This window comes from Rhodnius prolixus, unplaced genomic scaffold (genome assembly GCF_049639745.1).
Source record: "Rhodnius prolixus isolate KJV_2025 unplaced genomic scaffold, Rpr scaffold_11, whole genome shotgun sequence".
Classification (NCBI taxonomy): domain Eukaryota; kingdom Metazoa; phylum Arthropoda; class Insecta; order Hemiptera; family Reduviidae; genus Rhodnius; species Rhodnius prolixus.
Window position 1 is genome coordinate 11,443,409 of NW_027411625.1, and position 72,089 is coordinate 11,515,497.

General features: G+C 34.5%; 1 protein-coding gene across 2 annotated transcripts; it reads right to left on the reverse strand.

Moving 5' to 3' along the window:
• Positions 1-14,763: 14,763 nt before the first annotated feature.
• Positions 14,764-45,652, reverse strand: LOC141459262 (probable Rho GTPase-activating protein CG5521). Of its 2 annotated transcripts, XM_074138111.1 has the most exons (40): positions 45,402-45,652; positions 43,716-43,826; positions 41,886-41,903; positions 40,894-41,065; positions 40,434-40,597; positions 40,112-40,227; positions 39,707-39,848; positions 38,545-38,692; positions 38,333-38,461; positions 36,899-37,070; positions 36,193-36,279; positions 36,024-36,119; positions 35,613-35,773; positions 35,256-35,367; positions 35,066-35,188; positions 34,785-34,986; positions 34,546-34,686; positions 33,228-33,335; positions 32,990-33,124; positions 32,712-32,899; positions 31,456-31,554; positions 31,185-31,340; positions 30,888-31,019; positions 28,677-28,802; positions 28,420-28,587; positions 28,155-28,265; positions 25,894-26,055; positions 25,190-25,405; positions 24,060-24,209; positions 23,225-23,414; positions 22,111-22,271; positions 21,858-22,030; positions 20,327-20,498; positions 19,664-19,792; positions 19,084-19,239; positions 18,823-18,981; positions 18,626-18,753; positions 17,711-17,850; positions 15,883-15,999; positions 14,764-15,813 (listed from the first exon to the last, which is right to left on the reverse strand). In XM_074138111.1, the coding sequence occupies exons 1-40, from the start codon at positions 45,505-45,507 to the stop codon at positions 15,629-15,631; spliced, it is 5,661 nt and encodes a 1,886-aa protein (XP_073994212.1). In that variant the 5' UTR covers positions 45,508-45,652; the 3' UTR covers positions 14,764-15,628. The 2 variants fall into 2 exon arrangements, with proteins under 2 accessions (XP_073994212.1, XP_073994213.1); XM_074138112.1 differs by lacking the exon at positions 41,886-41,903.
• Between the last annotated feature and the right edge of the window lie 26,437 nt (positions 45,653-72,089).

Here is a 72,089-nt window from a genome sequence, read left to right on the forward strand (position 1 = left end):
TAGTAGAGTGCAACTTGCAGACATGACAGAAATTGTTCAACTTTAGTAAATGAAACTTACAAAGGTAAATTAAGTAAAAAGAAAAGAAAAGAAAGGAAGGGGAAAAAATTGAAGAGAATTCGTTTACAGTACCAAACCTTTTTGCGCTACCTCTATTAGACTACAGGAGTCTATAGCAAATCAATTTAGTGTAGCTGACTACCCATATCTCTTCTACCACCCTATGAACCCACATCGTTCTTGCAAGTATAACCCAATCACAGATGTACACCCATGTATCAATATCCACACAAGTACACATTCTCCAATACATACGCTTGACAATTCAATAAAAAAAAAAAAACTCAAACATGGCATATCCTACGAAAAGACTTTCTGTCGTCCCTGCAATTTGTTAGCATGAAATATTTTGTGGCTTTATTGCAATAATAACTGACACTATACTGAGAACAGAAATTGTCCTGTACATAAAGTATTGCCTATTTTTTCAGGCGGGCTTTACGTCCAATTACCAAATTAGGTATCGTAGACGGAGGCGACTAGCAAACAAACTTTACTATAAATTTCTTTTATTAACGATTAAATAAAATACAAGACCTAGACCCCGGGAATAGAACCCAGTACCGAAATACTTCTTAACTTTGCAGGTCCGCCTCTTCCGCTGGGCTATCCTGGCGGCTTGGTTTGTGTATGTTGTATAGTATTGTTTTATCCTGGCAAGAGTACCCCTAACATTGAAATTTTTAATTGTACATGTTCCAGAATCTAGGTTATATCTGTAGCGTAGCGTGGTTTTTTATATTTGGGATGGTAACTCTGTGACTATTTCACAATAAAATTTCTTTCGGATTTCCGTGCAAAGTGGATAACTAGAAGTAGATTTCCAATCCCTTTCTTAAAGAAAGATTATGTGCGGATATTTATTTTAATTTTTACTTATTATAAAAACGTTCATAACAGAAGAAAGACGAGGATTCAGCTAAAACATCTTTAAAATTAATATTTTAAAAAAATCTCTGGCATACGCAAATAATGTAATGATTCGATGCGAATAATTTCATTGCCCTCTAAACTGTAACTCAAACGGGAACCATACACATAAACGGCAATAGAGCAACATACGCATTTGGAAATGATAAACGTGTTGAAGGCGCACCTGGAAACAGCCTGCAATGTGTTTTATTACGCCACTAATTCACATCTTCTTTTTACCTTATAAAGTCTGGAACCATCTACAACGTCATTAGGCCCTGTCTGCTCTGCAGCAAGTTCAGTAGCGTTTTTAATTTTCACTAGGGCAGCATTATGAATTAGATAGCGTGCTAAAAATGTTAGACAATATTTTGTTAATAACAGTTAACAGGATGAGTTAATTATAACCAGCCCATTTAATTATTAAAAGGTAATCTGATATTTTAACTATTTAAAGTTTCAATGGAGGGGTACACTGAGGGTACATTACTGGAGCGTGGACAATATTACATCAAAAACAGCGGGCAGGCTGTAGTGTACGGTTCCACCCCTAGTCCACGGCAAGCGACACTCCCACTGGTGACAGTTAACTGGTTCTCTATGTAATAGATACCGCAAAATGTCAAAACCTCTCCAGCAGATAGTCTTAAATGTCACAGAGAGCATTTAGAAGGGATCAGATAGCATTCCTCTTCTAGGTTTAAATTAATGGGCTACAAAAACAAAGAAATTACTTGTTTTTCCTTTTATAAAGCAGGTGATACCCAAATGTAAAGCCCTAAATAATTTCATAACATAATTCCATGCCTACGATGGAATCAGTTGGGGAGACGCTTTGTAAACCCTTTTGATCAATCTTTTCTTACCAACGCCGTAGTAAACAACTCCAAATGATCAATCTAAAACAGAATAACTTTTCAGCTAGCATTATGTAGACGACGTTACAATCACTGATTGGAATAGACGATTTATATAGCTGGTACTTTACAAGCATTAGTGCCAAAAGATGGAGGCGCTTTACTCAAAATAAAGTGCCCTGATCCGTTTGGTTTGCATTGCCAAAAAGATGAGAAATATTACGGTGGCTATCATTTGACCATGAAGAGGTTTTCAAACAAGCTATAGAGTCAAATCCAGAAACTTTAATACAGGTGGCAGGGCTCTAAGAGCTCTCATGGTAACTTATTTTCAATTTGAAGCATGTTTTTCAGGTTAATTAATTTTAGACGTCATTTAGGGGATAGAGGTAAAGCAATTGAGTGTTTCACATTACTAGCGACTGATTTACCTTGCGGTTAATTTCTTGTTCACTGTTTAGAAATAATGGTTAACCATGGTAGGCTTTTAGAGACTGGGAGTTTTTGCACACGCCTTGGTGGGGACTACATGCGGAGTTTTAGTTGGTTGTGTGCGAGTCTGTATGTATGGGTGAACAGCATGCTAGCTCAATTACCGTAGAAAAGATTTAATAAGACCCGAAGCTCTAGCTAGCCTATCCACAAGATAATTGAGTTGTCCTTTTAAGGTTGGTCCATGGTTGAGATTTGGCGGTGGAGGGGTTATCAGTTGGGTAAGAGAGAAAGAAAAAAAATAAAATCAACAGGATAAGGGAACGGCGTTGGAAAGAAGTTTATACTAACAGAGAGGTTATTATTAGTGTTAACTAGGGTTCAGCTAGTGAAAAGCATAGCGATGGGAGAGGCTGTATAGAAAGGCCAAAGTTTCGTCTCTCCCAACTATCCGTCTAATATGATTGAGCCAGCAACTAAAGGGTTCCCGCTCTTTCTATTCCTCCCTGGTCTAGAGCGATACCTGACGGAGATATCTCACGTAGCATTGCGGGGTATGGGAATACCAGTACGAATTAATGAGCGTATTTCTAAGAATGTTCTAGTGGGGTTTGTAAAAGCCGTTCGGTTTTGCTCTGTAATCCAATAAACCACCCAGTGAATATTACATTGTAATTAAGAATTATCGTAGCAATAATAATCAGAGGATCTCTAAGTGGTAAGACACAAGCGGAAATTCGTAACTGGCAACTTACCGCAAACCGAGTTTCTGTATAGCGGTCCGACCGCGCGGCAAGTTGCTTCGCCTAAGTTTCTGGTCCTTTGTTTGTCTCAGCAATGTTTTAGCTTTTCACTTTTTCTTCCATTTTTGTTATCTAATTCCTGTTTTTTGGTCTATTGTCAGTTTTAATGCTGATTATTATTCTACATCTATTAATACGATCGCTAATTGTAGAATAACTTAACTTATTATTAAATTTATCGTTGAAATGTTCTCCAGCTATTTTTTATTTGTATTATTTAGTTTAATATTGTCAAAAACAACGGTCACGAAGAGCAAATACTGATTCGCGTTTAGTTTAATGATATTCGAGGAAATGAACTTCACTTGGATTCGTGTTAGGCCTAACAGCTTCACAGAGCAACACAACAGACACGAAAGGGTTCGGTATGGCTGAACGACAACCTATTAGCGAACCCAATAACGAAATCTTGAGAGATTGTAGAAACTATAGAATAATGGAAGCCTTGGGAATGAAGGAATGAAGTCTATGATCTCAAAGAAATGTTTTTTATTGTAATGAAAGCATTAAAAAAACATGTTCTGCAATTATTTGGCTCTAATAGAAAAGTATTGTTTCAAGGAGGAATCGATTATCTTACTAATCTTGCTTAAATTAATTGAAACAATGGACAATATTATTATCGCTTGGAATAAGCGTTCGCTCAATATCTTTTTGTTATTGTGAAATTCTCGCGAGATGTCTACTAAACTAGGGCTATGATCATTAAAAATTATACGGGTATAGCTGAGTGTCTATTGTAGAGGTGGCTGTTATGACAGAAGATATAGTGGCCCGCATTTCTTATCATTCCGCTTAATGGCCTATAGATTTACTTCTTGTAAATGAAAAGAGTTTAGTTTGGATGCTGATGTTATGGTAGCGGTGTGAGATATAATACCAGGTGCTCTGGGCCTGAAGGATGTGCCAATCTCTACTCTAGAAGTGCTCTCTTCAAAAAGCTGTCTCCTCAGCTGGGCTTAATTAACATCACGGCAACATAAAGATCAATCACATTGGTGTCGTGAAAGGGAGGGTACTAGCAAAGGTTAAACTTTCCTCTATCTAGAGTGCCATTCAGTCAGTACACTGAATGGCTTCCCTTCACACAGCTTTATCTTGATTACAACGGCAATCTTAACAACCTTATTAGTTAAAGCTTTAAATACGAATGAGGAGTGTTGGTCTCGGCTTAGTACAATCTTATTAAGGTAGAGCAGGTCAGACCGAACGCGCTTGGCTAAAATTTAAATTATGCAAATTTAAATTCTGATAGAAATTGATTTTACACTTTAATGTTTGCAGCAATATAATGACTATGTTCAGGGAATACCTACTTGCATAAACTGAGTATATATTCTGACTATATCCAATTATTCTTACTGTGAAAGAAATCTGCTTTTCATAGCAAGTAATAAGACATTAATGAATCGAATAACATTGAGGTTTTCAGAAGGTTTTTACAGACAAGTCGGCGTACACCTCGCTGGGCGTAAGATCATGTGCTTTGTTGTTTTGGTTTTGTAAGGTGCGCAACAACAAGGGTCCTTTGCACCTTCACTATACTGTAGAATAGACACTTTACTACACAGCCTAATCTACACCTAGTCAATCTAATAGAAAGTAACCTAGTCGTTGGCCTAACCTCGTATTTCCTGTTAACCTAACTAACTAATGTTGGGGTGGAGTACTCGATATTCCTCGCACCCCATAGAGATCTAGCCTAAATTTTAAAATAACCTATTTACACAAAATACATATGTACACTCATACACTCATTCTAATAAATACAATCATCCCAATAAATACATACATCCTAATAAATACATACATCCTAATAAATACATTCATCCAGATAAATATATATACATTGAGTGGAGTACTCTATATTCCTCTCACTCATTTACTATCCTAAATCTATTTACATTCACGCAACCCATTCATACGCGTGCCAGGGTGCCAATCCTGACACAGACCCATCATGTGCTTTAATAGCTTTGGAAAATCCTGCCAACTTAATTAATTACGCAAGTGGTTTTTATAACCTTTTTACTTTCTTCTTACTCTAGTAATAGAAGATATTGCAATCGTGCAGATTTTATATTTTAGTTTTCATCGGAAATAATTGGTTTAAGGTCCCGTGAGTTCGAAAAAGTGGTTTTTACAAAATGGTCTCGCTTCTCTATCGATCTTGCTCCATGTTTTTGTGTGTATTCACCGGAATTCAAAAACTAAATCTCATTATATTATGGTATTAAACATTCCGAAATATTCTTTAGCTCTGAAAATTTATTTTAAAGCGAACAAACTAAACAAAAACAAATAAACTAGAACCAACTAGCGTCTCGCTAAGAAAATTAGTTTCTTCAAACATATCTATCAAAATTCTTTAAGTTAATTACTTTAAATGAAAAGTAAGAATAAAAGATATAAAATAAAAAATTTTGGAAATACGTACATATGTTAAGTAGGTTAATACGATGAGATGGTTCAAATAAAAATAAATGTAAGAAAAAAAAATTCTTATTAAACGGGTTACGAGTTGGAAGTAACTATATTGAAAACACCTTTCCGGTATCAATTATGTAAAAATGTAATCACGTAAAGTGACCACTTGGTTTTAGCATTGATTTAAACTGTTTTAGTATTAACCTTTTTTAGAAAACTTTAAAGGTTTTTTAAAATTTTAGTTTTAGAAAATAATCGGTCTACTATTTTAAGGATATATTCTGGAAACCGACAAGTACAAGATCTTCTTTATGAGTTTTATAAGTGGCGTAGCCACTGATTTCCCTTGCCTCAAAGTCCAACCTTCGTTAAGTTCCCTTGTGTATATACAGAGAATAGACAACACCCCTTTTGGAAATTGCATCTAATGCCTCCTAATTGTAGCTTAATTAAATTACATGTTACTACATTCAACCGTATTAGTGCATGTAATTTGAGTTAATTAGAAGATTAGAAGGACATGTACGGGTCGGGGTACAAGAGAGGGGCAGATAACCCTCTTTAGTTGTGTTTATTAAGTGCACACGTCAAATCAATGCCATAGGCTCACAGACCTAGAACTACTCCTCTTCAGGCTTCCAGTGTTTATTATATGGTATTATAAGGTTAAAGATTGCTTGAACAAACTCATATGGGGGGGTGGAGTTACTACAAGCCCCCCTCTTTAAAGGGGGGTATTAATACCCTCTCCCTTGGAAACTACTGTTGGCACAACTATCTGATTTAGTTGTCCAAACTCTGCAACAACACCCTTATATCCTCTAATACAGTGAAATACTTTAATAAACCACACACAAAAGACATCAACACACTAATCACGCGTCATAAGTTCATTCTCAAAGTGGGTCGAATGTTTGCTAGGAAGGTTAGCAAGTATTTTGCAATCCAGGCTTCAATCATTTATGGAATACAAAAAAAAAAAATCTGGCTTAAATTCTCGTTTACTGCTGTTTTGTCAGTTCATGCAGTAACATTTCTTCTATCAGCAACACTCTCGAGAATTATTGTTCTTTGAAAAAAAATTCAAATCAAAGTGGTAGGCCGACCATAAGTTATTTAGAAATTCACTTGACGATTCTCTTGGCAATTATGAACAAAAGTTGAATCTCAATCCGAAAAGTAGAAGTTCAGATTGATTCATATTCTTATTTTTATTATTTACTGAACCATTTGTATTCTTACTACTTCAGTTCTCGTTTGTGTGCCTTTATTTTTTTTACTTAATACAAACTATTTTTATATCTTTAATTTAAACATTTGAAATTTATATTACTATCCATTTATTGTATCCGTTTACGTTGTCAACTGAATTTAGTTTCTTATAGCTTTTGTAAATATTGCATATGTGTAGAAACTTGTTTGTAAATAAATAAATGTATTTTACTTAATTGGCAACCTTTTCTTTTCCTTCTTAAAAGTTTTGAAATCTGCAATATATTGTGTACGTTGGTCTTCAAACATTGCTTATGCTTAACGTTAGGGTATGGATATGTCCCTAGATAGATGAGATGGATAGATCTTTATAAACAACATCTACCATGTATATATAAAGCTACAACCTCCTACCAGTACAATATGACTTTAAACTACAAAATTGTCACTTTAAGGAAAATTTACAACAAAAAATAACCTTAGTTTCATGGCGTCTATACGAGCTTCACTCTTCTATGACTTTAGTCGGTGCCGAAGTTATAGTTCGTAATCTCTCTGCAAAGAAGATACAGCCAAACGCCTTTTGTATGTCCAACAAGACCAAACCTATATTTATGTTGGTTGAACGCCTCAGTTATATCATCTATAATTCTGTAGTGGATAGACCCGACCTAAACCAAAATTGTTCTTTCTTGTTGATCTGATAGACATCCAAGTGACTGACTATTGATTCTGGTAAGCTAGCTGTATTATCTCGTAGAAAATGCTAATAGAGCTAAGTAAATTGATAGTCTATCTATAGATTATAGCTTGTTAGGTTAGGCTATGGTTTAAGTTGTTTGAGTCTGTTCATGTTTTGTAGGTAATTGTAGCAGATCCTTTGACTGTATGTATAATTTGTGATATATTTCTTTGTCCATATTCTTAGTTGTATTGTATTGAACTGCTTGACGTGAGCTTTTATAGTATTAAATATCGCCGGTTTGTTGTATGTGTTTCTATCTTTAGCTTACATTGTCTTTCTTTGGTTCTATTGGGCCGCAAATGTTGTCGCAGGTTTCAAATAATTTACCTACACCCAAAGAACTGGATCAAAAACATGTAAAATAATTAATAAGTAAAAAAATCTAAATTGGAAGAAAACCTTGAAAAAAACCTAGAAAAACTGTTTGTTTTGAACAAGATTTTTTAGTTTATGGCAAATGGTTCAAATGTATGTGATTGAAAATTCTGCCACCTAACTTTTGAGAGATAAATGGTAAAAGTGTTCGCTTGGTAATAAAACCGTAGAGATAAGATCTAATTCAGCCCCAATTGTATGCAATTAATTCGGTTAACTGTGTGGGTGTATTTTGTAGAACTCTCACAAAAGGATATTTGGGGTTGGAACTGGCAAGGGTTTCGAGACCAGATATGAAACATAAGGGGTGGCTCTATACAATACAGAACTCAGGTAATCTAATTCCGCCCGGGCAGCATTCAATGTCACAGTTATGAAGTCTCAACATAGATAACAATGTCTGTGTGTACGTTGGGACTTTGATTAAGTTAATACATGACTCAGAGTGTACCGTCAGCTCGGGGTGACTTCTCTGCTTGGACGCCATGTTGGAAATTAAAGGTCTCAGAACATTTTGAATTATTCCAAAGATTTTTGGGATTTTGTTTTCATTTTCAGATAGTACCAAAACTTGAAGCGCTAGCTAGTGATGTTTGCATCCCAATGTAAATCCCCATACCACTTTCCCTTACCAGTCGCAAAACCAGTGAAAAAGGGTTTGTCCATTTCCCATGAAAATTTACAAAATAAGTTTTCATTACATTTTGAAATACAGCGAAATTACTTATTTACTTCCATACACATTAGGTAATTTTAATTTACTTTTTGCTAGGTATTTCTAAAAGAAGTCTCTAAAAGTAAAATCAAAAGAATTAAATTATATTAACACAGACAGAATCTGCATAAATGCTCCGCTAAAATGTAATTTGAATTATAATGTTGCTGCAGAAGTATATTTTATCAAAAAGACAAAAGTTGTTATTGTCTTTTACTGTTATTAATAACAAAGTATTGCGAGCCTTGAAAATTTTCTAAATTGAGCAGTCAATATTATTGCATAACTAATGAGAAGTAAGTTTAGTTTCCAGCCGGAAGTATTGATCTCACTGCTGCCAATTTCATCAATCAGTTTCATTAATACTTCACATCAATATCATTGTCAATATTAAAGAATATTGGCAATTATACTGGCTTACTAGCGTTCCGCTTACCCTTCCCGTACCCGTTAAATATTTTGCATATACTATGTATTTTTTTTTTTTTTAACTTTATGGGTAGATTTATGATACAGCATCATTTACATCTTCAGTTTAATATTATTGTTATTTAGAAAGAAAAACAATTACTATAGTTTCTCAAGGTCTATGAGGAGCAAGATTTTGCCCCCTCTGCCAAAATATTCAATGCCAGCTAGAAACATTTAGCTAGCAACCGCTGCTGGCAAAGTCTTAAAAATTAATGGTGAATTGCTCAATAAACTAAATTCAACAACGACTTTTGACTGATTGGCAAGAATATAACGGGTGCAAAACAACTGTTTTTAAGAGCTCACCACAGAGGGTCAGAAAGCTGGCCTAAAAAATAATAGTATAGAAATGAATATCATATCTGTGTATAAATTACATGAGAAAAGAGAAGAGAAAATAGGAAATGAATAAGAAATCAAAGAATATCAAATGATTACATACTTAGGGCAGATGAATTGTAAGGCTGGGCAAATTAACTAATTACAGAGAAGAAAATTCCTGAGCTGGAGAGCATTTCTAGTACGAAGTTATTTTGATTACAAAGCCAATCCACAACAAGAAAATCTGGAATATATGTGCAATCCTGGTGTTGTTATGTGGAGCTGAAACGTGGACACACAGACTGGATAGTACAAAAAATAAGAGCTATATGTTTCACGTCTCACGCAAAAAATTTCAAGAAAAGACAAAAACTATGTTACAAGATGTGTGCAAAATCATTTGCAAAACGGTGAACCACTTAATAAAAATGTGAGTGATGGTTTAAGAAAATACTGAAGTGCTATTCCAGAGACTGCAAGAGGAAAAGAAGAAAACAGTCTAAGGATTTACTTCATTTGTCCGAACCAACCGACAAAGGAACGCACCCGACGGTTGACAATTAATTCTTAAGTGTATTTGAAATGAACTATTGCGCACGGACCGCGGGATGGAACTTTGGAGGTGTCTGTAGTGATCATGGTAACCAGTACGCTACCATAACGGAAGAGGAAAAAAATTATCTAAAATTGATGAAGAAAATTAATAATACACTGCATACAAAAAATTGTACAATTTTGATCATAAAACTGTTCCATTGAAGTAAGGAAAATTAACCGTTGGATGAAAATATCAGAGCATATGAGGCAGTTTTTTGAAAAATAAATTCGTAAGAATATATAATACAACATATTCAAGAAACACATTATAAATTTATATATACACTGAGTCAAAAAATTCTCCATACACTTATAGCTGTTTTTAAAAATATTCTATTTTTTGAAGAATTTTCAGGAAAAACAAGCTGATTATTGAGACTAATTTATATTGAAAATAAATAATTATATTTTACAACTTGTAAATATTCAAATTCATAATAACAAAAATTGATGGCACAATAAATCAAAACATTAAATCAATACATCAAAAAAGTATCCATACACTTGTAATATTTACATACTGCAAAGCAGCCGACTGTTTTAATAATTAGTATTTCCTCCTTTTTCTCTAATAACTTCAATTAAACGACTTTTCATAGTACCAACTAGTTTCTTGGTTACTTCTGACCCAATAGAATTCCATTCCGATATTATGGCATTTTTAAGCTCATTTTTGTTTTTAATATTTCGTTTTCTTATTTTCCTTCCAATTTCATCCCACAGGTGCTCAATTGGGTTGAGATCGGGACTCTGAGGGGGTGAATGAAGTTGTCTTGCGTTGTTAAAAATAAGCCATTCCTTAACAATCTTTGCAGTGTGTTTAGGATCATTATCCTGTTGAAAGATAAATGAGCCTCTAAATCCCAGATTTCGGGCACTGGCTTTCAAATTGTTTTTTAAAATATCTAAATAAAGATGTTTGTCCATCTTACCATCAATAAATACTAAGTTTCCTACCCCTGAAGCACTCATACACCCCCACACTAGTACGCTCCCTCCCCCATGTTTAACAGTTCGTATAACATTTTTTGGATTTAATTGTTCACCGCGTTTTCTCCACACACAAGTCCTCCCATCTGATGAGAACACATTAAATTTTGACTCGTCACTGAAAATAATAGAATCCCAAAACGTTTGTGGCTTGTCTAAATTAGTTTTCGCAAATTCTAAACGTTTTCTCTTGTTGACTTTGCTAATGAATGGTTTTTGTCTTGGTACCCGACCATTATAACCATTTGATCTTAGAACTGTTCTCACTGTTTCGGGCACAACATTTACATTATAAAGGTTTGAAAGCATACCTGCTAATTTAGGAGCACTAGTCATTGGTTTTTCCCTTATTTCTTTCAAAATCGCTCTTCTATGAATGCCAACTAATTTTCTTGGGCGGCCTGAACGAGGTCTATTTCCTAAACTTTTATTTTCTTTATAACGGTTGATAATGTACTGAACAGTGGCGTGGGATTTGTTCACCATTTTTCCAATTTCTCGTAATGAATGATTTTTTTCTCTCAAATTAATTATCAAAGCACGGATGTCTTTCGATATCTCCATTTCAAATTTAAACACTTGAATTTGATAAGAGTGTAAGGAAACTTTTTTGACCTTTAATCCGGCAATGTTTACTTCTCGTCAGGATTTTTAATCTAAAGGGTTACATATCAAAATTTGTTTTTGCTTATATTTTGTTCTATTACTCACAGGAATAATAATAACAAATAGTTAATTCGAGAATGTAAATATGCTGGAAAATATGGATGTTTAAACATTTTAACGCAACGTGTATGGAGACTTTGTTGACTCAGTGTATATATATATATATATTTCTAGCTAACAAGGATAGATGTACCAAGCGAACCATTATTAAGCTATAAATTTAGATCTTTAAACTTCATAAAAGGCAGTATTTGTAAACCTCAAGCACTCTTACAGATGTTTACAGGCTTAGCTAATTTTTCCCGTTCATGTTATCTTTAAATTTTTTAAAGGATAAACTACAATAAAATGAAAAATTCTGGACTCTTTAAAAATTAGGAAACTGGCTATAAAATGGAAACAGTCTTCTCTCTATCTGCCAAATTATCTAAGAAACTGTCTGGACAATTCATGAGATATTCGTACCAGGAGCCTTTGTTAACATTTCTGTTTGCCATTCTACTGCACCCACAGTTTAAAGGAAACTAAATTTTTTACGAAGATATATTGCTCCTTATTTGGCTCTACAAAAGAAGTTCCAACGTTTCTAAGGTCTTAAAATAAAGAAAAATGATTATAAATGTTATTATCACCTAAATCAATGTCTATCGTAGGTGAATCACTCTTAAAGAAATTATTCACTTAACAAGCTGCTAATTTTAAATTCCCAATTATTAATTGTAACAATATACGTTGGTGACATTTGCTGTCTCCTTCGATAAATTCTAAATTTTTGCACAAACATCCAGGATACATTTTTTTCTTCAGCCTTCGAGTCAATAATTGAAAATTGCTCTGGTTTCATCCAGTCTTACCTGATTTCCAGGATGCATATATGTTTATGCAAAGAAAAAGCTTGATATACTACAACAACGTGTGGCAAAGTAGTGATAATACCAGGAAAAATTTGATCAGAAGGTATTAATAGTTCTCCATTTAATATGGAATTTCTAATCATGGAATTTGGTAATATTTCACTCTACTAGCCTTTCCATAAGCTCCTACATCAATCTATAATTTGCGTACATCAATGCCATTACGGCAATATTGAATGTCTCTTTTAATTAGCTCATCTCCCACAGCAAACTTGCAGTAATAAGTTTTGGATTCATCTTCGATGTAACTACCTACATTCGCTAACAGCGATAATCGTTATTTCGCGGGCCCATATGCTAATTATAATGCGCGCTGAGACATTCAACTTAAGGGCTGTAGAAATCGTCTGTTGCCAGTTGGTTTGGACAAGAGTGCTTTGAATAAAACAGAACGTTTTGAATAAACTTCTGTTGTATTCAGAAGGTTATAAAACGCATATTTGTGGTAAAATAAAAACTCGATATCGAAATTTGGAAATTGAATATTTTCCATATCAGGAGACCAGAAAATCGCAGATAACTGGAAAATTGACGTAACTAAAGTAATTAAAGGAACCAATTTTGGTTGCTGATATTGATCAAAACATTATTTCGTTTGCTTAAGAGTATCTAAATCAAACACCAAACTTAACTTTCCGCTTTTTAATTACGCTGACCTAACTCATGGGATTAAACATGTATTTCTGGTGAAAATAAAAAATCTGCATGATTACAATGTATCTTTTACGAGGGATAAGAGAACGTAATGATGGTTTCTAAAGCGAAGCAATGCCCTGCTCAAAATGACGCATACAATATCTCTATAAAATTACATTTATTATGTAATAAATACAAATACATTGTGACTAGTGTAATATATACGTGCCAAGTAAATACATATCTTAATACCTTGACCCAACAAATACTTTGTCTTCTAAAAAAAACAAAAAAAAGATCCTGTTAGCGGATTCGAACTCATAGCAGTCGAGCACTTAAAAGCTGACGGATAAAGTAGCATCTATTAATTATGAGTTAGATAATAAAGCCAACCTTTTGCTAATTAAAAGATCTACTGAAAGGTACAGCCTATGATACTCACTGAAGGGCATTCATAATTGTCTGATCACAGCAGAGCAGACACTAGGCTACTGGCGAAAATACTGAGCTTAGTTGCCTTCTGGAAATGTATAGTTTAGGCTACTTCTAGAATAGTCGTTGCTACTGAAACGTCTTAGCCATGGCTACTACTATGCATTACCGGTTCTGATCCGAACAAATAATGTAAGTTTGTATAAGTAAGATCTGTTAATCAATCTTGTATCTAACTTTGAGAAAATAAAAAATTCAGTAATGTTACAATAATTGTTATATAATTTAATTCACAGCCTAATTATAATTATTTAAATTGTTACATTACCATAAACCACAACCTCGTAAAAATATTAATATGGGGCCCCGAGGGGCAAAAACCCTCAGGCAGCCCTTATCCATTGTAATTTTCTTTTTTTTATCAATGAACCTGGCGGTTATTATGCTCTGGTAGCACATGGATGTATTTTTGTACTACATAACACAATAAACAATTAAGTGACCAAATCGAAATATTAACAATTGAGTCTTGAAACTCAAACACCAAACCAAGGGTACTTTTTGTAACTCAAAACCGAAGAGTGTTTAAAACAAGATTATAATAGTTGATGTAGACATGTTTGTTTCGTTTTCTCCCCTAATAGTAACCCTATTTGATGGATTTTTTTTTTTTTTGTTTAACATATGTTCAATTAAATTTGCTTTAATATTAACAGTTAAATAAAATTTTACAACTTTAATAAAATGTGGTAGAGAAAGTATTAGAGAAGTTAATTAATTTAACTAATTTTTTTTTTACATTAAATTATTAATTAGTATTTATACAAATAGTAACAAAATTAATATAAAAATATTTACTGAAAAATGAATTTTAAATTTGAGGCTGAACATAAGAAAAAAAATAATAAAATTTAGATTAAGATTGGTTATAGAATTAATTAATTGTTTATAACTTTAAAAGCATTTATATAACATTTGTTAAAATAATGAAAGAAATCGCTGTTTATGAGTTCGTTTTTGTAATCGGCGTAGTCCGACCACGGAACTTTACCACTTGAATTAGATTGGATATAGTTCCAAGCTGCAGCGAACAGTCTTAGCTTAGATGGCCCACTGTTAGAGCTGCATTATCCGGGAACTTTCAACAGGAAGGTGATACTATCAAATTGAACCTGCACAGATATGCCTTGAATTTACCGTGGCCTGCAACAAACTGTGCGACAATGTAGCTTATATTTTTAAAACTAAAATTCTTCTTTTCTGTCACAAAAGGATCCCGCCAATGTTGGTCCCAAATATGAATTGTTTCCGGATAGTACTTTTTAAAAAGAATGCAGGAAAAGGTCGTAACTTTTAGGTAGATTTACGTCTTTCGACGCGTTTTTATCAAGAAAGTCAGCCCTTTCATTGCTCTCTAAACCAACATGAGCCCTAAGTCATCAAAAAGTCCCTGTAACTACTATTTTCATTAGACGCCTTCAGCTAAATTTGAATGGTTGCTATAATTTTTTACGCGGTCTATGACCATGCGAAAATCAAAGTCCAATCTGTAAGAAAAAAATCTAAAATCTGGTATCTCCAATAAATAGTTCAGAATTAGCATAATGAGTGAAGTAACATGGTTCAGATTTAGCTGTTTAGTCTTCCATCACGGTTCAGGCTTAGCATGACGATTCATGCATTATAGTTGAAGCTACATTGTCAAGGCCATGTCGAGCCTTCTATGAAACAAACATGAGGAGAGTAATCAAGCTTGATAGATCAATCATAATGTTTACAGTTGGTATGAATTAATACATTACGATTCAGAACCAACACGCTTCATGCATCAGCTGTCAAAGGCCAGCATGAGAATTGTGCCATGTGATTCTAAGTCAGCCTGATGAGTCATGAATCATGAGTCAAGTATTGTGATACACAGCTTACCATAATAAAAAGCTGTATTCCCAAAACAACATTCCTAATAACCAGCTACGAATAATATGGTTCAGATAATTCATGAGGTTGGATTCTCCAAGGCTGCTATATGTACTGTGCATGGATTCATGCCTTCAAGAGCCTTATCACTTCGACCGCCGCGATGTGGGACTATCGGGCGGTGTGAGGTGCGGACCACCGCGTCTGTGATGATAGTGATGACTACTCTTTCCCGGATTAGACTTCTTGTGCGGCCGAGGCGAAATGCCGGATTGAGCCACGCTGTGCTCGTCCTTGAGCTCGCTTCCCAACCAGTTATTGCTATCATCGCCTGAAATAACAAGAAATCGTCCTTAAGCTTATTGCTAATCATATCAAAAATCACACAGAAAACACTTACCAGGCAATGGTGAATGCAATTTATGCGTGGTTGAATCCAGCAATGCAGCTAAGGTTGAACTCGTAGTGGACCCGGCTGATGACGTAGACCCTTCGTCTAAGTTCTGTAGGCTGGTAACTACAAAACAAAAGCACAAGACATAGCATTAGTATTAGATCAGAACTCCGCAAGAAACTAGTTTTATACCAGATTAGTATGTATGAATTTCGCTGGCCAGAATTTATTTCACTGTCTGCAAATTAATAAGTTTAAATAGAAGCTTAATTTAACCTGAACGCAAACTTCCATAAAACGCAGCGATCATGATGTTGTCAAATGATGTCAGGCACTACCCAATGAACAGCAACTGTAGCAGAGGCCATCACACATACCAATAATTTCATAAATACCAGTTCCAGATATACTAGTCGCAAACTAGTCTTACTTGAAGACTACATTTATTGAATTTGTTGTAATAATGAGTGCATCAAATTTTCTGTACATTTCCCCAACTTAAAACCTTATTGATTTACTGAACCAATCTTTTTTTTCGTATAAAGTAACTAGTCTTTCTATACATAACCATGTAAGTATTTTGCCAAACACAGACAACAAATCAATCGGGCAATATGATCTGGGATCTTTTAGGCGTTTATAATTGCTTTGCAGAAAAAGTTATGGAGACTTAAAATTAGAGGGGAACTTTTTCTCTTACTTAAAAATTTAATTATTAAATTAAATGGTAAAAAATGGTCTAGTCTTACACATTCTTGTAAACATAGTCGGTATTATAGGTCGGAAATTTCAAAAGAATTTAATTTATGTAAGTATTTTTTTACATTTCTTTTAGATATATATTTCTTTTTTGGTTACGGCACTTTCTTAAAGTTTTGTTTTAATACGTAAAATTGTTTCTATAAAAAAGTTTGGTTTGGTTTATTTAACTTTTTAACTGCACCTTATTGTTTAAGAATGAACACACTTATTATAAGATAATTACAAACTGGCACACCGGGCGATCATGTAGATCATGGGTTTTGATTCTGATGACCTAAATTCACTAAATTAAATGTAAGGTCCGGGACAAAAAGATAGCCCATCCACATATTTTCCATTTAAACATTTAAACCATTGATATTATTATTATTTTGTTTATTCAAAGCTTATTTTGCTGTAGTTTGAACATATTTTCTTCATTAGATGTTGTAAATAATGATAATTTGTATGAATCAATAAATAATACTTGATTTTGGGTGGGACTAAATGATAGCACATTTATTGTTTATTTACAAATAAAAACAAATCCCTTCAATTAAACAAGACTTATCCAGTTGTGTTTCTACTTTCTTGTCGATAACTATTTACCTTTGTAAAGGGACGTGCAAAAACTTTAAAATCAGAAGAAAAAAATACCATTCTCCGAATGAAAAATCGAGGATTTTGCATTTCGGAGATTTCAAAAAATACTGGTAGGAGTATAAAAGTGATTTTAAACTTTTTTAAAGCTCCAGAAAGCTATGGGACGGAGAAATCTCCTGGAAGACCGCCTGCCTTAACATCACGGTTAAGTTAAGAAGTTTGCCCGTGAGCATGTCCAATGGAAAGAGCAATATGGAAGGCAGTTCACCGATGGAAAAAAATTCAATCTCGACGGTCCTGATGGTTGGGCTCACTACTATCACGACCTGCGGAAAGAAAAAAAAGTGTTTTCAAAGCGTTTTTCCATCGGCGAATAGCACTGCTTTCCATTGCTCTTTCCATTGGACATGCTCACAGGCAAACTTCTTCCTTCCTTCTTTATGCGCCGTACTTAGGGGGTGGTAAGCAGTTTATTTATCTATATACTTACGATTATTTCTGTTTGTTTGTCCAGTATCGTTGAACAGATACAGAGTAGGTGAGTAAATATTTGCGGCGAATTCCTCGAATGTTGTTGACTTCTTATAGTTTTTAATGACAGTCTCCAGCGATCTTCCACGTTCTTCATAACTGTAGATAATTAAAAGATGAATTACAGGTTTCTTAATAGTTTCTTATTACCTATTATCCCTCCTGGTTCTACAAGTTCTACTCGACTGGTTCAAAATTTTTAAAGATGTTAATAAGAGATTGAGCAAGTCTCCAGGGCGACTTGTTACAGATTCAGCACTTCTTATGCCAGATGTAGAAGCGGATCCTTACACAAGAGCGCCAGAAAACTTTCATCTCTATTAAATGTGCGTTCAGCATACGTCTCGAAGGCATCCCACATCAAGTTTCGCCCCAGCAAGCCGACTTATGCTTTCTAAAATTCTCCTTCAAATCAGAGTAATTTCAATTTCAACAAACGAATTATTTTATTACCTTTCGACTAGTATAGAAAACCAAAAAATACATTTCATAATCTTAATCAGTTGTATCCACGGCCCGAAGAAAAAGATTAGAGAAACAATCACACTGTGCAGTACGAAGGCTTCATTCATTTTGAAGAACTCTGCACAGCTAGAACTCTAATCTAACCATCTAACCCGTATAACCTGATAAATATCCCTCTTTGAATTTAATGAAAAACAATCAACCGCACTCATCACGTCACAGTTTCGGCAATCAAAGGTTTGCATTTTCTGCTTCAACCTGACCTAGTTTTAGTTGGAACTGGCAACATCCGCCACAGTGGACACATTGCAAACTCAAGAAATAATGTTAGCTTGATGTCTTACAACAATCACTAAGTTATACTGCTTACTTTAGAAACTAATTGATTGGTTTTTCGCATAATACTCACTATTGTTGATAAAATGGAAGCACGCTACGTTTTGCTCGAGACGCACTCAAAGCTGTCGCTCTGACAAGGCCTGGTAATTCTCGATGGCCTATTACAGCTTCGTTGTACAAAGGACCAAAATATGGTACCTAAAATACAAAAACATATCAATCAATATTTTACTCCTTGAAAAATTTTTAGTAAGAAATAACACTTACATCCGATTTTCGAGACACCTGAATCCTATAGAGATTGTGTGGTAATGGATAGATTACTATGAGTACGTCACAAAATTCTGTGGGTATAATACCTCGGCGGTAATCCCTTGTGTGTTCTGACCAAACTATGTGTACCTCATCGTTGCCAAGATGGCGTGTCTAGAAGTGTAGGACAAAAGGTTTATTTAATAAAAGTAGGGCATTAAATAATATTAAGTCTGTCCTTTTCACAACATGAGTAGCCGACTTAACACTGCTAACCTTTTGCAATACTGCTTCAGCATTGTTCGACGGCATCCTAGTAGAGACATGAAAGATTACTTCCGTGAGTGAGGTAGCGTAATATGGTGCTGTTACCCCGGTCATTTTATTCCTCTGTAGACCTCCCATAAATCCCGTGTGAGTCTCAAGCTCTACCTAAACAAACAGTGAGGTAAAAAAGTCAAAATTCTACACCTAACGCACAAAAAATTATAATCATAAAACTCTGTGATCTATGAGACTTGAAATTCTATGACACTTTCTAAATGAACAAAAAATGCATTAAGTAATTAATCCCAGCATTCAAATGATAGTGTGATTTTCAGCAGTGAAAAAATAAAAAAATGAGTATAAATTAAACCATCTTTGAAATACGCACAATCCTTAGCTACATTGTAGTACAAATCCTCCGAACAAGTTAATCAGCGTATTAAGGAACTTAGTGAGCTCTTAACGGCACATCACCTAGAGCCATAACACTGCTGTACTGAGGAGGCACTTTGAAGCAGCCACTCAACCCAAGCGTTATTTAAGTCATACCTTTAACATCATCACTACTACCTCCCTTTGCTTAACTCACCTCCCAAGCCAGTCCAGCGATAAACTCCTCATAAGCCTGGCTGCCTCCAGAATTAGATAGTATGGAATTTTTGTCCTCCTGTCCATAAGCCACGTAAATAACTGCAATTTTATGAGTTTGCCTGCATCGCTGCAAAATCCAAAAATTTATACATAATCCTTACAAAAAAAAATAGTTAAATTATTTTAGTGCAATTTAAAGGGGTGCCACGGGTAGGATTCAGTGGTGACGAGCGGGGTTTAATTTGTACAAGTACATGGAGCCAAAAATAACCGAAAATAAGTAATTATATTCACTTAATCCAGCTAATCAAAATATCTCATAGAAAGCTAAATTTTCCAGGAACACGGAAATAAATGTTATAATTACATGGAAATATAAGTAATAATAATTTTGCACCACTCCATTTTTAAGGGAATGACGAGCCAAACATACAACTTTTTCAACACAGCGTTACTTATTTGTGTCCAGAGCTTACAACTGCTTGAGTCAATATTTGTTTACAACGTTAATCATAACTAGCAGCACATCTTATTACAATACCAACTCATTTTACAAAATTTCCTTCTTCTTGGCTCACTTTTTTTCCCCACAATTCCGTTAAATAAAACTTTTAAACGTTTGATAAAATAATCATTTCCAAAAAACTCTAAAAATGCCTACCTGTGAATCTAGATTACGGATTTCCCTCAGCAATTTATCACTTTTATCCACCAGATACAGCTGGGACCTCATATCCCAACCGTGCATGCCAAACTGCGAGAACAGCAGTCTGCAATATTGAAATGGGCTCAGATCGTTTTTAACACCTATCTGTTCTCGATGTTCTACTTCTCTGCAATACATAAAAAAAAAAAAAAAAAAAAAAAAAGTAGAAAGGCCTACTTATACTGGTCATATAAGTTACAATATAATAAAAAAAAAACTTTGAAAATGCTTCCATTTTCCCTAAGTATTATGTAGGAAAAGAGGACTGTTTACGTGGTTATTTATCGATTTTCAGCGGGCTTTTGATAGCTTGGTTTATGATAAGCTATGACCTAAATTGCATGAGATAGGTTTGAGTAGTCGGGTATTGAACTTATTAATAGAGTTATGCAATAAGACAACAAAAGTTTTAAAAGAAAACTCAGGAGAATACAGGGTAGAAGTGACACAGGGTGTACTACATGGAGACTCCTTGTCCCCCCTGTTCTTCTCTTTATAAATTAATGACCCAATTCTCTTTTTACAAGAAGCGGCTGCGAAGGCATACAAGTTAAAAATGATAAAAGATACTTTGGCTCTATTATATGCTGACGATTTGGCTTTAATTGATTATAGTTGGTCAGGGATTAATAGTAAATTAAAGTTTTTATCAAATTATTGCTCTAATAACTCTCTTAAGGTTAATATTTCTAAAACTAAAATTGTACCATTTAGAAGAGGTGGTAGAGTTAAGGAATAACAAGCCTTATACTATAATAATGAAAAGATTGAAATTTGCAATAGATTCAGTTATCTAGGTGTTACTTTTTCATCTTCAGGTGTTTTTTCGGTAGCAGTAGAAAAGTTATTATTATTAATAAGAGAAAGATCGCTTCAGCAAAAGCTAGAGATATATTAACTAAATCCAAATCGGAGCTTGGGAAACAAAATTTGAACTCTATAGATCACTGATTGGCTCGACTGTACTCTATTCATCTGAGATTTGGGCACTATTATACTGCAATAAAATTGATATAAGTACGCAATTTTTTAAAACATTTTTCAATTGGCTCCGAAATACTGCCAACTTATTATTATTCTTATAATTGTTATTCTTATTCTAATCATTATTATTATTATTATTATTATTTATGATTTGAGGCGCGTCAACATCTAAGGTTATTGGCGCCCGGAGCTTTTTTCAGTGCACTGCCGGCCTCCGGACAGTGTTCTCTAGTTACAGACAACACTATCCATCACCGGACAGTGAGCTGTAAGAAGCTCCTGGGAAGAGGAAATCTAAGGGTCAGCAGCTGGATTCGAACCCGGGACCTACGCGTGGGAATTCAATGCGCTAACCGCATAGCTAATCCCTTCCCTATATTATTATTATTATTATTGTTATTATTATTGTTATTATTATTATTATTATTATTATTATTAATGTACTCTTAACAAGTTAGGGTACTTTAAAGGCCCACCTACTCAGAAGTAGAAGATATCTTACATTGGCATGGAGGAGCTGTGCATGATGCAATTGTTGTGCACGATGCGCATGCTTAGTATGGAACTCATGGCGTCGTTCTCCAACTCGACATTAAATGATGGTGCGGGCACATTGCGTGGTATGTCCAGACTTTCCAACACTTCTGGTGAGGTATATCCAATATACTGCAGTAGCTGTAACGTAAGAAGGAGATTAGTCTCGGCGGGTCCAGTTACGCGACACACACAAAAAGGCAAACCGACAGTCTTATTACATCGTCCAGATTATCCATATCCTCAGCGGAGTTATATTGAGTGGGTAGGATGTTGGGTGCTCGATGGCGCAGAGTGTCCTGAGGTAGTGAGCTCACGCATAGCGAGTTCATCACTGGAGGCATCTCGAGCTCTTCGGCAATATTCAAGACTCCACACTCTTCTGTAAGAACAATACATTTCATAGTAGAAAGCTGCTGAACTACAATACTTTTTTAAACGTGAAATCAAAATGAAAAAATGTGCTTTAATCTCAGCAAACTTCCCGGAGCAATTTATTTTTTTAAAAAAAGGTGATACGGACCTTTAAAAAAAAGTACCGTTATGGGATGTTGGAGAGGCTGTTTCGATTCTGTACAATGCTATTTGAGATCTGACGAAAAACTCGGTATCACTACTCATTACAACCATTTAGAATAGTTTTAATAAAATTATTATAGATTATAATTTTTTAAATAATAACCAGTCAGAAAAATTCACAGAAATTTACTATTTTGAAAATGAATCTAAATTTCAATATGAATGAAAAAACACTTTAATTATCGCTTCCTAAATTGAAAAGTCCTCAAACTAATAAAGAGCGAAATCAATTCGTCTAATTTGTATTCTAGCTATTAACTACAACTCTTTTGTGCCTGAACTTTATTTGGTATGATATGGTGTATTAAAGTATGGTACTCTGACCTTGAAATAAGTCATTTGAGCCGTAGAAAAACCTTAATGCATTCTAATTCCAGTCTCTATACGTTTCTTTCATTCCCTAAGATTAATACCAAATAATGCCTCTATTCACATGGTAACCTATTCGGTCAAGAACTTTTTTCTGCTTTTTAGTACATTTGCTGCAAACGAGAGTAGGAGATATCGCTATCCTCTGCGCAGCCACGGTCACAGTTAAGACTATTTGCCAACTTTATTTTCTATAAGTGTGATTTGGTGAGGTTATAATAATACCTAAGCAACATTTTCGTGGTATGGAACCAAGTTTGGCTGCATATCGGCACAATACCTCTCTTTCCTTCAGGCATTTTTTTCCAGATGGATATGAAAATTTGGATATGAAAATGGGACCTTTACTGCTACATCAAAAAAAGCAAAAATTTATTGAGTACTCACCCAGGTTGGCGCATTGCAGCTGGGTGCCATAGAGGATTGAAGCATCCCAGCAGGCCTTTCCGGCTAAATCGCGCACGATAAGGCGCACTTGAGAGGCGGCCGTTATGAGCTCTGCTAGACAGCCGCCAGTCACAGACAGCGCTGGCACTTCCACCAGCGAGATCAGCTGGTCCACGCTAGTTACCAGAATCTGTAGCATACAGAGCACACCTCTAGAAATCTAGGACCCGTGGGTTAGTGAAGGACACAGTGAAAAATAAACCGTTACCAGGATAAGAAGAGAAATCGCTGCCGATTTTAGTCTGTTTTATTTATTCATTCATTCTTCCCAAGCTTTCTAGTAGGACCAAATCATCTACAGGGCTGTGAAGCCATAGTTAATAGAGTTTAATAAATTTGAGTTTAACAAAATTGAAAAAGTCCATAAACAGTCTTATACTAGTTTTAAATTATTATTAACAAAAAATTTGTGGGTTATGAGGAGTGGTCACATATTCTGAAAACTTTCCCATTCACTAACTCCCGGCTAATTCATCGCCCTCCCTTTGGTGGATGAGGTGTTCTTTAGAATCTGTGGCCACTTCTCAATAACCCACATATATGTCGTAAAGAAATCATTTATAAACCACTATAAAACTATATAATCTGACAGGAATTAAGTTAAATTCCAAAGTAATAAATTATGACAACTATATTTCACAGCCCTGAAGATGACCTAAGTTAAAAGCATGAAAAAATAAATTAAAAAGATTGAAACTGGCAATAATTTGTTTCTTCATTTTCAAATGAATCGATCATTCACTAAACAAAGTAAAAAATAGTATTGTACACTTACCTGGATGTTGGGTGCAGAAAATAGCTGTGTGGACAATTGATCAGCAGAGAGTCCAGCCAGGTCGTCCTGCTCCACGACCAGAGAGCCCAGATTGGCTCCGCCACTAGTCAGCGGGAAATGACCCAGGTTGTTCACTAAGTGTGAGATTACCTGCACAAAATGCTAGGGTGAAACAAAAGTCTGTATCTCTTCTATTTCTCCTTAAGGAGGGGCGTTATAGGTGATTAGGACACGTAAAACGCAAGGGTCGGATCACTTACCAAGGAAAATGCTATACGGCAATCTCATGTGTCAATGGCTTGGAAAGTAGCTTCTTGAGAGGTGGCGCTAGCCAGGCCAAGGAAGCATGAGTGTGCACGGAGATGTTGAAGGAGATCTCGGGATGCTCGAGTAATTAAGATAGAATTATTTTCTTGTTTTCGTGTATAAAGTTATCTGCTTATCAAAATTACAATGGTAGGAACGACTAGGATGTGCTATAACTTAATCCAATTGCTGCAAATGAGCATACCGTATCTTCGTACATCAGCGGAGTGCAGTTGCTTCGTAACAACATATAACGCAATACAACGCGACCTATCTAAAAATTGAAAGTTACTCTCCTTTCATCAAAGAGATTATACGTATGCAGTAATTAGATGGGAAAGAGCTTTTGACTTCTCCCAGACGCGTATGTCTCTTTTAGTTCTAATCTCTTTCAGGCGATTTAAGCTAGGTATGCCCCACTCAACTATAAACTGCCTCCGCCTTCAGAAACATTCCACACAAACTATTCCAGCAAGCCGGATCAAACTATGTAAAAACCGTTCTTCAAAACATAAGTTATTTTATTTACAACAAAAACATTATTACTTGTGATGAAAAGTAATGATCTCTCAAACAATACACTTACGAATTTAATAAACAAAGTTAAAAACTAACTTTTTAACTCTCTAGCTCTACAGCCAATACTGGCACCCTCTGATTTACTACCACTTCCGCTCTATGTCCAATTTTTTCCTAATAAAAAATGTACAAATAAGAAGTAAGTGGACCGGGGATTTTTTAATTTTTAAAAGTTCGACGATCCCTTATCTTGTCTTTATGCTTAAAGTGTCAAGAACGGACACCACGGAAAAGCTAATACTCACCAGGTTGGCAGCCAACTGGACACTGTGCGCCGTGGAAATCAAGTGGTGCGGCGTCAGCGAGCTTGCCGGGAAAGTCGGACGCCTCAGCTGAGTTAACTCCTCCTGGCTGAGGTCGTCGTGCCGGATGTTGGCACAGAACTCCTGTACCAGGTCCGGATGGAAGGAGCCCACCTGCACCGCGCGACCATGACCTCCTTCACTCAACTCGTCCAACACCTTTAACACAACATTCATAAATATTTTAAATATTTTGTGGTGGTTTTGGTGAATATCTTTTATTCTCTCTTCTTGTAGACTATAAAGTTAACAACACAGTAAGTTGACAAGAATGATAAGAAGCTAATGAAATAGTGTTTAAGTTGTATGATAGACCATTTGTTCGTGAACTTTAAATTTTATCGTCATTCAAATAGCTTTTGATAGTAATGAAAATGATTTACTGTGGACTACTTCACTTAGGCATCAATGGTAAAATAATTGCAATTATTGTAAGTCTTTATATCAAGTCCAACTTCATTGTCAAAAACATAAACTATTCATAAAGGTAACAAAAGTATTTTCAAAGGAGTGAAGTCACAAATCTATATATATAAAAATATCATTTTTCCGTACCAATAGAATCTGAGCTGCCGCAACTTACATTTTTCCTTAACTTTTTATATAACCGCTCTGTGTTCTTTATTAACATAACTGGACACATGTACCTTGAAAATATTGCTGAGCAAGGAGTTGCCGTTATGCTCATGTACTAGACGCTTGATAGGTATGTTCATGGTCCACTCGCCAAGACAGAAAACCAGCGATGTCAGCAATCGCTTGTCTGTGTCGCCGATCGGCATTAGGTGCGATAAAGTTCCAATAAGTACCTTCAACAACACAATACTTATTAGTATAAGCCAACATGTGGCGTGGTTGAACTGATTTCAACATAACTTTATTGTCAGATACTAGGTTGCGGCTGGAAACACAGGTATCATTTCCTAAAGATACATGGGTAGATAGTTTGTATTTAGTATGTATATAATAATGACGATTTATTGGGCACGTCATTTACAATACAATGATAAAAGAAGACCCTTGGCTGATACAAACCAATTCTTCTGGTTCTACAGATAGAAGGAAAAAAAAGGATAAGAATTATCTTTAAGTTTAAAAAAACAATAAATACGAGCGTCGTTTGAAAAGTCCGTGCAAAGTCAGAGAGATAGCACTACTGGCGCGTATCGAGGTTATGTTTAGTTAGTAGCATCTCTTGGAAGAACACACACCAAGTTTCAGCCAGATCGGTCTATTTCTTTGTGTTTGGCATTCGTTTGAATCGAGGAAGTCGAGTGATTTTCAAAAAATCGACGAAAAAGAATTTCGTGTGTTGATTAAACACTACTTTATGAGAGGCAAAACGCCTCAGGAGACAAAAGAGAAGCTTGATAAACATTATGGTGACTCTGCACCTTCGATTAGAACAGTTTATAAGTGGTTTCAAAATTTTCAAAGTGGCCATATGGGCACAAGTGACGCTGAACGTTCTGGACGCCCTGTTGAGGTTACTACCCCAGAAATCATTGATAAAATCCATGATATGGTGATGGATGACAGAAGAGTGAAGGTGCGTGAGATTGCTAGTGCTGTGGGCATCTCGAATGAACGGGTACATAATATTTTGCATCAACATTTGGACATGACAAAGCTATCCGCAAGATGGGTGCCGCGATTGCTCACGCTTGACCAAAAACGAAATCGTGTGAAGTGTTGCAAGCACGGTTTGCAGCTGTTCCAGAAGAATCCGCAGGACTTTAAGCGTCGTTTCGTCACTGTGGATGAAACATGGATACATCACTACACTCCTGAGACCAAAGAACAATCTAAACAATGGGTTACCAAGGGGGAATCTGCGCCAAAAAAGGTGAAGACCGTTCCTTCGGCCGGAAAGATTATGGCGACTGTTTTTTGGGATTCGCGAGGAATAATCCTCATCGGCTATCTGGAAAAGGGTAAAACTATTACAGTGCATATTATTCATCGTTATTGGACCGTTTGAAAACCGAGCTGCAAGAAAAACGTCCACGATTGGCCCACAAAAAAGTCCTTTTCCATCACGACAACGCACCAGCTCACACCTCAGCAGTTGTGGTCGCAAAATTAATGGAAATAGGGTTCCAACTCGTTTCACATCCCCCCTATTCTCCAGACTTGGCTCCCTCGGACTACTATTTGTTCCCCAATATGAAGAAATGGCTGGCGGGAAAAAGATTTTATTCAAACGAGGAGGTGATTGCAGAAACGAATGGCTATTTTTCAGACTTGGACAAATCCTATTATTCGGAAGGGATCAACAAACTAGAGCAGCGTTGGACGAAGTGTATAAGCCTAAAAGGAGACTATGTTGAAAAATAAAAAAGGTTTACCCCAAAAAATTAAGTAATTTTTATTTTTGTACGGACTTTTCAAACGACCCTCGTACCTTTCCTTTTAATATCTTATAATCGCCACAGAGCTAGCTGACATTGTTGTCTCTGAAATAATACTTAAGGCCACTTGAGACTGTAGCTAAACTCGACTCTTTTTTAAAATCAATGTTCTAGTAGGTTTTTTTCCATTTAAGAATAATTGGTGCTTTAGATAAGCCTCTAAAGCCTCTCCATCATTCAATGATGAGCGTCAATTCTGAGGTGGGTACCTCAATTTTTTGAACCGGACCTGAATATAGAATCAGAGCCTTCCCCTACTACTTCATTTATCAAAACCAGCGTACTTTAGGTATGGCATTATATACTTCATTAAAGTAGTGAATCAACTTCTAGATCCAACTCTTATCATATTTTAATTAACAGAGATCTTACAATAACGAGGTACAAGAAAGAACTGTAAGTAAAAGAGGTAGCTGACAAAGAACTGTTGACAACCATTCAGAAAAAAACAAAGGACATTTTTTTTACACCCTAGTACATTTTAAAAGTCAAATTACCTCTACAATTCTTGGTGGTATCTCAGGGTAAATTTTTAGCAGAACCTCGGAATGGTCGCAAAGTAGCAGCAGTATGTCCGTGGCAGTCTGCGCAACTATCTTATGATTAAACTGGAACAGGGATAACCAAATTAATGACAAGTTGGGCCATAACATTAAATACAGAATCGAGACCTAAATCCACACTTTGAAGCACTTTATGTTTAGCCCAGCTCTAGAATGAGGCAAAGAATAGTATGAAGTCTTCAAACCAACTCTACCTTACCCTCAACGCCAAAAGCAAGGTATTGATTGCTTCTTTAATCTTGCAATGCTTGCGATTCTTGCACAGTTCTTGATAGAGGAATATGCCCAAATTGGACAAGGCAATACATCTAGCCACACCAGAGACTTCTGTTTTCCCAGCTTTCAAGATCAAATTCAATACTTGATCCTGTAAAAACGCATTGGCATTGGCATATAAATGCATTAGCTGTGCAAAATACAAATTTTAAGGTATAACATTAAGCAACATTAATTTACCCTAAGATTGGGACATGGTGCAGCGATGAGGCCATCTTCAGATGGTTGTAGTACAGGTAGCGACATCAACTGTTCCGGAAAGGACAGCATGGCACCTAATATGGACACTGCTTCCATTCTAGGCGTCTAAAACAAAAGATGGTTGGTGGTAGATGTATATGTACATTCTAAAAAAAAAATGAAGATAGTTTAAACGGAAACAATATCCCTGAGAGTGGCTACAATTAGATATCTAATAATCCTAAGAACAGTGCGTCGTCACCAAATAATTTATTAAAGAACTCCAGACAAAAACTGAACAGAACTTAAGGGGTGTTTCTATTCCAAAATAAACTCTATTTAAAAAAAAAAAAAGAATAAAATAAAAAGCAATAATAATAAAACTCCGATTAAAAAAATAATAATTAAAAAAGACATTCTACCCTCCTACAAGATGACTAAAAAATTAAGACAAACTATAATTCCTTAGTTCTACTAACTAGAGAGTTTCAGACATTCAAACTTAAGGCTAGATTAGTCAGAATCTAATGAATTTTAATTACTAAAGGACATTTTATTGTTACAACAAATACACACTGAATATGAACAAAACTGAATTTTTTAAAGTTTGTGATTAGTTCCTGAGAGTTAACGGCACATGCAAAGAAAAATATGTTTTGACACATAACAATACAGAATATTTGCTGTTGTTATTTGATGAACTCTAAGGCGAAAGGCACTCTGAGCGGAGGGTCTACCTCTCGCTAAATTACCATTGGTGCACTATTGGCGGAGCCAACTAAATTTGTCAGATTCCCCAGGTCACTTGGCTAAATGAAAAAGGCTACCAAAACTGATTGAGAGTTAGATTGTTAATTGCTAATTGTTTCAGCTAACTCGCGGTCGCATGGTCACATAGCATACCGCGCGCTCTCTGACTCCCTATCCTTGATACTGCCTCAGCTCTCATCCCTTCCTCTTATAGCTCTATGAATGAATGATGCTTTATCATTTAAAAAAAAAAAAAAAAAATGAATACACTCTACAAATTATATTTCAAACAACTATATGACATGGTCCGTAGACCGTCTGTCAAAATATATAAATATAAATTCTAAGTAAATATAAACCTGATAAAATAAATATAATAAATAAATATTTTTACTTATTTAATAATTAAATTCTGCCACTAACATGTCTCTGTACATTAAAGTGTATTTTGTAGACAATGCTACATTCAACCAATTACCTCCATTTAACATAACAAAGAATTATTCTTATGACAATGAACTTTTATTAAAAAACCGGGATCTGTAGTTATCAAAAATGGGGCATTCGGCAATAAAATGAAATGTATTTTCTATATAATTTAAATTACACAATGAGAATGTATTATTTGTTACAGTAAGCCATGGCTTGTAAATTAGGTTCAGCATTTCTCCGCGTTCTTTTAGCTCTATTACTCCTCCCTTGCGCTTCCTAATCTCAAACCACACCTCTTCGTAGCCCCACTATTTATTTGTATATTGTTCATTTAAGTTGAAATAATTTTCATAATTATAAATTTCTATATAAAGTTGGACTTACGTCACAGAGGAATTGTACTTCCTCTTATATTTAGCAGACCAATATATTTTAGCAACTTCATATTAGGAATGCTTTTCATGTCTAACACCGTATGCCCTATAATTCTTTAAGTGGGATGCGTCAAAATCGCCCTGTTGTTCAGAACAGGTTTTATTATTAATTAGTCTAAGACTGAACAAATGGCAGGAAATGTAACTAACGCCCGTCAGGCTCTAAAAAAGTTTTTGTAAAAATTTTAATGTAAACATTTTTCTAATTGCATAGTCGTACCAGCAATCTGCAATCTGCGTGGTGATTGAGGTAATTAATGGATGTTTTGCTATTTTACGCACTAGAAAAAAAAAACGTTAAAAATGAACCAACACTGCCAAAATTCAACTTAATTTAAAACAAGAATTTTTATCTCGGCCCATTATAGAACGAATTAGATAAATCTAAATCTGAAATTTTCGATGTACTGTCACAGAAAAAGGATTTGGTTGAAATCAGTGACCAAATGGATATAAGGCCGCCTTGTTAGTCTCTCAATGGAATAAAGAATAAACTGGTAAATATATATATTTTTTTAATCATTAAAGTAAAACATCCAAAATCACAAACACTTTTGCTACACTCTAGATGTAGGTGGTATAACATAGCACTTACGTTTCGGATTTCTGTCGTTGAAATGATGGTGTTAGTAGCATGAATAAAATCCAGAAATAGCAAAGAGAATCCAGGCAAATGTAGGGAGAAAAATCTGGATCCACAATGTTTGATAAGCATGTTCACAATGGTCTGAAAATAATCAAAAGAGATTAGGCAATAGACACTGGTAATGCAGTAATTGATGATTCAACAGTAAGCTTTGAGGTTACCTGGGGGCTAAACCTAAGTGTTCGAACTGTAATCTTACTGTAGCCTTCTTCGAATAAACTGAAACTTACGTTTAAAATTGCTTACCTGATCTGTAGACTGCAGTCCGTTGTGCAAGGTTGAATAAAACAAGGATAGATGTTTAGAATGCAATGGTACATCGTGCGTGGTTATAGTGATATTACAAAGTAGACGATAAGCTAGAAGCTTCCCTCGATGATATGCATCCGGTAAAGATAATGCCTGCACAAAAAAGCGCATAGCACTTTTAATGCACTACCTGACTCCATGAAGTTTAAAAAAAAATAAGTAAATTAATTAAAAATTAAGTTTATAAGATATATATGTAAGCACCTACATTGAAGCACCATGGAGCTACAATGGTTATTGGTGGTACCAATTCTGGTGGCTGGGGAGTGCTTTGGTTGTCACCTGGTATTCCTTGATTTAAGCGTATCTGAAAACAGAAAGATATTCAAACTGAAAAGTGATAGGCCTATATGTGAGCCTTAAAGTAGGCAAATTTTAAAGAAGCCGTTTTCAAGAACAATAACTATATACTTAAAAAAAGTATAGTATGAACTCAAATTACTTTCTCTTACTGCAGTCTAATTGATAATCTAATTGACAAATTTACACAAATACGGAATTAAGAATTAATTGAAACCGGTTATATTACTGATATCCGTCGTATCACGCATATTTCTTGTACCTTTGACCCGTTTCGGACTTTCGTCAACCATCATCACTTTGGCGTAAAGATTTTGACTTCACTTACGTTCCCGTCTCGCACTACATTTGCTGACTAAGTGAGGGAGACTACATGGTGCGTATGTATTCAAAATGTTAATGAATCGTAAACACTTTGTAAAAATAATGAAATAAAACTTAATGAAACCTAGTAATGTTTTAGACGTTCTGTATGTTTAGTGTATGTATAATATTTTAGAATTGTATAGCTGCAATTGTACTTTATACAGGATGGGGCGCAAATTCAAGCAGAAAACACGGAATGATACTTATTTCATTTGTAATGGGAAATTATCCAGCACTACCGCTCTTACTATATTTTCAAAAGTCAAGATACTCGTATTTTTTGGTAGTCATAATTATAAGCATTTTACCAATGCCGTCAATTTTTTTTACAACTTTTCAAGTTACTTCTACCAATACACTTGATGAAACCAACATGATACTGGAGAGAGACTTTCGAAGATTGCTACATTGCAGTTCCCTAAGAACTTCCAAAAACTCAATGTTCCCAGGCGCGGATTCCTAGAAACCAAAATATAGGTCATAGGATTTAATTAGAAAATACGATCCGAAGTTAACGAAAAATCATTGGATCCATTTTAATGCAAATATCGATAAAAGAAAAATTGCGTAATCTAAAGTCGTACAGCAACAGGTTACCCCAAAATAGTGGCATAACAGTAAGAAGTTAATTTACTGATCGAACTTATTGAGACAGTTGGTCAGTAGTTTTTCAACGCGAAGAAAACGGCATTTTGGTGCGTTTCCTTAAAAGGTATCAGAAAGGTCTTACTATTTAGTGAGTTACTTGAACCTTGTGAGCCAGTTTAAAATAAAGCCACTCCAGTTTTCATAGCTTACCTTGGACAATGTCTCAAATAATTCATTAAGGAATTGGAAGACATGAGCATGCAGTGCTGGATCTTGAATTTTGTTGACGTCGCCCAGAGCGCCTAACATCCTCAACCACAAGATGGCCGCCACGTCCGGTAGCCAGCCACGTATCGATCCGCCGCCCATTACAGACTTCCCGTCCTGCCCGGTCGAATCTGAAAATATGTCAAAAGCAGTCTATAGAGTACTCGCTCTTCACCAATTAAATATAGATATATATTCGATACATAGTGTAGCAAACTTACCCAGAGTACTGCTCTCCGTGCTCAGCACGTCAATCTGGATAGGCGAGTCCTTGAAGGAGTTGCTCTCAACACCACTAGAAGGCGCCGGCGATGGGGATCTCGTGGCACACTCAGAATCGTAGTAATGACAGTGGCCTGCACAAAAAAAAAAGGTGGAGAAGAGGTTACTGAAAAAAATGCATAACACAAACATTTTTGCACACTCTACACAAGTACTTACATTTACAAATAAACTTACCAGTAAAGGACTCCTCCAAAGATCTCCACCTTCTATTCAGTGACAAAGATGGGTTGTCTTGGCTGCTTAGGTGGCTAACGTCCAACTCATCCACTTCCGCTGAGCCACCTAAAATTCCAGTATAATTAGTAGTTCTACCAGGTGCAACTGATCCATTGTGAGGTATATTTAGTCAAAATTTTGAATAAAAAAAAATAATAAAATCGAATAGGCAAAAGTTTTCCATTTTTGTCAAAAATAATGATATTTCTCTACCTAAGAATAATTCTATTGCACATTTTTTTAAATAGTAGGGATTGGTACAGAGCCACTAAATTTGGACGGAATATGGAATGCTGTTATTTGGCATTAAAATAATTTTATTTGATAAGGAAGTGTATTTTAAATACTACATTAAGATTAAAGTTCTAATCAGTTACAATGTAAGAAGTAAAACATTTTGGGTTGGGATTCCCCTCCTATTTTATGATGGAGGGGGTAGGAAGAGGATTTGATTGAAATTAGGAAACTATTAACTGACTTCGATTGGAAAGGATTATTTTATTACGAGATAGTAACGTTCAGGTAATTAAAAAGCCGAGGAATGGTTTTTAGGAATTTTTAACTTAAATTGAATAAGCAATCAACAGAGAATTTTAAATAGAAAGAAGACTTTCTTCTAAATTTTTGTGACGTTTATAATTTAATTATTTTACACAGGAAGTCGCCTAGTAATAAAGAAAAAATTTACTATTAATAATCTAAGAGTGTAAAATAAGTTGCCAAAATTCTTATCGGTTTACCAGAACAGCTTTCTGTACAGAACGACCTTTTTGATTTTGCAGTAATTTTTAAAGAGCTGTAAAAGTTTTTTATGACCATAGACATAGTATTTTAGTTAGGACTTAAGAATGATTTGAAACTTAATAAAATTAAAAAACAAATAAAAGAAAAGAAAAGGTTGGATTTATGTAAAACTTGAAAGTATATTTTCAAGTTTTTGTTTACTGCATTTAGGATGAGCCAAAAGAAGTTATAAAATTACTACTAATTATCCGATAATAGCAATCACTTAAACTTAAAGATAATTACTTTTTTGTTACATGGGAGACTTGCAGATTGTAATGAGAAAGGCTATAAACCAAATCCACTCTAACGAGACTACTTAAAGTGTAGTGTTGTACATAGAACAATTTGTAAATGTGTGTTATTTTTTTAAAAAATACAGAATTAAATACCCAGTTATTCCTGAGGAAAACTCCACTTCTAGTTAATTATATCTCTCGGACTTCACAAATTAATAATTCTCTTAAATGCACCTTAAATGAGTGCCTTCTACCTGAAATATCAGCAGCTCCATTCAACTGAGCCAGAGCCTCGCCATTGACTTTCTTGCGACGCCACAGCAGGTTAGTCTCGCTGGCACTGCGACGCAACCGCGAGCAACTGTTAACCTCCTTTTCCATCACTGGGTTGTTATCTAAAAAAACATACTCTCTGACTCAGTGCAGAAGTAAGGAGTACACTAGTAAGGCAAGATAAAGCTGCCAGCGAAAGACAAATCTAAGCCCTCCTTACTTGTCAAAGAAGTTGACACTGTAGTGGGTGGATCACTGTCAGCTGTTTGCCTCAGATCTACCTTGTCAATATTAGTGGCTCTGGTGAGGCCACGACGCTGCCTTTTAGCCTTTTGCTCGCTAAGCCTGTCCAGCGGTAGATCAGTTAAATCGACACCATAGACATGTCGGCCAAGTACTCTGGTCAGTGTCTCAATAGTTTTCTACAATAAGGATAAAATAAACCTCAAAGCAGGTGCTATTCTCCCGTTTAAGTTAGTTTGCTAGTGAAAGCTCGCTTACCGCCCATTCCTTGATTAGTTCCTCCCATTGAGTTAACGAGCTCAGTACTTGAAAAAATTGATCCCACAGATCTCGAGATATAACTACATTCAGGTTGGCTTTAATCCATGTGACGATTAGTGTCTGAAAAAAATAAACTAGTACAAAATTCATTTAGTAAAATGGTATAATTCTGGACTCAGGCCAATACCTGGAATATTGCAGGAGACAAACGACCTCCCAGAGTTTCTTCTTTCTTCTTTGGAGGATTTGGCGACAATATCAAGGATGTGATATGCAGTAAGACAATAAGCAATTGTTCCCTGAAACAGAAATGATAGATGATACAAATGCTCTAACCCAGAACTTGAATTTCCATGACAATTTCGAACTGACAGATTGAGTTCGAGTTTCAAATCTGAGAAGTGCACTGGTAAAAGTGGGCTAAAGGAACCAAATGTACACTTGCGAACTGACAAAGTAGTACCTTAGCTGGGGCTCTAATATTTTGGCTTAGCTAAGACTTAAAGCAGCATACCACAAAAATACCTAACTAAGATGTACTTACCAAGTCTTGGCTTCCATTAGCGTATGCATGACCATATATCTGTAAATGTTCAGCACTCTTTTACAAATGTCCACTTGATCCTCAAGTAACTTAGGCATTTCAGAGTTCACCTCAAGCAGGAATACATTCGCTGCATCCGTTATGAACACTTGCAATACATTCTGGGAAAAATGTAACTGATTACCCACACTATGTGTACATACTACATACTAAATTTAAGGAAAACCGATACTGTATTTAGCGAAAAAACTCCGCATGACCAGACAGTTCAATTTACGTTCCGCGTTAAAAGAAAGTAGTTGGTGCAGATTTAAATCAATATTAATTTAGAAAAAAATGTTCCTCGAACCCTTACTGGTTCAAACTTTAGGTATCTGCAGGTTAACGTCGAACCTTAAGATAAATATTTACCTGTAATCCAGCTCGTACCAGCATATTCTCTTTATTGATGACTGCTAAATAATAATCATTTCTTAAACGGGATAATTTTATATTTTCTTCTAATCCCTGGAAAAAAAACCATAAATTTTTGCAAAAATGTTAGGTAATTCTTGCACTTGAAATAAGTTTCAGAACGAACCTCAGTATTTTGTAATTCACAAGAAGACGGGCCGGAATTCCTTTGGGGATCTACCGGTTCCAACATGAACGGTGGAAGCTCGATAACCTGGAGTGAAATAAATCAATTATTAAGACATCATCCCGAGCAATCTGACAGCTGGACCACAACAGAGTGTCGGTGGGGGCGTACGCTTTTTCGCTAATCCATGAAGAATCTAATCTAATCCGGCCACTTGACTGCCGGAGGCCAGCTAGCCGTAAGGAACTCACATTTAGTAAGGTCATGATGATATAAGGTACCGAAAAAACCACAATGCTACTAAAGCTAAAGCAAAGTACGAGGTATATAAACAAAATAACCGTTTTTAGACTGAAATAATCAATCATACTTCTTTTATTTTTTGGCCTTGAAGTAATACCTTCGAATATTAAAGAGAAGGTGGCTTACATTCTATCAAATACACTAAAAATATAAAATAAAAAACGGGCACTAAGCTGAGCAGGGACATTCTGTATTTGGATTTCAATAGGTCAGAGAAGCTTCGCCAGTTATTCACTGCTTACTACTTCAAGTTTGATATATTATTTAGAACTGTCTATAGGCTTGAGATAAATTGTATAGTGTTTTTAAATATCGATTTCGTAGAAAGTGTTAATGCACACTGAACTTCTATCGAATAAAATAAAACAAGCAATTATTTTATAAAACCCAACGTATTACTTACAGTCATTTGTATCCAATCTTTGTAGACAGAAATTGCTCGCCTAATTGCTGGCGAGTGCGTGAAATTCAATAAGAACGCTTGGCGATAAATTTCATGTATAAAGTTAACATTTTCGCGGCTCCAATATAAAACATCTCGTACTATTTGAAACGCTGTCATGTTGGGATCTTCGCTGGAAAAAAAAGAAACATAACTGGTGTTAAAATTTTGAAAAGATGGACCTACATTTAAATAATCATTTTACATGACTCAATATTATGTAGTAATACAGCTGTACATTGTTAATGAATAAAGGTCTAAAAAACACAAGTTCTACTTACCCTTAATATTATATAGGGGGTAAATAGGAGGCTTTTATAAAAAATTCAAATGTGCTAAATTTTTTCTAAAAATATCTCTTTGCACTTCTCATCATACCATTCCTTTCCCTTACATTTTGTTTCTTCAAAAACGTTTTGAACCATTGATTTCCGAGTGCTGGGTAAACTAAGTATATTTAAAAATGTGTTTATCAGGTTCAAGTTGCAGGATACGTTTCCAAGACCGAGGACTTAGCAAGATCATTCGTAAAAGGCAAGGGGACTATCTGTCAATGGTTTTATTTAAGAGGTATCTTAAAAGAGAAAAAAGAGCTATTAAATTTAACCCAAATAAGTCAATTTATGGCAAACTGATAGAGTACAATGCATAAGCGGTGATATTTTTTTATAGCAAGGTCAGTGACAACTAGGAGATCGCATTAAGGAAGTTCGTGGAGGAAACTGAGAAACTCGGTCTCGAAAAAACAAATGTGATGAAGTGAAGCAGAAAGAATAATGATCACGGGAGTTCAGTAATTTTAGCGAGTTATTTCCTCGTTTTGACTGAAACGAACTTAGAACCAACTTAGAAGCATTATTCTCCAAAGAAACAAAACTCGAATGAACGAGGTAACAGGCCCTCTTTGTGTCAACTTCTCTGTTAAAGTCAAGGACAATATCGTAAATAAAAAATAACGTCAGAGTATAAAGAACCTACAATAGGTCAATTACTAACATACAAGTAAGAAGAAGCGGTTTAAAAGAAAAAGTTAAGAAGGAATTTAGCTCCAATGACAGACGAATGACAGGTCAGACAAATAATAAACTTACAAGATTTTCGGAGTCGGAACTTATGGCCTACATAAAAACAAAAACCGATTCAATTAATTAAGCTATGCACAAAGGATGGCTAATGAAAGCGATCTCAAGCGAACTTAAGAAGGTCATCTAGACGGTAGTCGTCGCCTAAGAGGAAGACCATGTGGCTAGCCAACATTGCAGGTAAGTGCTGGGTGCTTAGAAGCAATGAATAGAGAAGGAGGTTAAAGATTGTAGAAGAAGACTAGTCCTTCGAGGGTTTGGAGTGTTAGAAAAAGATACACAGGTGGTAGGTATTAGTTGTAAAATAGCTCACCAGAGATGAATATCGTAGGGTGGATTAAAAGGAGCAGTCACAGCACTGTCACATCCGGCCTGTCCAACAGATACTCTGCGTAGTTCTGATCCTGGAGATCTTTCACCTTCGCTTTCACTTGGTGTTACACTGGGATCAACCAAGAACAGAATTAGGTATAATAAAATTGCACCTTTGGTTTAATCAAATATTTGTGGTTTTTACCAACTCACCTAGCTGAATGTCCAATCTGAGGGACGGGATGAGCTTTGGTCAGATGCGTGAAATTCGCTACCCATTTAATAACAGCCACTTTACAGTTTGTCATGATCTCAGATTGTTTACTATCGTTTAGCGATTTAGTTCTCAGTGATGGTATTTCTGGAAATGATAAATGAATATCATAATATTGGAAATAATATAGTAATAAGTTTAAAAAGTTAATTAAACGCCAAAAGGTATACAAATCAGCAAGTACCCAACATTTTACTGATACATCAGCTCTTAATTTCAACCATATGAAACTACTAAAACTACCAAGTTTGCGGAAAAAGTTGCAGACTGAAAGCAAAGTTATGGGGGAGCGATACCAAGTTGTGGAAAGAAGATTTAGATTGTGAGAAATGTTACGTGGTACCAAGTTAGTAAGAAGAAAACTAGAATGAAATGAAACTACTAAAAGTTTTGGCAGAGGGGTACCAAGTTTGCAGCCAGAGAGAAAAGTAAAAAGTTAATGGGAAGAAGATGTAGAATGTAATTGAACTGCTAAAAGATATAGGGGAGTGGTAACAAGTCGGTGGGAAATGATGAGTAATTATTTAACTACATGAAGAGGAATAACAGAAAGACAATTGCGATTACAGCTTTTTCCTCTAAGAGCGGAAAGATAAATTTGATTACATTACTTCCTCTTAAGGAATGAAAGAGAAGTTAAGTGCGATTACAGTTTTTCTTCCTAAAATAGCAAAAAAATTGAACTGCAAAAAGTCACGATTGCAATACTCCCCTTTAGTAGCTGTATAAGCAGGATGGCACTTTAACGTTATAGAAGCTCAAACCATTTCTTATTGCCAAATTATCAAAATCTGTCGAAGATTTACAGTTATAATTAGTAATAATCCTACCGGACAGTTTTAATTTTTACTATGCCAATTTAAATACATTAATAAATAGAAAGCCTGTCTCGACTAATTAAATTATTTGTTTTTCCTTTCAATAATATACTTACAAGTTTCAGTAACTCACTCAATAACTCTGCTCGCCCGAAGAAGCGTTCAGCTCTTATCAATTTTGATAATGGGCAACAGAAACAAGTTAATCTTCAATAACATTCAAAAATAATGGGAACGTCTGCCACAGACCTATGTTTTTGAAATTATTTACCAGAATACCAACCTAAGTAGGGTGTAAAAAGGTTTGTCTTGCTGGAGAATGTTGGAAAGATGTGCGGAAGATAAAATTGCTTGAAACGCTCAAAAAGGAAAGTGAAGCATTTATGTTGTTTGTACAGCTTATCCTTCCATTCCACACGGGATACCTGCAAACAAAATTCCAAATTTAACTCAGAAAAAATCGATGTAAAGTCGATAAAAATCCATTAGTTAGTAGGTTTTGGTTAGTGTACACATACTGCTCTAGACTACAGAATTCGTTATAATACAGATACCAGAATATGATTACTTATAGTTCAAAAGTCAGCATCACAATTACCCAGTAATAAAATCGGGTTTAACTGACCTAGGTATTAAAAAAATACAACAAATAAAAAAGAAATTGAAAAAAAAGAAAAAAAAACAGTACCTGAGTAACTATATACTCCATTAGGGCATCCATAAAAAATTTGGTACCATCTTCAGGATATTTATCCCCACTCTGGGGCGGATAAATGGGCAATATCTCTATGGCTGACAATGGACCTGAAAATAAAAGGAATTAATGCAGACAATTTTTGCCTAAACACAATGATTTTTGACAAGTTAATCGAGTAACTCTTACAGGATATAATATACTTTTCAAGAGTATTTCACGCAAGCAAGAAAGGACTCGTAAGGGATAACTTTTAACTGGGATACTTTCGGGAGAAGGAGTAAAGCTTATAAAAAATGTACAGGTTACACTTTACCATGATGTGAATCATTAAAAAATGTAGATGCCATAGAATTGTGCATTGTAAGGCCAGGATGATCCGGGAATGGACTCAGAAATCCAGGGATAAGAGTAGCGAACATAGCATGGATTTCTTCTGTACAACTGTCGCCTAATATCTGGTACCATAATAAGAAATATCTAGAAACAAATAAAAATGTTATTATTTACATAAGGTATTAGCCTCGCCTATTATTCTGAATAAGCCTAGGTAAGACAAGATTAAAACCAAGCTTTTTTCCAAGACAAAAGTATTTTAACCCAATTCTCTTGGGATTCCCTTATAAAAGAAGGAGAATTACCTATTAGTCTAATTTACAAAACTCATAGCCCAGCTTCTACCAAGCTTAATCCTTAGAAGCCTCTTTAAGAACCCCAAACAACTTTTCCGGTAGACATATACCTTTAAAAAAATAATACCGTCAGACTTAACATACCTAATTGCCTCACGCCTTAATTTATGCGAATTACCAGGATGTAATAATTTTGTAATAAGCCTAGTTAGGCTATGTGATTGCCATCTTTTCGAGATTAATTCAGGTAATAGTGTTAATAGTTTGTCCAAAACAAATAGTACAGCTTCTAATTCTTCTCGATGAGCCTTGTGCACTGTAAAAAAAAAAATTAAAAAAAAAATTGGCAACAACTCATTTAAGAACCTGCACAATTTCTAAAATGAATTGCACACAAAAAATAACAAGCAAAATTGTTCAAAAACGCAAAGCAGAAACTACCAAGGTGTTATTCCAACTTAGCATCACTAAGACCATTAGTAAACGTACCTTGAAGAGAATTAGGGAATACTGTGAAAATTTGTAGGTAACATTCAGTACATGTATACATAAATTGTAGAGATCCAAGGACAGTACCTAGGGAAGTTGTAGATACCTTCAATACAGAAAAAGTAAATTGGCCATAACTATGGACACTACTGAGACGTTTAGCAAACACTCAGTACCGAAGAGGTAGTTATAGAAACAACAATATGACTCTGTAGCTAAACCTGGTACAGTAGATTCCTTGTAGAAACCTAGAGACCGCTACAGGAACAATACTGAGGAAAGTAGTAGCTGCCCTCAGTACAGAATAGTGCTTTGTAGAGAAAATGGACAACAAAATTGAGGTAAGTTGTAGACCCAGTAGCAGTACTAAGGTCAACATTAAGAATTTGTAAAAACACCTCAATACAGTAGATTGAGAACTAGGGACGAGGTAAATATACTTCAATACAGAAAAAGTAAATTGAACAGTACTACTGAGGCAAGTAGAAGGAACTTGAAAGACTACCCTCAGTACAGAAGGTGCATTGCAGAAAACAAGGGCGATACTAAGGCAAAGCTGGAGGCATGGATAGAAATCAGTCGAACTTCAAACTTTACATCTAATGCATGCTTACGATTCTAACAAATAACTTTACAACCTGACTTACCTAAATGAAACGGTAATTCTGTAAACATAAAGTTTCTACTTTAATTTCATTATTAATAAAGTGAAATTACGGTAATGTCTATTAACTCAATCAGCCTTTACAACCACATTTATAGAGGCATCTAGTGAAATAAACATTACTATACCTTTCTTACATGCATATATTCTTACATACATCAATCAGTAGGGAGTAAACAAACTCTGAGCTCCAGTTCTTCAATTTACAGTTCCAAATCTATTTGTTTAGTCACCCATCCATCTTAATGGTGGAAACATAGTTTTTCATTTTTTATAACCTTGAACCCAACCGTGAGCGAATAATTCCATCTCCTAAACTAACTTTGATCGCGATCTACTATTATGCATAATAGTCCAAACTCCAAAAAAAAAAAAACCTATTCCAGACGTATTCCTATTCTACGTAGATTTTTTGTTAATAAACAAAAGAGGGACAGGAGAGAATGGAGAAGTAATCAAAAGGTACCAGGTCTGGGTCTTGCACTGTCTACTTGAAGAAGTTCTCTAACCAAAGTGGGATATTTTTCAGACGAAATTGGAGCGACGGTGTAAGATGCCGGAGCATGCTCAACCAACCCGTAAATCCACGCTCTGAGAAGGCAATATATTAGTGGATAGGAAACGTTGGCAAACAGAGGAGTAGTTGTTTTTATTTGGACCGATTCCTCGCCAATTTGAATCCTTAATATAATATTTTTACAGACACTAAAACCAATATAAATTCATATTTACGGATTATATCCAAATAAATTCACTTTTATATTTAAGGAATAACTCGTTTGATGTAAAGAAAATCACTTAGAATTTTACAGATTTCAAATCGGATGGTCTAATTCGATGAAGAATGCTTCTAAGATGCATGACGGTTGCTTCAGGATTATTGTTGGATTCAAACACGCTTAGCTCGCCCTAAAGTTTTTTAGTGCTGCAGTGCAAGAAACTGCTTCTTCGGCTGACGTAAGAAGTGCTGAGGTCTACAAGAACTGGCTCTAACTTAGACCTGTCTTACTTTCCACGCTCATATCACCCTCACATCGTTTCATTCAACACAATACTAAGTGTAAACGAAAAATAAAAGGTACAGCTAAGGTTAGACTCACTCTGGTTGGTCAAGACATCTTTAGGCGCGCTTGGTTACAGCAGTTTACGTTTATCTTTTTGGGCAACGCACACTTATTAGTTTTTGTTTTATTTTTTAATTAATTTTTTTTAGACATTTGTAAACCACTCAACCCTTCGTGTCTAATGAATCGAGCGTGTTTACAAATAGGCCGACTGGATTTAAAAATCATTGATACAATAATTTTTTCATTCAACAAATGACTAAAAATAATTATTTTAACAAAAAATCATTATTAAATAAAATAAATAAAATCATGTGAAGCTGTATTCGCCTCACGGCTAAAGATTTAAATTTTCTATTGTACTTATTTCTTTCTGTCAGATCTCAATATCCAATATCTCCAATACATATCGACTTTAAAATCATAAGTGTACCCATAACAACTTTATCTAACTAGTAAGGGTGAGTATTTTGTAAATAACTGAAGATGACTTATCTAGTTTCGTTTATCAATCTTCTCTCGCCTTGACTAACCAGTGTAAGGTCCCTTGTGTCCCATCCTAGTTTGTAAGGCACAAGACTGGATAAAATCAAACCTACCAAGAGAAATCACCCTCTCTCTAATTGGAGGACCATGCCCTTTAACTATTTTGACATTTCCTTATAACATTTGTATGTTTAACTTAATATAATATTAGCTCACTGAACACTGCTTAAAAATTTATCGTTATCCCTCAAAAAAACACTTACCCTTCTGTCTTAAATTAGTTTCGGCCGTTATAAAGCATTCGTAGAGTACGAAATAGATATGACTGTAGTTTGACTCGAACAATGTTTTCGCCTCTTCGAGATCCACATGTTCTGGAATAAGAGAACTTATTTTGTATTAAAGGAGTTAAAATATCAACTAAAAAGATGTTTCTGTTTTGTATTTTTTGTACCTAAAACAAGTTTTTAAAAAAATGTCTTTGGCCCATGCCAAACAATCTTTTCCTTTAATTACGAACCAGGACAAAAACAACGTTCTCTTAGTGATTTAGGGCCTGTCCTCAGGCAACTCTTGAGAGTACACTGTCGGTTCAAAGGCAAAGGAAGAAGTGAGAGTGGTATGTATTTTCAATGAAGATTTGATATCTCAGTAACCCTAGGTGACTAGCTCAATAGTTGTTTAGGCAGAACTAGTTACATTTTCTATGCTACCACGATCAAAATATGCTAGTTATCAATTCCGGAGTGGCCATATATTTTGAGAATCAGGAAGCCTTAAAGCCTGGCAAATACTATGAAATATGCTCAAAGCTGATTGAAAACGCTAACGAGAATTGGTAAGCAAAATAAAGTTTTGCCAATCCTGATGCCCAGGAAGCGGCATATTACTTCGACCCGGAGGGTTCCTTCGGAGCCATTGGGTGAAATAGCTGATTCCTCGCAAGTACAGCGATCAAAGAATGGGTGTGCAGCAAGTCGCAGGAACGGAAGTGGAAACTCCAGGCCAGAGGCAGACGAAGAGTTCTTAATTAGCCCCTCGCCTAAGTTTACGAGGATATTGTACAAACAAGACAGGGGTGGCTATCCTGACATCCTGACCAGCCACTGTAAACCGCAGATCGTTTGGGCTTGGCAGAGAATAGCCAGATAGGTTTTATCAGGCAGAGAAAAACCAACACTGCATGTGCAAGTACGAAGACTTTTATGGTGCCAAGTTCGGTTCTGCGGAGAAGGAAATCCCTTGCTCCAAATTTTGCCCACGAGCCCTCGCCAGACCCAAAGTTTAATTAAATTTGACTGGGAAAGATGCTCGAACCAGTGACTGCCACATAACAAACACCCCTGAGTCGCAATACATGAGCTTTTTGGTCAGATGTTCCCTGGATCTAATTTAATACCAGATGCACTGCTTCAAGCAAGTATGTATTGTGAAAGCAGCTTGCTAAGAAGTAAGTTAAATGCGCCACATCCGTACTCTTCACCATTCTCTAGTTTGGAGATGGTAGCTAACACTTTTACTGCCAGTTCTGCAGTAAGTGCATTATCACTTTACGACTATTTTTTACCATTTGCTTGGTACAAAATATGCATAGAGACATTGGCTTAAAGCCTATTAGAAGCACTGCTTTTTTCGGGCAGGCTTCACGTTAAACCAGCAAAGAACTGTCATGGGCAGGCAAGAGCACAGAATTTACTCAAACATTCTCTATCAAATAAAACTCAACAAATACAGATCTGAGATCTCCCCAGATTCACTGTCACAACCATAACACCAAATTTTCCTCTTTAAAGACTAATAAAGTTTTTATTTATCAAAGACAGGAATATAGCCTTTAAAATAGATTCTTTCTTAGTCTTAGATAAACCTTTTTAGAAACTCCATTGGTTCAGACCTTATATTTTAATGCAATCCTATTCTAGTCTAGTAAATATGGGTTTCTTACTTACCCAAGATAATTCGTAAATGTTTAAATCTAGTCGCACTATCCTTTTTAGGATCTTGTAATTTCAAAGTTGATTTTTTAATGTCAGCGTGCAACTTTTTACTGAACATTTCAGGTTTTAGTGCCTATTATTTTCATGAATTCTGTGTGAAGAAAATGGCCCAGATCACGTACTTAGTTCAAAAACACATCCCATTTTTGTTACTTTATCACGAATTAAACTGATCCGCTTATAGATTTCATCAATTGAGAAAATATTTCATTACAATTATTTATTTAATTTAAAAAAAGGTATTGAAACTAATCTGTAGCTGTAACAATCATGAATAACAAAAGATAACAGAATTAAGCCTCCCGAAAAGCTAAAAACAGTGTTACCTCCGTAAATGATAAATATATCACTGCTGAGACATTATATTGCTAAAAGTTCACTGGTATTTATTTTTTCGAATTTAAATGTAACAAACTTCATACAATTAACACTGATAAAAAAAGAACTGGAGCGTTAAATTTGTCACGATGATGTTAAGCAGAAAATACTTAACTAACAATAAAATACTGCTCACTGATAAATGAAATATTAGCAAATTTTACCTTGTATCTAAATATATGTGCTTTATGATTGCATATACTAAGTTATATTTCATTAAATTGTGGAAATAGTTGCATACAGTAATAGTACACAAACAAAAACTTTGCCATAGGCATCGAGATATTAAAATTCAAACGTAATGAGAAAGGCTAGAAAATTTCATGGTCAAATATTGCAAGTATGGATTGTCGAGAACGTTGTAGGCTATAAACGAGTTAAAATAGATAATTATCCGTTCGAAAGAAATCAAGGAATTATTTTTTTTATTTCAGGCACGTAAACAACCAAAGTCATGATTCATGGAGCATTTATTAGTGCAAAGGCAGTCTACGGGCACTATTTTCTCGTCATAAACTTTTGTCCTTCAGTGACAATGAGCTGTAAGAACCCCCTAGGGAGAAAAAATCTAATGACTAGAAATCTAAAACCTAAAGTTTCTATTAATTCTATTAATAGTATTCTATTAATTATAATTTATCAGATATAGGAGATTAAATTATTGTTTTCAAATTGCAAACATTTCGAACCATTGCATTTTTCTAACTATAATATTATGTAGGATAGAAAAGGTAGAATTTTGGATGTTTTGAATCCAAGTTTTCAGTTTCGGTTCAAATTGAAACGTTTATATCTCCTTTTGTACTGTTTTGATTTGCATGATTTCTTTACCAAATTGTAGAGAAAAGTCAGCTGAATAACTGGTATCAATAGTATTGTTCTAGTCCTAATTGTTTTTGCTTTATGAAAAGTTAAATTTTGAAGATTTTCATATTCGGTCAAAACGTCAAACTCATATATCTCTTTTCATACTCATCAGATTTCAATGAATTCTATACTAAATTGTACAGAATCTGTAGCTGTAAAAGTGGAATGAACTGCACTTTTCTAACTGTAATATTATATGAGACATAAAAGGATACATTTTGGATGTATTGAATCAAAGTTTTCAATTTCAGTTCAAACAGAAACGTTTATATCCCCTTTTGTACTGTTCTGATTTGCAAGAATTCTTTACCGAATTGTAGAGAAAAGTCAGCTAAATAACTGGTATCAATAGAATTGTTCTAGTCCTAATAGTTTTTGCTTTATAAAAGGGTAAATATTTAAGGTTTTCATATAGTGAGCACAAACTTTCATACGAATAATCTGTTGTTTACAGTTGGAATTATAAGGGCCCAATTTCACAGCAAAACCATGACCCAAAAAATTTTCAACTCTCAATATCTTCTCAACTAATGAATCTGTACTCATGAAAACTATAGCATACTATTCAGGAACACGGAGTATGTAAAATCACAAATGTTCATACGAATAATCTGTTGTTTACAGTGGGAATTATAAGGGCCTAATTTCACAGCAACACCATGACCCAAAAAGTTTTCAACTCCCAATATCTTCTCAACTAATGAATCTGTACTTATGAAAACTATAGCATACTATTCAGTAAAACGGAGTGTGTAAAAGCACAAATGTTATACGAATAATCTGTTGTTTACTGTGGGAGTTATAAAGGGCCCCATTTCATAGCAAAACTATGACCCAAAAACATTTCACCTCACAATATCTTTTCAACTAATGAATCTGTACTCAAGAAAACTATAGCATACAACTCAGTAAAATAGAGTGTGTAAGAGCACGTAATTTCATACGAATAATCTGTTGTTTACAATGCGATTTATAAGGGCCCTATTTCACAGCAAAACCATGACCCAGAAAAATTTCAACTCTCAATATCTTCTAAACTAATGGATCTATACTCAAGAAAACTATAGCATACTACTCAGTAAAACAGAGTGCGTAAGAGCACGTAATTTCATACGAATAATCTGTTGTTTACAGTGGGAATTATAAGGGCCTAATTTCACAGCAAAACCATGACACAAAAAATTTTCAACTCCCAATATCTTCTCAACTAATGAATCTGTACTTATGAAAACTATAGCATACTATTCAGTAAAACGGAGAGTGTAAAAGCACCAATGTTATACGAATAATCTGTTGTTTACTGTGGGAGTTATAAAGGGCCCCATTTCATAGCAAAGCTATGACCCAAAAACATTTCAACTCTCAATATCTTTTCAACTAATGAATCTGTACTCAAGAAAACTATAGCATACTACTCAGTAAAATAGAGTGTGTAAGAGCACGTAATTTCATACGAATAATCTGTTGTTTACAGTTGGAATTATAAGGGCCCTATTTCACAGCAAAACCATGACCCAGAAAAATTTCAACTCTCAATATCTTCTCAACTAATGAATCTGTACTCATGAAAACTATAGCATACTATTCAGGAACACGGAGTATGTAAAATCACAAATGTTCATACGAATAATCTGTTGTTTACAGTGGGAATTATAAGGGCCTAATTTCACAGCAACACCATGACCCAAAAAGTTTTCAACTCCCAATATCTTCTCAACTAATGAATCTGTACTTATGAAAACTATAGCATACTATTCAGTAAAACGGAGTGTGTAAAAGCACAAATGTTATACGAATAATCTGTTGTTTACTGTGGGAGTTATAAAGGGCCCCATTTCATAGCAAAACTATGACCCAAAAACATTTCACCTCACAATATCTTTTCAACTAATGAATCTGTACTCAAGAAAACTATAGCATACAACTCAGTAAAATAGAGTGTGTGAGAGCACGTAATTTCATACGAATAATCTGTTGTTTACAATGCGATTTATAAGGGCCCTATTTCACAGCAAAACCATGACCCAGAAAAATTTCAACTCTCAATATCTTCTAAACTAATGGATCTATACTCAAGAAAACTATAGCATACTACTCAGTAAAACAGAGTGCGTAAGAGCACGTAATTTCATACGAATAATCTGTTGTTTACAGTGGGAATTATAAGGGCCTAATTTCACAGCAAAACCATGACACAAAAAATTTTCAAGTCCCAATATCTTCTCAACTAATGAATCTGTACTTATGAAAACTATAGCATACTATTCAGTAAAACGGAGAGTGTAAAAGCACCAATGTTATACGAATAATCTGTTGTTTACTGTGGGAGTTATAAAGGGCCCCATTTCATAGCAAAACTATGACCCAAAAACATTTCAACTCTCAATATCTTTTCAACTAATGAATCTGTACTCAAGAAAACTATAGCATACTACTCAGTAAAATAGAGTGTGTAAGAGCACGTAATTTCATACGAATAATCTGTTGTTTACAGTTGGAATTATAAGGGCCCAATTTCACAGCAAAACCATGACCCAGAAAAATAGAGTGTGTAAGAGCAACTAAATTTATACGAATAATCTGTTGTTTACAGAGGGAATTATAAGGGCCCAATTTTTTACAGCAAAACCATGACCCAGAAAAATACAGTGTGTAAGAGCAACTAAATTTATACGAATAATCTGTTGTTTACAGAGGGAATTATAAGGGCCAAATTTTTTACAGCAAAACCATGACCCAAAAAAATTTCAACTCTCGATATCTTCTCAACTAATGAATCTGTACTCATAAAAATTATAGCATACTACTCAGTAAAACAGAGTGCGTATGAACACAAAATTTCATACGAATAATCTGTTGTTTACTGTGGGAGTTTCAAGGGCCCAATTTCACAGCATAACCATGACCCAGAAAAATTTCAACTTTCAATATCTTCTAAACTAATGAATCTGTACTAAAGAAAACTATAGCATACTACTCAGTAAAATAGAGTGTGTAAGAGCACGTAATTTCATACGAATAATCTGTTGTTTACAGTTGGAATTATAAGGGCCCAATTTCACAGCAAAACCATGACCCAAAAAAATTTCAACAATCAATATCTTCTCAACTAAAGGATCTGTATTCATAAAAACTATAGCATACTACTCAGTAAAACAGAGTGCGTATGAACACAAAATTTCATACGAATAATCTGTTGTTTACAGTTGGAATTATAAGGGCCCAATTTCACAGCAAAACCATGACCCAGAAAAATTTAAACTCTCAATATCTTCTAAACTAATGGATCTGTACTCATGAAAACTACAGCATACTACTCAGTAAAATAGAGTGTGTAAGAGCAACTAAATTTATACGAATAATCTGTTGTTTACAGAGGGAATTATAAGGGCCCAATTTTTTACAGCAAAACCATGACCCAAAAAAATTTCAACACTCAATATCTTCTCAACTAAAGGATCTGTACTCATAAAAATTATAGCATACTACTCAGTAAAACAGAGTGCGTATGAACACAAAATTTCATACCAATAATCTGTTGTTTACAGAGGGAATTGTAAGGGCCCGATTTTTTACACCAAAACCATGACCCAAAAAATTTTCAACTCTCAATATCTTCTCAACTAATGAATCTGTACTCATGAAAACTATAGCATACTATTCAGGAACACGGAGTATGTAAAATCACAAATGTTCATACGAATAATCTGTTGTTTACAGTGGGAATTATAAGGGCCTAATTTCACAGCAACACCATGACCCAAAAAGTTTTCAACTCCCAATATCTTCTCAACTAATGAATCTCTACTTATGAAAACTATAGCATACTATTCAGTAAAACGGAGTGTGTAAAAGCACAAATGTTATACGAATAATCTGTTGTTTACTGTGGGAGTTATAAAGGGCCCCATTTCATAGCAAAACTATGACCCAAAAACATTTCACCTCACAATATCTTTTCAACTAATGAATCTGTACTCAAGAAAACTATAGCATACAACTCAGTAAAATAGAGTGTGTAAGAGCACGTAATTTCATACGAATAATCTGTTGTTTACAATGCGATTTATAAGGGCCCTATTTCACAGCAAAACCATGACCCAGAAAAATTTCAACTCTCAATATCTTCTAAACTAATGGATCTATACTCAAGAAAACTATAGCATACTACTCAGTAAAACAGAGTGCGTAAGAGCACGTAATTTCATACGAATAATCTGTTGTTTACAGTGGGAATTATAAGGGCCTAATTTCACAGCAAAACCATGACACAAAAAATTTTCAAGTCCCAATATCTTCTCAACTAATGAATCTGTACTTATGAAAACTATAGCATACTATTCAGTAAAACGGAGAGTGTAAAAGCACCAATGTTATACGAATAATCTGTTGTTTACTGTGGGAGTTATAAAGGGCCCCATTTCATAGCAAAACTATGACCCAAAAACATTTCAACTCTCAATATCTTTTCAACTAATGAATCTGTACTCAAGAAAACTATAGCATACTACTCAGTAAAATAGAGTGTGTAAGAGCACGTAATTTCATACGAATAATCTGTTGTTTACAATGCGATTTATAAGGGCCCTATTTCACAGCAAAACCATGACCCAGAAAAATTTCAACTCTCAATATCTTCTCAACTAATGAATCTGTACTCATGAAAACTATAGCATACTATTCAGGAACACGGAGTATGTAAAATCACAAATGTTCATACGAATAATCTGTTGTTTACAGTGGGAATTATAAGGGCCTAATTTCACAGCAACACCATGACCCAAAAAGTTTTCAACTCCCAATATCTTCTCAACTAATGAATCTGTACTTATGAAAACTATAGCATACTATTCAGTAAAACGGAGTGTGTAAAAGCACAAATGTTATACGAATAATCTGTTGTTTACTGTGGGAGTTATAAAGGGCCCCATTTCATAGCAAAACTATGACCCAAAAACATTTCACCTCACAATATCTTTTCAACTAATGAATCTGTACTCAAGAAAACTATAGCATACTACTCAGTAAAATAGAGTGTGTAAGAGCACGTAATTTCATACGAATAATCTGTTGTTTACAGTTGGAATTATAAGGGCCCAATTTCACAGCAAAACCATGACCCAGAAAAATAGAGTGTGTAAGAGCAACTAAATTTATACGAATAATCTGTTGTTTACAGAGGGAATTATAAGGGCCCAATTTTTTACAGCAAAACCATGACCCAGAAAAATACAGTGTGTAAGAGCAACTAAATTTATACGAATAATCTGTTGTTTACAGAGGGAATTATAAGGGCCAAATTTTTTACAGCAAAACCATGACCCAAAAAAATTTCAACTCTCGATATCTTCTCAACTAATGAATCTGTACTCATAAAAATTATAGCATACTACTCAGTAAAACAGAGTGCGTATGAACACAAAATTTCATACGAATAATCTGTTGTTTACTGTGGGAGTTTCAAGGGCCCAATTTCACAGCATAACCATGACCCAGAAAAATTTCAACTTTCAATATCTTCTAAACTAATGAATCAGTACTAAAGAAAACTATAGCATACTACTCAGTAAAATAGAGTGCGTAAGAGCACGTAATTTCATACGAATAATCTGTTGTTTACAGTTGGAATTATAAGGGCCCAATTTCACAGCAAAACCATGACCCAAAAAAATTTCAACAATCAATATCTTCTCAACTAAAGGATCTGTATTCATAAAAACTATAGCATACTACTCAGTAAAACAGAGTGCGTATGAACACAAAATTTCATACGAATAATCTGTTGTTTACAGTTGGAAATATAAGGGCCCAATTTCACAGCAAAACCATGACCCAGAAAAATTTAAACTCTCAATATCTTCTAAACTAATGGATCTGTACTCATGAAAACTACAGCATACTACTCAGTAAAATACAGTGTGTAAGAGCAACTAAATTTATACGAATAATCTGTTGTTTACAGAGGGAATTATAAGGGCCCAATTTTTTACAGCAAAACCATGACCCAAAAAAATTTCAACACTCAATATCTTCTCAACTAAAGGATCTGTACTCATAAAAATTATAGCATACTACTCAGTAAAACAGAGTGCGTATGAACACAAAATTTCATACCAATAATCTGTTGTTTACAGAGGGAATTGTAAGGGCCCGATTTTTTACACCAAAACCATGACCCAAAAAAATTTCAACTCTCAATATCTTCTAAACTAATGGATCTGTACTCAAGAAAACTATAGCATACTACTCAGTAAAATAGTGTGTGTAAGAGCAAGTAATTTTATACGAATAATCTGTTGTTTACAATGGGAATTATAAGGGCCCTATTTCACAGCCAAACCATGACCCAAAAACATTTCAACTCTCAATATCTTTTCAACTAATGAATCTGTACTAAACAAAACTATAGCATAATACTCAGTAAAATAGAGTGTGTAAGAGCACGTAATTTCATACGAAAAATCTGTTGTTTACAGTTGGAATTATAAGGGTCCAATTTCACAGCAAAACCATGACCCAAAAAAATTTCAACCATCAATATCTTCTCAACTAAAGGATCTGTACTCATACAAACTATAGCATACTACTCAGTAAAACAGAGTGCGTATGAACACAAAATTTCATACGAATAATCTGTTGTTTACTGTGGGAGTTTCAAGGACCCAATTTCACAGCATAACCATGACCCAGAAAAATTTCAACTCTCGATATCTTCTCAACTAATGGTTCTTTACTCAAGAAAACTTTAGCATACTACTCAGGAAAATAGAGGGTGTAAGAGCACAAAATTTCATACGAATAATCTGTTGTTTACAGTTGGAATTATAAGGGCCCAATTTCACAGCAAAACCATAGCCCAAAAAAATTTCAACTCTCAATATCTTCTCAACTAATGAATCAGTACTCATGAAAACTATAGCATACTATTCAGTAAAACGGAGTGTGTAAAATCACAAGTGTTCATACGAATAATCTGTTGTTTACTGTGGGAGTTATAAATGGCCCCATTTCATAGCAAAACTATGACACAAAAACATTTCAACTCTCAATATCTTTTCAACTAATGGATCTGTACTCAAGAAAACTATAGCATACTACTCAGTAAAACAGAGTGCGTAAGAGCACGTAATTTCATACGAATAATCTGTTGTTTAATGTGGGAGTTATAAAGGGCCCCATTTCATAGCAAAACTATGACCCAAAAACATTTCAACTCTCAATATCTTTTTAACTAATGAATCTGTACTCATCAAAACTATATCATACTACTCAGTAAAATAGAGTGTGTAAGAGCACGTAATTTTATACGAATAATCTGTTGTTTACAGTTGGAATTATAAGGGCCCAATTTCACAGCAAAACCATGACCCAAAAAAATTTCAACAATCAATATCTTCTCAACTAAAGGATCTGTATTCATAAAAACTATAGCATACTACTCAGTAAAATAGAGTCTGTAAGAGCACGTAATTTTATACGAATAATCTGTTGTTTACAGTTGGAATTATAAGGGCCCAATTTATCAGTAAAACCATGACCCAAAAAAATTTCAACAATCAATATCTTCTCAACTAAAGGATCTGTATTCATAAAAACTATATCATACTACTCAGTAAAATAGAGTATGTAAGAGCACGTAATTTTAGACGAATAATCTGTTGTTTACTGTTGGAATTATAAGGGCCCAATTTCACAGCAAAACCATGACCCAAAAAAATTTCAACAATCAATATCTTCTCAACTAATGAATCTGTATTCATAAAAACTATATCATACTACTCAGTAAAATAGAGTATGTAAGAGCACGTAATTTTATACGAATAATCTGTTGTTTACAGTTGGAATTATAAGGGCCCAATTTCACAGCAAAACCATGACCCAAAAAAATTTCAACAATCAATATCTTCTCAACTAAAGGATCTGTATTCATAAAAACTATAGCATACTACTCAGTAAAACAGAGTGCGTATGAACACAAAATTTCATACGAATAATCTGTTGTTTACTGTGGGAGTTATAAATGGCCCCAATTCATAGCAAAACTATGACCCAAAAACATTTCAACACTCAATATCATTTCAACTAATGAATCCGTACTCAAGAATACTATAGCATACTACTCCGTAAAATAGAATGTGTAAGAGCACGTAATTTCATGCGAATAATCAGCTGTTTACAGTAGGAATTATAGGGGCCCATATTCACAGCAAAACCATGACCCAAAAAAATTTCAACACTCAATATCTTCTCAACTAATAGATCTGTACTCAAGAAAACTGTAGCATACTACTCAGTAAAATAGAGTGTGTAAGAGCACAAAATTTCATACGAATAATCTGTTGTTTACTGTGGGAGTTTCAAGGGCCCAATTTTACAGCATAACCACGACCAGAAAAATTTCAACTCTCAATATCTTTTAAACTAATGGATCTGTACTCAAGAAAACTATAGCATACTACTCAGTAAAATATAGTGTGTAAGAGCGCGTAATTTCATACCAATAATCTGTTGTTTACAGAGGGAATTGTAAGGGCCCGATTTTTTACACCAAAACCATGACCCAAAAAAATTTCAACTCTCGATATCTTCTCAACTAATGGTTCTTTACTCAAGAAAACTATAGCATACTACTCAGTAAAATAGTTTGTGTAAGAGCAAGTAATTTTATACGAATAATCTGTTGTTTACAGAGGGAATTATAAGGGCCGAATTTCATAGGAAAACTATGACCCAAAAACATTTCAACTCTCAATATCTTTACAACTAATGAATCTGTACTCAAGAAAACTATAGCATACTACTCAGTAAAATAGAGTTTGTAAGAGCACGTAATTTCATACGAATAATCTGTTGTTTACAATGGGAATTATAAGGGCCCTATTTCACAGCCAAACCATGACCCAATAACATTTCAACTCTCAATATCTTTTCAACTAATGAATCTGTACTCAAGAAAACTATAGCATACTACTCAGTAAAATAGAGTGTGTAAGAGCACGTAATTTCATACGAATAATCTGTTGTTTACAATGGGAATTATAAAGGCCCTATTTCACAGCCAAACCATGACCCAATAACATTTCAACTCTCAATATCTTTTCAACTAATGAATCAGTACTCATGAAAACTATAGCATACTATTCAGTAAAACGGAGTGTGTAAAATCACAAGTGTTCATACGAATAATCTGTTGTTTACTGTGGGAGTTATAAATGGCCCCATTTCATAGCAAAACTATGACAAAAAAACATTTCAACTCTCAATATCTTTTCAACTAATGGATCTGTACTCAAGAAAACTATAACATACTACTCAGTAAAACAGAGTGCGTAAGAGCACGTAATTTCATACGAATAATCTGTTGTTTACTGTGGGAGTTATAAAGGGCCCCATTTCATAGCAAAACTATGACCCAAAAACATTTCAACTCTCAATATCTTTTTAACTAATGAATCTGTACTCATTAAAACTATAACATACTACTCAGTAAAATAGAATGTGTAAGAGGACGTAATTTTATACGAATAATCTGTTGTTTACAGTTGGAATTATAAGGGCCAAATTTCAAAGCAAAACCATGACCCAAAAAAATTTCAACAATCAATATCTTCTCAACTAAAGGATCTGTACTCATAAAAACTATAGCATACTACTCAGTAAAACAGAGGGCGTATGAACACAAAATTTCATACGAATAATCTGTTGTTTACAGTTGGAATTATAAGGGCCCAATTTCACAGCAAAACCATGACCCAGAAAAATTTAAACTCTCAATATCTTCTAAACTAATGGATCTGTACTCAAGAAAACTACAGCATACTACTCAGTAAAATAGAGTGTGTAAGAGCAACTAAATTTATACGAATAATCTGTTGTTTACAGAGGGAATTATAAGGGCCCAATTTTTTACAGCAAAACTATGACCCAAAAACATTTCAACACTCAATATCATTTCAACTAATGAATCCGTACTCAAGAATACTATAGCATACTACTCCGTAAAATAGAATGTGTAAGAGCACGTAATTTCATGCGAATAATCAGCTGTTTACAGTAGGAATTATAGGGGCCCATATTCACAGCAAAACCATGACCCAAAAAAATTTCAACACTCAATATCTTCTCAACTAATGGATCTGTACTCAAGAAAACTGTAGCATACTACTCAGTAAAATAGAGTGTGTAAGAGCACAAAATTTCATACGAATAATCTGTTGTTTACTGTGGGAGTTTCAAGGGCCCAATTTCACAGCATAACCACGACCAGAAAAATTTCAACTCTCAATATCTTTTAAACTAATGGATCTGTACTCAAGAAAACTATAGCATACTACTCAGTAAAATATAGTGTGTAAGAGCGCGTAATTCCATACCAATAATCTGTTGTTTACAGAGGGAATTGTAAGGGCCCGATTTTTTACACCAAAACCATGACCCAAAAAAATTTCAACTCTCGATATCTTCTCAACTAATGGTTCTATACTCAAGAAAACTATAGCATACTACTCAGTAAAATAGTGTGTGTAAGAGCAAGTAATTTTATACGAATAATCTGTTGTTTACAGAGGGAATTATAAGGGCCGAATTTCATAGGAAAACTATGACCCAAAAACATTTCAGCTCTCAATATCTTTACAACTAATGAATCTGTACTAAAGAAAACTGTTGCATACTACTCAGTAAAATAGAGTATGTAAGAGCACAAAATTTCATACGAATAATCTGTTGTTTACTGTGGGAGTATCAAGGGCCCAATTTCACAGCATAACCACGACCAGAAAAATTTCAACTCTCAATATCTTTTAAACTAATGGATCTGTACTCAAGAAAACTGTAGCATACTACTCAGTAAAATAGAGTGTGTAAGAGCACAAATGTTCATACGAATAATCTGTTGTTTACAGTGGGAATTATAAGGGCCTAATTTCACAGCAAAACCATGACCCAAAAAATTTTCAACTCCCAATATCTTCTCAACTAATGAATCTGTACTTGTGAAAACTATAGCATACTATTCAGTAAAACGGAGTGTGTAAAAGCACAAATGTTATACGAATAATCTGTTGTTTACTAAGGGAGTTATAAAGGGCCCCATTTCATAGCAAAACTATGACCCAAAAACATTTCACCTCTCAATATCTTTTCAACTAATGAATCTGTACTCAAGAAAACTATAGCATACAACTCAGTAAAATAGAGTGTGTAAGAGCACGTAATTTCATACGAATAATCTGTTGTTTACAATGCGATTTATAAGGGCCCTATTTCACAGCAAAACCATGACCCAGAAAAATTTCAACTCTCAATATCTTCTAAACTAATGGATCTGTACTCAAGAAAACTATAGCATACTACTCAGTAAAATAGTGTGTGTAAGAGCAAGTAATTTTATACGAATAATCTGTTATTCACTGTTGGATATATAAGGGTCCACTTTCACAGCACAACCATGACCCAAAAAAATTTCAACCATCAATATCTTCTCAACAAAAGGATCTGTACTCATAAAAATTATAGCATACTACTCAGTAAAACAGAGTGCGTATGAACACAAAATTTCATACGAATAATCTGTTGTTTACAGAGGGAATTATAAGGGCCGAATTTCATAGGAAAACTATGACCCAAAAACATTTCAACTCTCAATATCTTTACAACTAATGAATCTGTACTAAAGAAAACTGTAGCATACTACTCAGTAAAATAGAGTGTGTAAGAGCACAAAATTTCATACGAATAATCTGTTGTTTACTGTGGGAGTATCAAGGGCCCAATTTCACAGCATAACCACGACCAGATAAATTTCAACTCTCAATATCTTTTAAACTAATGGATCTGTACTTGTGAAAACTATAGCATACTACTCAGTAAAATAGTGTGTGTAAGAGCAAGTAATTTTATACGAATAATCTGTTGTTTACAGAGGGAATTATAAGGGCCGAATTTCATAGGAAAACTATGACCCAAAAACATTTCAACTCTCAATATCTTTACAACTAATGAATCTGTACTAAAGAAAACTGTAGCATACTACTCAGTAAAATAGATTGTGTAAGAGCACAAAATTTAATACGAATAATCTGTTGTTTACTGTGGGAGTATCAAGGGCCCAATTTCACAGCATAACCACGACCAGATAAATTTCAACTCTCAATATCTTTTAAACTAATGGATCTGTACTCAAGAAAACTGTAGCATACTACTCAGTAAAATAGAGTGTGTAAGAGCACAAAATTTCATACGAAGAATCTGTTGTTTACAAGGGAATTATAAGGGCCCCATTTCATAGGAAAACTATGAGCCAAAAACATTTCAACTCTCAATATCTTTACAACTAATGAATCTGTACTAAAGAAAACTCTAGCATACTACTCAGTAAAATAGAATGTGTAAGAGCACGTATTTTCATACGAATAATCTGTTGTTTACAGTTGGAATTATAAGGGCCCAATTTCACAGCAAAACCATGACCAAAAAAATTTTCAACAATCAATATCTTCTCAACTAAAGGATCTGTACTCAAGAAAACTGTAGCATACTACTCAGTAAAATAGAGTGTGTAAGAACACAAATGTTCATACGAATAATCTGTTGTTTACTGTGGGAGTTATAAGGGCCATATTTCACAGCAAAACCATGACCCAGAAAAATTTCAACTCTCAATATCTTCTCAACTAATGGATCTGTACTCAAGAAAACTATAGCATACTACTCAGTAAAATAATGTGTGTATGAGCACGTAATTTCATACGAATAATTTGTTGTTTACAGTGGGAAATATAAGGGCCCAATTTCACAGCAAAACCATGACCCAGAAAAATTTCAACTCTCAATATCTTCTAAACTAATGGATCTGTACTCAAGAAAACTATAGCATACTACTCAGTAAAATAGTGTGTGTAAGAGCAAGTAATTTTATACGAATAATCTGTTGTTTACAGAGGGAATTATAAGGGCCGAATTTCATAGGAAAACTATGACCCAAAAACATTTCAACTCTCAATATCTTTACAACTAATGAATCTGTACTAAAGAAAACTGTAGCATACTACTCAGTGAAATAGAATGTGTAAGAGCAAAAAATTTCATACGAATAATCTGTTGTTTACTGTGGGAGTTTCAAGGGCCCAATTTCACAGCATAACCACGACCAGAAAAATTTCAACTCTCAATATCTTCTAAACTAATGGATCCGTACTCAAGAATACTATAGCATACTACTCCGTAAAATAGAATGTGTAAGAGCACGTAATTTCATGCGAATAATCAGCTGTTTACAGTAGGAATTATAGGGGCCCATATTCACAGCAAAACCATGACCCAAAAAATTTCAACACTCAATATCTTCTCAACTAATGGATCTGTACTCAAGAAAACTGTAGCATACTACTCAGTAAAATAGAGTGTGTAAGAGCACAAAATTTCATACGAATAATCTGTTGTTTACTGTGGGAGTTTCAAGGGCCCAATTTCACAGCATAACCACGACCAGAAAAATTTCAACTCTCAATATCTTTTAAACTAATGGATCTGTACTCAAGAAAACTATAGCATACTACTCAGTAAAATATAGTGTGTAAGAGCGCGTAATTCCATACCAATAATCTGTTGTTTACAGAGGGAATTGTAAGGGCCCGATTTTTTACACCAAAACCATGACCCAAAAAAATTTCAACTCTCGATATCTTCTCAACTAATGGTTCTTTACTCAAGAAAACTATAGCATACTACTCAGTAAAATAGTGTGTGTAAAAGCAAGTAATTTTATACGAATAATCTGTTGTTTACAGAGGGAATTGTAAGGGCCCGATTTTTTACACCAAAACCATGACCCAAAAAAATTTCAACTCTCGATATCTTCTCAACTAATGGTTCTTTACTCAAGAAAACTATAGCATACTACTCAGTAAAATAGAGTGTGTAAGAGCACAAAATTTCATACGAATAATCTGTTGTTTACTGTGGGAGTATCAAGGGCCCAATTTCACAGCATAACCACGACCAGAAAAATTTCAACTCTCAATATCGTTTAAACTAATGGATCTGTACTCAAGAAAACTGTAGCATACTACTCAGTAAAATAGAGTGTGTAAGAGCACAAATGTTCATACGAATAATCTGTTGTTTACAGTGGGAATTATAAGGGCCTAATTTCACAGCAAAACCATGACCAAAAAAATTTTCAACTCCCAATATCTTCTCAACTAAAGGATCTGTACTCAAGAAAACTGTAGCATACTACTCAGTAAAATAGAGTGTGTAAGAACACAAATGTTCATACGAATAATCTGTTGTTTACTGTGGGAGTTATAAGGGCCATATTTCACAGCAAAACCATGACCCAGAAAAATTTCAACTCTCAATATCTTCTCAACTAATGGATCTGTACTCAAGAAAACTATAGCATACTACTCAGTAAAATAATGTGTGTATGAGCACGTAATTTCATACGAATAATTTGTTGTTTACAGTGGGAAATATAAGGGCCCAATTTCACAGCAAAACCATGACCCAGAAAAATTTCAACTCTCAATATATTCTAAACTAATGGATCTGTACTCAAGAAAACTATAGCATACTACTCAGTAAAATAGTGTGTGTAAGAGCAAGTAATTTTATACGAATAATCTGTTGTTTACAGAGGGAATTATAAGGGCCGAATTTCATAGGAAAACTATGACCCAAAAACATTTCAACTCTCAATATCTTTACAACTAATGAATCTGTACTAAAGAAAACTGTAGCATACTACTCAGTGAAATAGAGTGTGTAAGAGCAAAAAATTTCATACGAATAATCTGTTGTTTACTGTGGGAGTTTCAAGGGCCCAATTTCACAGCATAACCACGACCAGATAAATTTCAACTCTCAATATCTTTTAAACTAATGGATCTGTACTCAAGAAAACTGTAGCATACTACTCAGTAAAATAGAGTGTGTAAGAGCACAAAATTTCATACGAAGAATCTGTTGTTTACAAGGGAATTATAAGGGCCCCATTTCATAGGAAAACTATGAGCCAAAAACATTTCAACTCTCAATATCTTTACAACTAATGAATCTGTACTAAAGAAAACTCTAGCATACTACTCAGTAAAATAGAATGTGTAAGAGCACGTATTTTCATACGAATAATCTGTTGTTTACAGTTGGAATTATAAGGGCCCAATTTCACAGCAAAACCATGACCAAAAAAATTTTCAACAATCAATATCTTCTCAACTAAAGGATCTGTACTCAAGAAAACTGTAGCATACTACTCAGTAAAATAGAGTGTGTAAGAACACAAATGTTCATACGAATAATCTGTTGTTTACTGTGGGAGTTATAAGGGCCATATTTCACAGCAAAACCATGACCCAGAAAAATTTCAACTCTCAATATCTTCTCAACTAATGGATCTGTACTCAAGAAAACTATAGCATACTACTCAGTAAAATAATGTGTGTATGAGCACGTAATTTCATACGAATAATTTGTTGTTTACAGTGGGAAATATAAGGGCCCAATTTCACAGCAAAACCATGACCCAGAAAAATTTCAACTCTCAATATCTTCTAAACTAATGGATCTGTACTCAAGAAAACTATAGCATACTACTCAGTAAAATAGTGTGTGTAAGAGCAAGTAATTTTATACGAATAATCTGTTGTTTACAGAGGGAATTATAAGGGCCGAATTTCATAGGAAAACTATGACCCAAAAACATTTCAACTCTCAATATCTTTACAACTAATGAATCTGTACTAAAGAAAACTGTAGCATACTACTCAGTGAAATAGAATGTGTAAGAGCAAAAAATTTCATACGAATAATCTGTTGTTTACTGTGGGAGTTTCAAGGGCCCAATTTCACAGCATAACCACGACCAGAAAAATTTCAACTCTCAATATCTTCTAAACTAATGGATCCGTACTCAAGAATACTATAGCATACTACTCCGTAAAATAGAATGTGTAAGAGCACGTAATTTCATGCGAATAATCAGCTGTTTACAGTAGGAATTATAGGGGCCCATATTCACAGCAAAACCATGACCCAAAAAATTTCAACACTCAATATCTTCTCAACTAATGGATCTGTACTCAAGAAAACTGTAGCATACTACTCAGTAAAATAGAGTGTGTAAGAGCACAAAATTTCATACGAATAATCTGTTGTTTACTGTGGGAGTTTCAAGGGCCCAATTTCACAGCATAACCACGACCAGAAAAATTTCAACTCTCAATATCTTTTAAACTAATGGATCTGTACTCAAGAAAACTATAGCATACTACTCAGTAAAATATAGTGTGTAAGAGCGCGTAATTCCATACCAATAATCTGTTGTTTACAGAGGGAATTGTAAGGGCCCGATTTTTTACACCAAAACCATGACCCAAAAAAATTTCAACTCTCGATATCTTCTCAACTAATGGTTCTTTACTCAAGAAAACTATAGCATACTACTCAGTAAAATAGTGTGTGTAAAAGCAAGTAATTTTATACGAATAATCTGTTGTTTACAGAGGGAATTGTAAGGGCCCGATTTTTTACACCAAAACCATGACCCAAAAAAATTTCAACTCTCGATATCTTCTCAACTAATGGTTCTTTACTCAAGAAAACTATAGCATACTACTCAGTAAAATAGAGTGTGTAAGAGCACAAAATTTCATACGAATAATCTGTTGTTTACTGTGGGAGTATCAAGGGCCCAATTTCACAGCATAACCACGACCAGAAAAATTTCAACTCTCAATATCGTTTAAACTAATGGATCTGTACTCAAGAAAACTGTAGCATACTACTCAGTAAAATAGAGTGTGTAAGAGCACAAATGTTCATACGAATAATCTGTTGTTTACAGTGGGAATTATAAGGGCCTAATTTCACAGCAAAACCATGACCAAAAAAATTTTCAACTCCCAATATCTTCTCAACTAAAGGATCTGTACTCAAGAAAACTGTAGCATACTACTCAGTAAAATAGAGTGTGTAAGAACACAAATGTTCATACGAATAATCTGTTGTTTACTGTGGGAGTTATAAGGGCCATATTTCACAGCAAAACCATGACCCAGAAAAATTTCAACTCTCAATATCTTCTCAACTAATGGATCTGTACTCAAGAAAACTATAGCATACTACTCAGTAAAATAATGTGTGTATGAGCACGTAATTTCATACGAATAATTTGTTGTTTACAGTGGGAAATATAAGGGCCCAATTTCACAGCAAAACCATGACCCAGAAAAATTTCAACTCTCAATATATTCTAAACTAATGGATCTGTACTCAAGAAAACTATAGCATACTACTCAGTAAAATAGTGTGTGTAAGAGCAAGTAATTTTATACGAATAATCTGTTGTTTACAGAGGGAATTATAAGGGCCGAATTTCATAGGAAAACTATGACCCAAAAACATTTCAACTCTCAATATCTTTACAACTAATGAATCTGTACTAAAGAAAACTGTAGCATACTACTCAGTGAAATAGAGTGTGTAAGAGCAAAAAATTTCATACGAATAATCTGTTGTTTACTGTGGGAGTTTCAAGGGCCCAATTTCACAGCATAACCACGACCAGAAAAATTTCAACTCTCAATATCTTCTAAACTAATGGATCTGTACTCAAGAAAACTACAGCATACTACTCAGTAAAATAGAGTGTGTAAGAGCAACTAAATTTATACGAATAATCTGTTGTTTACAGAGGGAATTATAAGGGCCCAATTTTTTACAGCAAAACTATGACCCAAAAACATTTCAACACTCAATATCATTTCAACTAATGAATCCGTACTCAAGAATACTATAGCATACTACTCCGTAAAATAGAATGTGTAAGAGCACGTAATTTCATGCGAATAATCTGTTGTTTACTGTGGGAGTTTCAAGGGCCCAATTTCACAGCATAACCACGACCAGAAAAATTTCAACTCTCAATATCTTTTAAACTAATCTGTACTCAAGAAAACTATAGCATACTACTCAGTAAAATATAGTGTGTAAGAGCGCGTAATTCCATACCAATAATCTGTTGTTTACAGAGGGAATTGTAAGGGCCCGATTTTTTACACCAAAACCATGACCCAAAAAAATTTCAACTCTCGATATCTTCTCAACTAAAGGATCTGTACTCATAAAAACTATAGCATACTACTCAGTAAAACAGAGGGCGTATGAACACAAAATTTCATACGAATAATCTGTTGTTTACAGTTGGAATTATAAGGGCCCAATTTCACAGCAAAACCATGACCCAGAAAAATTTAAACTCTCAATATCTTCTAAACTAATGGATCTGTACTCAAGAAAACTACAGCATACTACTCAGTAAAATAGAGTGTGTAAGAGCAACTAAATTTATACGAATAATCTGTTGTTTACAGAGGGAATTATAAGGGCCCAATTTTTTACAGCAAAACTATGACCCAAAAACATTTCAACACTCAATATCATTTCAACTAATGAATCCGTACTCAAGAATATTATAGCATACTACTCCGTAAAATAGAATGTGTAAGAGCACGTAATTTCATGCGAATAATCAGCTGTTTACAGTAGGAATTATAGGGGCCCATATTCACAGCAAAACCATGACCCAAAAAAATTTCAACACTCAATATCTTCTCAACTAATGGATCTGTACTCAAGAAAACTGTAGCATACTACTCAGTAAAATAGAGTGTGTAAGAGCACAAAATTTCATACGAATAATCTGTTGTTTACTGTGGGAGTTTCAAGGGCCCAATTTCACAGCATAACCACGACCAGAAAAATTTCAACTCTCAATATCTTTTAAACTAATGGATCTGTACTCAAGAAAACTATAGCATACTACTCAGTAAAATATAGTGTGTAAGAGCGCGTAATTCCATACCAATAATCTGTTGTTTACAGAGGGAATTGTAAGGGCCCGATTTTTTACACCAAAACCATGACCCAAAAAAATTTCAACTCTCGATATCTTCTCAACTAATGGTTCTATACTCAAGAAAACTATAGCATACTACTCAGTAAAATAGTGTGTGTAAGAGCAAGTAATTTTATACGAATAATCTGTTGTTTACAGAGGGAATTATAAGGGCCGAATTTCATAGGAAAACTATGACCCAAAAACATTTCAGCTCTCAATATCTTTACAACTAATGAATCTGTACTAAAGAAAACTGTTGCATACTACTCAGTAAAATAGAGTATGTAAGAGCACAAAATTTCATACGAATAATCTGTTGTTTACTGTGGGAGTATCAAGGGCCCAATTTCACAGCATAACCACGACCAGAAAAATTTCAACTCTCAATATCTTTTAAACTAATGGATCTGTACTCAAGAAAACTGTAGCATACTACTCAGTAAAATAGAGTGTGTAAGAGCACAAATGTTCATACGAATAATCTGTTGTTTACAGTGGGAATTATAAGGGCCTAATTTCACAGCAAAACCATGACCCAAAAAATTTTCAACTCCCAATATCTTCTCAACTAATGAATCTGTACTTGTGAAAACTATAGCATACTATTCAGTAAAACGGAGTGTGTAAAAGCACAAATGTTATACGAATAATCTGTTGTTTACTAAGGGAGTTATAAAGGGCCCCATTTCATAGCAAAACTATGACCCAAAAACATTTCACCTCTCAATATCTTTTCAACTAATGAATCTGTACTCAAGAAAACTATAGCATACAACTCAGTAAAATAGAGTGTGTAAGAGCACGTAATTTCATACGAATAATCTGTTGTTTACAATGCGATTTATAAGGGCCCTATTTCACAGCAAAACCATGACCCAGAAAAATTTCAACTCTCAATATCTTCTAAACTAATGGATCTGTACTCAAGAAAACTATAGCATACTACTCAGTAAAATAGTGTGTGTAAGAGCAAGTAATTTTATACGAATAATCTGTTATTCACAGTTGGATATATAAGGGTCCACTTTCACAGCACAACCATGACCCAAAAAAATTTCAACCATCAATATCTTCTCAACAAAAGGATCTGTACTCATAAAAATTATAGCATACTACTCAGTAAAACAGAGTGCGTATGAACACAAAATTTCATACGAATAATCTGTTGTTTACAGAGGGAATTATAAGGGCCGAATTTCATAGGAAAACTATGACCCAAAAACATTTCAACTCTCAATATCTTTACAACTAATGAATCTGTACTAAAGAAAACTGTAGCATACTACTCAGTAAAATAGAGTGTGTAAGAGCACAAAATTTCATACGAATAATCTGTTGTTTACTGTGGGAGTATCAAGGGCCCAATTTCACAGCATAACCACGACCAGATAAATTTCAACTCTCAATATCTTTTAAACTAATGGATCTGTACTTGTGAAAACTATAGCATACTACTCAGTAAAATAGTGTGTGTAAGAGCAAGTAATTTTATACGAATAATCTGTTGTTTACAGAGGGAATTATAAGGGCCGAATTTCATAGGAAAACTATGACCCAAAAACATTTCAACTCTCAATATCTTTACAACTAATGAATCTGTACTAAAGAAAACTGTAGCATACTACTCAGTAAAATAGATTGTGTAAGAGCACAAAATTTAATACGAATAATCTGTTGTTTACTGTGGGAGTATCAAGGGCCCAATTTCACAGCATAACCACGACCAGATAAATTTCAACTCTCAATATCTTTTAAACTAATGGATCTGTACTCAAGAAAACTGTAGCATACTACTCAGTAAAATAGAGTGTGTAAGAGCACAAAATTTCATACGAAGAATCTGTTGTTTACAAGGGAATTATAAGGGCCCCATTTCATAGGAAAACTATGAGCCAAAAACATTTCAACTCTCAATATCTTTACAACTAATGAATCTGTACTAAAGAAAACTCTAGCATACTACTCAGTAAAATAGAATGTGTAAGAGCACGTATTTTCATACGAATAATCTGTTGTTTACAGTTGGAATTATAAGGGCCCAATTTCACAGCAAAACCATGACCAAAAAAATTTTCAACAATCAATATCTTCTCAACTAAAGGATCTGTACTCAAGAAAACTGTAGCATACTACTCAGTAAAATAGAGTGTGTAAGAACACAAATGTTCATACGAATAATCTGTTGTTTACTGTGGGAGTTATAAGGGCCATATTTCACAGCAAAACCATGACCCAGAAAAATTTCAACTCTCAATATCTTCTCAACTAATGGATCTGTACTCAAGAAAACTATAGCATACTACTCAGTAAAATAATGTGTGTATGAGCACGTAATTTCATACGAATAATTTGTTGTTTACAGTGGGAAATATAAGGGCCCAATTTCACAGCAAAACCATGACCCAGAAAAATTTCAACTCTCAATATCTTCTAAACTAATGGATCTGTACTCAAGAAAACTATAGCATACTACTCAGTAAAATAGTGTGTGTAAGAGCAAGTAATTTTATACGAATAATCTGTTGTTTACAGAGGGAATTATAAGGGCCGAATTTCATAGGAAAACTATGACCCAAAAACATTTCAACTCTCAATATCTTTACAACTAATGAATCTGTACTAAAGAAAACTGTAGCATACTACTCAGTGAAATAGAATGTGTAAGAGCAAAAAATTTCATACGAATAATCTGTTGTTTACTGTGGGAGTTTCAAGGGCCCAATTTCACAGCATAACCACGACCAGAAAAATTTCAACTCTCAATATCTTCTAAACTAATGGATCTGTACTCAAGAAAACTACAGCATACTACTCAGTAAAATAGAGTGTGTAAGAGCAACTAAATTTATACGAATAATCTGTTGTTTACAGAGGGAATTATAAGGGCCCAATTTTTTACAGCAAAACTATGACCCAAAAACATTTCAACACTCAATATCATTTCAACTAATGAATCCGTACTCAAGAATACTATAGCATACTACTCCGTAAAATAGAATGTGTAAGAGCACGTAATTTCATGCGAATAATCAGCTGTTTACAGTAGGAATTATAGGGGCCCATATTCACAGCAAAACCATGACCCAAAAAATTTCAACACTCAATATCTTCTCAACTAATGGATCTGTACTCAAGAAAACTGTAGCATACTACTCAGTAAAATAGAGTGTGTAAGAGCACAAAATTTCATACGAATAATCTGTTGTTTACTGTGGGAGTTTCAAGGGCCCAATTTCACAGCATAACCACGACCAGAAAAATTTCAACTCTCAATATCTTTTAAACTAATGGATCTGTACTCAAGAAAACTATAGCATACTACTCAGTAAAATATAGTGTGTAAGAGCGCGTAATTCCATACCAATAATCTGTTGTTTACAGAGGGAATTGTAAGGGCCCGATTTTTTACACCAAAACCATGACCCAAAAAAATTTCAACTCTCGATATCTTCTCAACTAATGGTTCTTTACTCAAGAAAACTATAGCATACTACTCAGTAAAATAGTGTGTGTAAAAGCAAGTAATTTTATACGAATAATCTGTTGTTTACAGAGGGAATTGTAAGGGCCCGATTTTTTACACCAAAACCATGACCCAAAAAAATTTCAACTCTCGATATCTTCTCAACTAATGGTTCTTTACTCAAGAAAACTATAGCATACTACTCAGTAAAATAGAGTGTGTAAGAGCACAAAATTTCATACGAATAATCTGTTGTTTACTGTGGGAGTATCAAGGGCCCAATTTCACAGCATAACCACGACCAGAAAAATTTCAACTCTCAATATCGTTTAAACTAATGGATCTGTACTCAAGAAAACTGTAGCATACTACTCAGTAAAATAGAGTGTGTAAGAGCACAAATGTTCATACGAATAATCTGTTGTTTACAGTGGGAATTATAAGGGCCTAATTTCACAGCAAAACCATGACCAAAAAAATTTTCAACTCCCAATATCTTCTCAACTAAAGGATCTGTACTCAAGAAAACTGTAGCATACTACTCAGTAAAATAGAGTGTGTAAGAACACAAATGTTCATACGAATAATCTGTTGTTTACTGTGGGAGTTATAAGGGCCATATTTCACAGCAAAACCATGACCCAGAAAAATTTCAACTCTCAATATCTTCTCAACTAATGGATCTGTACTCAAGAAAACTATAGCATACTACTCAGTAAAATAATGTGTGTATGAGCACGTAATTTCATACGAATAATTTGTTGTTTACAGTGGGAAATATAAGGGCCCAATTTCACAGCAAAACCATGACCCAGAAAAATTTCAACTCTCAATATATTCTAAACTAATGGATCTGTACTCAAGAAAACTATAGCATACTACTCAGTAAAATAGTGTGTGTAAGAGCAAGTAATTTTATACGAATAATCTGTTGTTTACAGAGGGAATTATAAGGGCCGAATTTCATAGGAAAACTATGACCCAAAAACATTTCAACTCTCAATATCTTTACAACTAATGAATCTGTACTAAAGAAAACTGTAGCATACTACTCAGTGAAATAGAGTGTGTAAGAGCAAAAAATTTCATACGAATAATCTGTTGTTTACTGTGGGAGTTTCAAGGGCCCAATTTCACAGCATAACCACGACCAGAAAAATTTCAACTCTCAATATCTTCTAAACTAATGGATCTGTACTCAAGAAAACTACAGCATACTACTCAGTAAAATAGAGTGTGTAAGAGCAACTAAATTTATACGAATAATCTGTTGTTTACAGAGGGAATTATAAGGGCCCAATTTTTTACAGCAAAACTATGACCCAAAAACATTTCAACACTCAATATCATTTCAACTAATGAATCCGTACTCAAGAATACTATAGCATACTACTCCGTAAAATAGAATGTGTAAGAGCACGTAATTTCATGCGAATAATCTGTTGTTTACTGTGGGAGTTTCAAGGGCCCAATTTCACAGCATAACCACGACCAGAAAAATTTCAACTCTCAATATCTTTTAAACTAATGGATCTGTACTCAAGAAAACTATAGCATACTACTCAGTAAAATATAGTGTGTAAGAGCGCGTAATTCCATACCAATAATCTGTTGTTTACAGAGGGAATTGTAAGGGCCCGATTTTTTACACCAAAACCATGACCCAAAAAAATTTCAACTCTCGATATCTTCTCAACTAATGGTTCTTTACTCAAGAAAACTATAGCATACTACTCAGTAAAATAGTGTGTGTAAAAGCAAGTAATTTTATACGAATAATCTGTTGTTTACAGAGGGAATTATAAGGGCCGAATTTCATAGGAAAACTATGACCCAAAAACATTTCAACTCTCAATATCTTTACAACTAATGAATCTGTACTAAAGAAAACTGTAGCATACTACTCAGTAAAATAGAGTGTGTAAGAGCACAAAATTTCATACGAATAATCTGTTGTTTACTGTGGGAGTATCAAGGGCCCAATTTCACAGCATAACCACGACCAGAAAAATTTCAACTCTCAATATCGTTTAAACTAAGGGATCTGTACTCAAGAAAACTGTAGCATACTACTCAGTAAAATAGAGTGTGTAAGAGCACAAATGTTCATACGAATAATCTGTTGTTTACAGTGGGAATTATAAGGGCCTAATTTCACAGCAAAACCATGACCAAAAAAATTTTCAACTCCCAATATCTTCTCAACTAATGAATCTGTACTTGTGAAAACTATAGCATACTATTCAGTAAAACGGAGTGTGTAAGAGCAACTAAATTTATACGAATAATCTGTTGTTTACAGAGGGAATTATAAGGGCCCAATTTTTTACAGCAAAACTATGACCCAAAAACATTTCAACACTCAATATCATTTCAACTAATGAATCCGTACTCAAGAATACTATAGCATACTACTCCGTAAAATAGAATGTGTAAGAGCACGTAATTTCATGCGAATAATCAGCTGTTTACAGTAGGAATTATAGGGGCCCATATTCACAGCAAAACCATGACCCAAAAAATTTCAACACTCAATATCTTCTCAACTAATGGATCTGTACTCAAGAAAACTGTAGCATACTACTCAGTAAAATAGAGTGTGTAAGAGCACAAAATTTCATACGAATAATCTGTTGTTTACTGTGGGAGTTTCAAGGGCCCAATTTCACAGCATAACCACGACCAGAAAAATTTCAACTCTCAATATCTTTTAAACTATTGGATCTGTACTCAAGAAAACTATAGCATACTACTCAGTAAAATATAGTGTGTAAGAGCGCGTAATTCCATACCAATAATCTGTTGTTTACAGAGGGAATTGTAAGGGCCCGATTTTTTACACCAAAACCATGACCCAAAAAAATTTCAACTCTCGATATCTTCTCAACTAATGGTTCTTTACTCAAGAAAACTATAGCATACTACTCAGTAAAATAGTGTGTGTAAGAGCAAGTAATTTTATACGAATAATCTGTTGTTTACAGAGGGAATTATAAGGGCCGAATTTCATAGGAAAACTATGACCCAA

Coding starts and splice junctions, on each gene's coding strand:
- LOC141459262 (XM_074138111.1), bottom strand. CDS start 45,507: ATGTTCAGTAAAAAGTTGCACGCTGACATTAAAAAATCAACTTTGAAA. Junction 34,687..34,784: donor AGTGTCAACTTCTTTGACAA/GTAAGGAGGGCT, acceptor ATGTTTTTTTAG/ATAACAACCCAGTGATGGAA. Junction 18,754..18,822: donor AGGTGTCTCGAAAATCGGAT/GTAAGTGTTATT, acceptor TTTGTATTTTAG/GTACCATATTTTGGTCCTTT.